A 72,089-nucleotide genomic window follows, 5' to 3' on the forward strand; every position below is an offset into this window, starting at 1 on the left:
CATGTGCATATCATGATAACATCATGCATGAAATATACAGGTACTCCAGTAGAGCAAGAAGATGTGATGATAGCTGAAAAGACATATGAGTTCCACCAGATGACATGTTCTGGTATTCTGATGTTTTATTTCAAAATTCAATTCATATTGCAAAAGGTGAGTTGAGCCTCGGGACACGCTGAGGTATTGTCAATTTTTCGTATGTTTCAAAAATCAACTCATATTGCGAGAGGTGAGTTGAGCCTCAAGACGCGCTGAGGTATTTTCAAAAAAATCAACTTATATTGCGAGAGGTGAGTTAAGCCTCAGGACACGCTGAGGTAATTTCAATTTCTGTTGTCAAAAAAATCAACTCGTATTGCGAGAGGCGAGTTGAGCCTCAGGTCACACACCGAGGTATTTTCAATTTCCGTTTTTCAATTTCTGCCTTTCAAAAAAAAATCAACTCATATTGCGAGAGGTGAGTTGAGCCTCAGGACACGCTGAGATAATTTCAATTTCTGTTGTCAAAAAAATCAACTCGTATTGCGAGAGGCGAGTTGAGCCTCAGGTCACACACCGAGGTATTTTCGATTTCCGTTTTTCAATTTCTGTCTTTCAAAAAAAAATCAACTCATATTGCGAGAGGTGAGTTGAGCTTCAGGACACGTGAGGTAATTTCAATTTCTGTTGTCAAAAAAATCAACTCGTATTGCGAGCGGCGAATTGAGCCTCAGGTCACACGCCGAGGTATTTTCAATTTCCGTTTTTCAATTTCTGCCTTTAAAAAAATCGACTCATATTGCGAGAGGTGAGTTGAGCCTCAGGACACGCTGAGGTAATTTCAATTTCTGTTGTCAAAAAAATCAACTCGTATTGCGAGAGGCGAGTTGAGCCTTAGGTCACACGCCGAGGTGTTTTTAATTTCCGTTTTTCAATTTCTGCCTTTCAAAAAAATCGACTCATATTGCGAGAGGTGAGTTGAGCCTTGGCTCACGCGCTGAGCTATTTTCAATTTCTGTCTTTAAAAAAAAATCAACTCATATTGCAAGAGGTGAGTTGAGCTTCAGATCGCACACGGAGGTATTTTTTTCAATTTATATTTTTAAAAAATCAACTCATATTGCGAGAGGTGAGTTGAGCCTTGAGTCACATATCGAGGTATTTTCAAAATTTGCTTTTCAAGTTAAGTTTCAAAAATCAACTCATATTGCGAGAGGTGAGTTGAGCCTTGGCTCACGCGCTGAGCTATTTTCAATTTCTGTTTTTAATGTCTATTTTAGAGAGTCAATTCATATTACGAAAATGAGTTGAGCTCAGGAGCACATGCCGAGTAGAGAATAAAGATTGAAGCTGATTGAAGACGTCAGATTCTGTCTCCTTAAAGTTGCAGTAGAGTTGATCGAGGGCATCAGATCTTGCCTTTCTGAAGTCGCAGAAGAAAAGACCACAAATCTTATCTCACTGAAGCGATAGAAGAGCAGATTGAAGTTGTAGATCTCACCTTTCTGAAGTTACAGTGAAGTAGATTGAAGCCATAAATTTCATATCCTTGAAGTTACATTGGAATATATTGAAGCTACAAGACGTATATCATAAGATACAGTGGAGTGAACCAAAGCTACAAGATGCGGTGGACTGAAAAGGGACTAACTAAAAAAGAAGAGTTCCAAAGCAAGCCAAGACCTAGCAAGACCGGGCAAATTTGGTCTTCTTTGAAAGTCTTTGCTCTATTCCCGTTGCACGACAATGAGAAAAGAGGGGCAGCTGTAGAAGCCCAAATTGCCCGAGCCTGATTACATCAAAACCCAACCAAACCTCTAAACCCACTAAAACCCTTAACCCATGACCCATTTACATCTACCCAAACCCATTACAAAACCCAAATATTAAACCCAATTCAAAAGCCCATTAAGCACCCAAAAAAAAACCTAACCCAAAAAAAAAACCTAACCCCCCAAAAAAAAACCAAGAAACCCTAGCCACCTAGCCACTTTCCCACTTGCCCCATTTTTCCTCCCATTTTTGATATCCATTGTCTACCACCATCACCTACAAAATAGAAAAAGAAATAATAGAAAATCATGTAAAATATGGCTATAAAAAGCCATTCAAAAATCATGTAAATGGGGGATTTTACAAAGATTGAAAAATGAGACAAACACAAAAATCCTTTCAAATTTTGAACACAAAAGAAACATCAATAAAAAGGTTGCATTTTTTCTTTTTTCCTCTTCTTTCGAATCTTTTTTCTTTTTTTTGTGTTGTTTTTTCTTTCTTTATATATACATATATTGTTAAGAAATTTTTTTTACCTTTTCCGGCCACTGTGAGCGGTGGCCGACGGTGGCCGGCGCCGGCAACGGGCGGCGGCCGACGATTGGCCGGTGACCCCCCTTGGCCGGATTTCCTTTTCCCCCCTCCCTTCTCTCTTCTTTCTCCCTTCTTTTTTTTTTCTTTCTCTCTTCAAAATGATTTTTTTGTCAAAAATTGGCTTTAAAGTATGTAGCGCTTTGCGATTTAGTCCCTCTTGCTATGTTATGTTTTGAGGGGAGGATTAATTGTGTTTTTGGTTCCCCACAGTTTTATGCGCGTTCTAATAGGTCCTATCTCCTTTATATTTTTTAAAAAAATTAGCCCCAAAGTTTTGATTTTAATCCAATTTTGGTCCTTTTTCATTTATTTTTCGTATTTACCTTGGATTTCATGTTATTTTGCTATTTAATTCAGCTTTAAATATTAATCATGTTATATATGTAATATTGCTATTTTGGTCCTTTATGTTTCGTTTCTTACTATTATATGCATATATATCTATTATTATATTTATTATTAATATTGTTAGCATTAGTACTTTTACTTAATGTGTATATAAATATACATGTATATATTAATAGTTTTTTTTATCATATGTGTATATTGTATATATTATATTTATATTATGTATATATTTTTTAATGCCATTAGTTATATATTTCTTATGTATATATTCTTAAATACTATTATATATACATATATATATTTTAAATACCATATTGTGTATATATTATTATTACAAATTATTACTATTGCTAGTATTATTATAACTATTATTATATTAGTGTATATTTTATGTACATATGTATATATATATTTGTACATATCATTATTTTATATTATTGTTGTAAATTTTTTATGTACGTTTCCTAATATTTTCTTTTATTGTAGATATTATTATTACATACTTTTATTATATGCATATATATATCTATATGTATTTTTATGTACATATTATTATTTTATATTATTATTACCAAATATATCATTTTTCCTATTTTATTATTAGTACATGTTTTGTTTTTATTTTGTAAATATCATTATTATTGTTATTATAATATTCTAGTATTCCATGTTAATATTTTTCATTAATGATATTATTTTTTTGCATCCTTTATCTATTTTTAATTTCTCACTTTAGGAATATTTTTTCTCATGTTTTAATTAATTTCAAAAATAAGGCAATGTACCGATTTAATATTAAGCCATCAATTTCATCGCTATGTTGGGTGAAATTCGTCGGCTTGTGTTAAAAAACGGGACACCCTTTCTAAAAAAAAATTGAAAACTAAAAATTCTCATTTTTCAATCGGATCACGATTAAATATTATATTGAACTCGTATTTTTGAAAATTAAGTCAACACATGTTTATGAGATACCAATTTTGGGCATCGCGAGGGTGCTAATACCTTCCTCGCGCGTAACTGACTCCCGAACCCCAATTTTTCTTTGGACTTTCACGTAGACCTAAATTTGGCCTTCTTTTTTGTTTTAAATAATTTTATTAGGTGTCCATTCACACCTATAAAAAAGGATCGGTGGCGACTCCCTTTGCTAATAAAATCGAAAGTTGGTTTTCAAATGTTTAATAAATCGCCACAATTAGTGACCAAGCGAAACTAAAATTTTTTTTTACGTCGCTACAGTTTTTATACCATTTCTCATATTTAAAAAAAGAAATTTTCAAATCCCAATTTACCTCCCTCTTAGTATTTTTTTAGTCTAACATATCTAAACTAATTTGCTACAACAAACAATAATAATTCACTTTAAAAAGTTGTTTTTATTTTAAAATTGATTATTTTTAATAAATATTATTTTTAAAAATTATTATTTTTCACTCACATACACATATTCTAGTATTGGAGACCTTTGACTAAAACATGTAAATCTTTGAAAATTACTAGTGTTTCAAGGACACTCAAAATCAAGGTAGTCATTATTGTACCAGTTGGCATGCTATAATATTCATATGGAAATCGATATGTTTCACTATATTATTTCGAGTTTATAGATGTTTAAATCATTTTCACATATTTACAGTTTAATTTTTTTATCTTCTTAGTAAATTATATATTATATATACATGTCAATATATCTCAAATACATTCATATGATTATTTATATGCAAATCCAAGTTTTAAATTTATTAATTAATTTCAATAGCTTAAATTTATAATTATATTTTAATTTAAAATGTATTTATAGAAAAATAAAATGATTAAGATGAAAAAAAAAAAGTAAAACTTGGTTTAAAGTATCAAAACTTTGTACCAATTGATAGGAGCAAGTACAAGCCATTATTAGCCAAAATGGGCCAAAGCACACCAAAACAATCAAATTAACGCACCCAAATTTTAATCGAGACAGAACTTAGACTACTTAATACTTGTTTAGATTATTCAAAACGACACATACTGATTTATATGACTAGTACTGGTACGATATTGACCACCATATTGAAAAACTTTACAACAAGGAGCAAACTCAACTTTCTTCTTGAGAACTAGAATTGAATTATAAACTTTACAAAGATGCAATTTTGCAATTTTTTATGCCATCCAACACCCTTTTTGGGTTAAAAAAAAGTTCTATTTCGATTAAAATTGCATTTTGGTTTAAAAAAATTAGGGTTTAGAGCTTATTTATAATGCAAATGCTAAGACTTGTTTGAAGCAATGGTTAAAGTTTTTGTCTGGGATATAGTTGATATGGGTTTAAATTCAGTCATCCTTTTTTCCTCCCCCAAAATCAGAGGCAATACTAAGGGGTAGGCAAAGGTTTTGGCCCCTCTAAAATGGGGAAATTGTAGGTTTATCCTCTAAATTATATAAAATAATAAATTAATACATGGTAAAATTATATTTTACCCTTAAATGATAAAAATTTTGATTTAATTTTTTAAAAACTTATAAAAATAATAACTAATATGCAAATTAAAATTTCATAAAGTTTAAATAATTTTGCATCGTCGAGTCTAGATCATATAAGCCCCTGCAGGCATTGGCACCACCTTGGGATTGCATGCAATCAATGCATATATCTAATCATCCTTTTGCATGCAAATTGTCATTATTCCTTCTTCATGTATCGTCAAACTTTTGTAAACCCTAATGCACAAATGCATTTCATTTCATCAATCAAGTCATCAATCAAGTTGCTTAAAATAGACATGTTTTTCAAGTGACGTTTTGGTATTTTCATAAAAAAATTTAACCAAGAAACGACAATTCATGTACTAATTAATTGAAATGTTGAATCAAAATCTTGTGTACATGATAGATGCCAATAAATGGGTTTTCATTGTAAGAAAAAATAGAGTCACCACTTCGTACATATCTTATCGAAAATCTATCTATAAGATTATGAAATAATGGATTGGTGATGAAAAAGAAGAAATTGTCAGACCATTCTTTTGTAAAAATGCTTAAGTAATTATATAAAGTGTAAATGTTAAAAGTTAGATTTTTTAGAATTAAAATTAAATTGACACAATGTATAAATGTTGGGGATTAAAATTGTTAATATGTTAATTTTAAAAGCTATTAGTATTAATCAATTGGTGAAAAAGAAATAACAAGTTTGAATAGTTGGGTAACGAAAAAAGAAATTTACTAATAGTTAAGTGATCATTTTGAAACTTTTCATAATTGGGTAACCAAAAAAGAATTTTACTAATAGATGAGTAACTACTAGGGTAATCGTAAAATATTAAATCCTTACTATATTGAATTTTAATTTATTTTATCTATCAATTTCTTTATCTATACATTGTAGGAAATCAAATCAAGTTATATCGTATAAACTTAATGAATGAAATTAAAAAGAGACATTTCATAACCAACTATTTACCTCTTTGGTAAATACCTATGACAAGAAGATTAATTATTATTGTCGAATTGGATATCCTGATTTAAAAGAATAGAATTAGAAAGGAAAGGTATAGCTATATATTGAATGATATGTTGGTTCAAAGATGGCAATCGTGTGGCATTAGGATCACCAAAGGACACCCCAATTCCTTGTAAGGTTGCATGTTTGCAAATGTTTGGACCATTTTGCTTATAGTAATTTCTTTTTCTCGTTTTGTTTTGTAGGACAGAGGGACCAAAGGACCGACAATGTCCACAATGATATTTATTTTGGTGTTAGGTGTAATGGGTACCACTGGAAGCAAACAAGAATAGTCATTTGTAGGCACCAAGGGGGGCTTTTAAGTTTTGGTGCTTTTTAAGGAAATTGTTTTGTCAAAGTTTGCTAATAATATGTGTATTTTGTATAAGTTGTAGATTTAGTTTAGGTATTTTAATTTGATTAATTTTAATTTTTATATTTTTTAAATTGAAAATTTAATCCAGACTTAATAGAGTTGTACATGAGTTTGACTGCTTGAAAAATGAAAAGGTTTGAATATAGGCTCAAAAAAAAGGCTTGAGCAAAACAAAGGCCCAAGTATTGGGTAAGGTTTTTGCCCGAGCCCGGCTCGACCTGAATTTTCAATAAAAAATCCTATTGTTTTTCCACTTTTTGCCATTGTTTTGCTATCATTTCACAATTATGTTATTATATAACACTTGTTTGATTGTTAATTTTGCTACTATTTTAGAGACATTTGCTTGTTAAGTTATACTTATTTTAGTGCTATTTAAGTATAAAGACTTTTTAAATTTATTTTCAATTTATTGGGAAACATTTATTTTAATATTTTTAATGTATTCGGTATATTAAATTTTTTAATTTTTTTTATGTAAAAAATAAAGTTTTAAAAAATTAATACGAGTCGAGCTCGAGTTTTAACATTTTTATCTGAGTCGAACTTGGACAAAAATTTAGACCAAGCCTAAACCCGGGCCTAGCAATTGGGCATAAAATTTTTCTAGGACCCGGCCCGACCCATGGACAACTCTGCGACTCAAACAGTAACAATTAAATCTATTTGGTTAGATTTTACTATTCGTCCTATACTATGACTAAGATAGTTATTAAATCTATTACTTGGCTTTTTTCTGTAAGTAATATGTAGAAATATAATAAGCTATCATGACATTACATATATGACAATATGTTTGCATCATCGGATTTTGGAAATAACAACACTTAATGAATTTAATAGTTATTAAAAATTCATAGCTAAATCAACCATACACTTTTTGTTTATATTTTCGATTTTTTTATCGATTCATAACTATTTGTTATCTTTTTAATTTTATCCATCACTAAAACCAATTAAATGATCGATTCTCAATTTAGTTGATCTATTAAGTCGAATTTTAAAAATATTTCTAATCAGTACTTGATTCATGCAATATTTTTAAGAGATAATGTTTAAATTTTAAAGAAATAGAATGTTAGCATTTACATTATTATTTTTATATAGAATAAAAGTCAACATGTACACTTTATATGATGATAATTTTTGTTAATGAAAGTCGATTACAAGACAACCACTAACCGACCCTCCATCATCAAAGATAAGTCACCCACACTAGTGCATAGTCTTTAGGATAATATTTATGAACTCTTTTGGCCGAAATACATGTGGATGATATGCTTAATAAATGGAGTTTTAGTAGGAGAACCTTGTTTAAAGAAGTAATTTTGCTCTCAAAATTTTGGAAGTGAATGAAAATAAAAGGAGTAAATGTATCGTGGAGTTGTTGTATTAGGAGTTGGATTATATTTTGTTATTTTTTATTTAAAAAATAGATAAATATATTTAGATTAAAGAGCCAACTGATTCTATTTTTGAAAATTTCATCTATTTCTATTGTTAAAAAACTAATCACTATACTTCAAAATAAGTCACACATGTCCTGTCACGTGTAATTGTATAATTATTCTGTCAGTCAAACCAGTTTTTAATGGTAAAAATGAATGAAATTTTGAAGAGAAAGGATTAATTTACTATTTAATCTAGCATACAAAGACTAATTTACCCATTTTTAGATAAAAAGGATAAAATACAATCTAATTCTTAAGAGAGGGATCTCCATCATATTTTACCAAACAAAGAGAAGTTTGACATTTTTGTTCGTTTAGCGTTTATTATATATGAGTTTTAAGTGTTTTTCAACCTCATTATTATTAATTTCTCCCTTTAGTCGACAATCCAACAACAAATAATAGAGGGGGAAGAGCTAGAAAATGGAGTCCAACAAGCCATAAACTCTTTTTTGAACCAAAGGAAAAAACAGTAGAAGTATGTTGGATATTTTTTATCACGAGTTAAATTATATTTCATTTTTTTATTTAATAAACAAATAAATTAGTCTATATATATTAGATTAAAAAATAACTGATATTTTTATTAAAAATTTTATTTATTTTTACTATTAAAAGCTGAAATTTTGAACTAAAAAAATCCAACAAGCTATAAGCTCGAGCAAAAATTTTTTATTTATCAATTCTTATTATTAAAAAGTGAAAAATAAAGCTAGAAAAGTCAAACAAGCTAGAAGCTTGAGCTAAAGAATAGAGTCCAACAAACCACAAGCTCAAACTAGAAAATGGAGTCCAACAAGCCATAAACTCTTTTCCAACCATAGGAAAATAAAAAGAAAATATACCCAAACTTTCCCTCTTAAGATCCCCTTTTTGACTCGATCGTAATGGGTGATGCATGATTATGTTGATGACCATGACTTGGTCAAATTCAAAGGAGAAAAATAAGTACAAAGATTTGGGCCTTTTTAATGCATGAGTCTTAGCAATGTGTAAAACGAAAGCATGCCCATTCCCATCAATTCCCCATGAACCGATGTGCATTTGGTTCAACTTTCATAATGTTGTTGTACTAAAGACAACAAATTTCAAAGAAAAAAAATTATGATTAGTCTAATGATAAAAGAGTTGTTCATACATGGAATCTACTCGGATTCGAGCTTTCAAAGAAGTTAGTGGTAGACTTTTATTTAAGTCAACTCTCTTTGGACATAACATGTATATATGTAGTATGAATATTTTCTATTATATATATAAATGATAACCTTCTAATTATACCAAAAAAAATTTCTTCTAGTAAAATACCACCTTTAGAATCTTAGGTTAGGTGATGGTGTTTGCAATGAATAACACGAAATTATCCATACCATACAAATAACCATACAATTTTTTCTCAAACAAAATCATATAGGCGGCGGGACCAAGTCCAAGTTTGCAGCTTAGAAGTCAAGAAACTTGTGTATATATCCATAATTGAGCATGTAAGGTTCTCTATATTTATATAAGATTATCAAAAATCTATACGACATTGTTGTATTTACATTCAAATATCTTAAGTAGGTACTTATCGCCATGGGTGTCTTGCCCTCTTAAAATTTTTAACTTTATTCCCCTTAAATCTTTTAGGTTTGAAGTAAGTTGCAACCCATTTTATAATCCGACCTTGTCAAATTTGTCATATTTTTTAACATATTTTTAAAAGATTTTGATTAATCATTTATATATTTTTGAGAATTCTAAGCAATAATCACGAGATTATAATTGGTTGAGTGATTGGTGAAGATATTTTATCAAAGGAAGGAACTTTTTAAGAGTTCAATGTGACTAATTTTCTCTGTTTGAAAAGATAAGTGCCGAAGATTTCTGTTTATTTTATGCCTTATCAATGACCAATCGGAGCTCAATTTTAGCTGCTTATTTCGGTCATATTAGTTCACTAGTAGATCTTGTTTTAGTGCAAAATATTTTGTAAACAAATTATTTTATGTTCGATTTGTAACTAAACTTTTAAAGAGAAATTGTTAGTGAAAGAGTGATATTAGTTGAATGTATAGAAATGGGATTGTAATTTGATTAAGTTAAATTTAAATCATTATTTGTATTGTTCGTTCATAATTAATTTATTTCTGGACAAGACCTCCCACTAAGCTTAGAAAAAAATTTTAGATTGTAAAACTAACTCTTGATCTGCATTATCGTTATTTAATATACAACTAACAAACAACCCAACACTAACAATTAACTTATTAGTTTAAATTACTTACTTTTTAAATCAATCAAATATATATACCTACTTTAATAATTGACTTTTCATCATTCATATGTCTATAAAATAAAATAAAATAAAATTACAACACTAATATTTAATATAAAAATTATATATTTAATAAAATTTACTTTACATATATGCAACATCAATTATAAAAATTAAAAAATATATATTTTACTTAAAATTTAAATTTTTTTCTATGATGTTAATATTATATATAATAATTAAATTTGATATTTTCATATTAAAATTATTCATGGGTCAAAAGTCAAAAGACAGTTCTTTTCTTTCTCAATGCTCAGTCTAACATGTCCAGTTTCCAATCCTATATTTCTTAAATATTTAAAAAAAATATTTTTTAAAAATATATTTTAAAATATAAAAATAAATTTAAGTCTAGTTTTAGTTTCTGAAAAGTTTATTTCGGTTTTTTATTTTTTATTTTATAATGATTTTTTATTTTAGTGTCTCGATCTCTCTCCTAACTATATTCTTGACCCAATTCTAAATTACAATTATCATATAAAACAATGATATTTTAAAAAAAATTATCCTTTCTCGAACCCTTATTAGAAAGAGGATCGGAGGTTGTTCAAGTTTTAAAATTTGAATTTAGTATCAATTAAAAATTTGAAATTAATTTAAATTATCTGTCGTGATATTAATGGTTTGTGGAGAATTCTTCTAGTAAAAAGGTTTTTTTTTTTTTAAGAATGTGAAGAAAGTCTAATTGACTGGATGATTTCTAAGTAGGACAAAAAGAATAATAAGAGCATAACAAACTTAAAAACAACACACATCACTTTCTTTTGGTGCCAATAGAGTGCCGCATTGGGATAGTGATCCCTTGGGACAATTTTAGATACGGTAACAATGACATAGATACGTTGATGTTTACACAAAGACACTAAATCCCAAAAAAAAAGATTGTCCAAAGAGGAGAAACTGAAGAGAGAACCAAAAGATGTTAAAGACAAGGTAGCTTTTTGGTTAAATGCAACCAAGCTTTGTCGGTTCATACATTCAACATTTGACTGAGAAATTCTTGCCCTTACAAGTCACGATTACCACTTTTTTATGCACTTTGACTGGAAATTGTAGAAAGGTTATGGGGATGGGAATAGGAATGGGAATAGGGACCTTTCATGTAAGGGAATGGGGAAATGTCATTCAAGGAACCAATAACCTAGAGGAGCTATAAAGTAATTATATACTTTTTTAGGCCCTCCAATGATAAAACTTTGTGAAGATAAATCATGCAATGCCCACGTATAAGAAAGAAGAAGAGGGATAAGGTTAGGAGAAAGACAAGTGGTATAAGTTTAGCAAAATTAGGTAGCTGTTATGGTTAAAGTGATAATGTGAAATATTAATAGATTACATATGAACTGAGTTTAAATCTTGAAATTATTATTATTGGAAAAAATTTATCTGAATATTACTCTCAATTTAAAAGAACTCTGAGTGTAGTAGGAATGAGAATAACTATGGGTATACCGAATAATGATTAAGGTTTTTTGTTTACACCTCAAAGATCAGAGTTTCAATATTATCATTCCTATATTGTAATTATACCCAAAAAGAAAAATGGTTCAAAGAGAAAGAAACAAAGTAGGCATAGACAACTATCTTATTATTTAATTGGCATGTTGGCCTAGTAAGGAGCACAAATTTGAGCCCATAGTGACAAAGTTGATCCATCAATGCCGAAATACATGATAGGAGAATGCACTAAAATATAAAAAAAATATTTTAATTAGATAAAAATAATATTTTTACCATTGTGGTGTGTTTGAAATATTTATTAATATCCATTATTTTCACTAAGCATGTAATTTACTACTAATTCTCTAAAGAAATGGGCTTGGTCCATTTTTATGATATTTCGGAAGCCTAATAATTAAGAACAAGAAAGATATAATATGAAAGCCCAACACTGTCATGGGAAAGTGGCTACTACTGGCCTTGCCATTTCTTTTCATTCCCCATCCCAACGTTTCATGTGAAATTGGGCTTTTTTCAGCACCATCTATTGAGAATTGTCGGTGGATTTTTTAGATTCGTAAGTAAAATTGAGAAAATGGTATAAAGTAGTAAGATAAAATAAAAATAGTTAAATATGTAGAAAGAGACGCATGCCATTATTTCAATCCTTTTCTTTTTAGAGTCTAAAAATACTATTGGTAGTGTACATGTAATGAACCGAAAGTTACGGTATCGAAAATTGAGTCTTGAGTACTGTTTCCGTGAAATTTATTCATGAATATTTATTAGAAATATTTATGAATTATAGTTGAATGGTTATTTAGTGTTTAATTAAGTGAAGTAGCTTGAATTTAGTTTAAAGGGCTAAATTGCATAAGGAATAAAAGTTTAATTATAGATTAAAGAAGTAAAAGGGACTAATCTAGTAATTAAACCCTAAGTGCCATGTGTGTGAATGTATGATATAACATGTGTAATAGTTGGTATATATGTGTAATAGCTATAAGATATTTTATGTTATAGCTATTACACATGTTAATTTTATATTTATTATAGGTTAATAATAATATAATATAGTATAATGAATAAAGAATAATAAGTAAAGAATAGAAAAGTTACAGAGAGCAAACGTGAGAAAGAAAGAAAGATAGAAAGACTAACAGAGAGCAAACGTGAGAAAGAAAGAAGGAAAGAAAGAAAGAAATAAAAAAGGGAAATTTGAGGATTAAGGCCCTAAAGTTTGATTGGTAAGTTGTTTTAGCTCATTTTCTTATGATTTTTATGTTTATGGATGCCTAATTCAAAGTTCTACATGTATGAGGTTAAAATGAAGAAAAATAGAGAATTTTAGATATTGATTTAGTTGAATAAATTGAGGTTTTATGGGTTAAATTGATAGAAATTGAAGTTAGAAGTGATTAGTTAAAGGAATTTCTAAGTTAGGTTTAAATAGGGACTAAGTTGAATAGAGCTCAAAATTTATGTTTTATAATGAATTTTATGAGTTAGAAATTGTTAATGAGTTGATTAAAAGAGAATATGAAGCTTAAGTTAAAGAAAAAAATTAGTAATGGAAAAAAGGACGAAATTGGAATTTTTGTAAAAGTTTGGTAGAAAGTGAAAATGTGTTTTATGAATTAGTATATTGATGATTTTTAATTATATGATTGTTAGTAGCAAACGTAGCACCGGATACGTCATCAAAGAAGGGAAAAGAGAAAGTGAACGAAGATATCGATTAAATTCGATAAATAGTGGTTTGTATTTCTATAAACCGAGCTTAATCGTTATTGCTATATTTGATATTTATATTGTATGAAAATGTGAATGAGGTAAGTATTTTTACCATATTGAAATGAATGTGATTTTGAATACCCTATTAACAGTGTCGGGCTAGTCGGATATAGTTGACATGTCATAGGAATTGGAAGTATTAGGATATTCCGACATTGAGTCGATGAGACACTATGTGTCGACTACTGTTAAAGTTTCGGATTTGTTCCGATGAAGTACTTTGTGTACTATAATGTTAAAGTTTCGGATTTATTCCGATGAAGCACTATGTGCTTATCCCGGAGTGTGGGTTGGATCCCTGTATCCGTCAATGTCCGAGTTATGTTAATAAGGGTAAATAAAGTAAAGGTTATTAAAGTACTGATTAATATTAAATAATAGCAATAATGTGTTTGAATTACCATGTTTTAAAGTTGATTAAGCTATTGTTTATAGAAATATCACTGAGAGTATTCTCAGCGTATGGTTTGTTTCCGTGCACAGGCTAGGTACGAAAGTATAAGGATTTAGCATACAAGCCGATCCTCAAACTCAAATTGGTGAAGTTTCTATCTTTTTGGAAAATGGCATTGTACCTAGGATGTCTTTTGGTCATTTTGAAAGTATCTAAGTTGTTAAGTGATATTTTGGTATGTTTTGTAAATGTTACCAAAACCTTAAGTATGGTATGTTTTGATATGTTACTGAAGAGTAATAAGAGGAAGTGTTGGTAAATATTGTAGAGAGAAGAAATGAAGATGTTATAAACTTAGTTATCAACATTTTCTATTAAAACAGATTTGGACAGTAGCGGTAGTCCAACTTTGAAAATATACCAAAAATAGTATAAAGTGAATTAGATAATGAATAAAATTTGTAATTGAAGCTTAATGAATCTGTTTTTATATGGAAGAAATAAAATAGGTAAAAGAGTTGTATTTTATGAGATATTTACGTTTTGGTGAAACAGGGTTAGAACAATTTCTGGATTCCCTATTCTGACTTTAGAAATTCACCATAAATTGTGTATTAAGAATTAGGACTCAAACTTTATTTGTATGGATTCTTTATTGAGTCTATTTTTAATTGAAACAAATGGCATAGTCATTGGATTTCTGTACAGGAAGAAATTTGATTCGTAGTGCACAAGGGTCAGAGTAGCCGAACCCTGAAATAGGGGATACTTTTTCTAATAAACTGTACTAATTGGCCTGACCAAAAATTCTAGAAAAAAATTAGTAAGTAGATATATGAGTCTAGTTTCAAGAAAAATTTATGGAATTAGATTTTGAGTTTCATAACTCGAGATATGATTTTTTTAGCGACCGTGACGCAGATGGATAGTTTACTACGAAAACTGTTTAAGTGCTAAGATAAGTTTTGTAATGTCTCCTGCTCGACTCCTGCGACGGTCTCGGGTAGGGGGACGTTACAGTACAAAATAATTACTCGTGATATTAATCTTAGTTTTTCTTATACAAAGTCAACTTCAATCTATAACCCCTCACCTTTAAATTGGAGGAAAATGAGTGCTTAAGCACATTCAAATCTGTATCCTCTTAATTGTTGCAATAACAACGATGTCAATTAAATTGAGGCTCAATTAGCATATTAAAGTTAGTTATGTTGTTGAGATACCTAAAGATCCAGTTAGATTGGAACTATCAGATTTCAATACAAATACTGAATTGGAACGGGTTGCTCCCACAAACTTGGGAAAACCCATCACTTTCGAACCATGAAAGTTTATTTTAATGTTACTAGAGAAATACGCACATGGAATTTCCTAGAGTACCCATGTGAAAGAGAAGATAACTTTGGGATTTTATGATATGTAATGATAATTTGAGGTCCTTAGAATATAGATATGAAGTCAGATTTTGATTCGATCGGGAGAATTGAAAGATACGAAAATTTTGAACATTAGGAATCTATCGTTGTTGTTTTAACTATTAGTTTATATACTTGATGTTGAGAAACTATCAGTGTTTCTATATTGATATTATCATATGTAATTAAAGACGAACCGAAACGTTGAGGGGCAAAGACAAGAACAGATGACGTGCAATGAATTCGGTTTGTGTTGGTATAATTTCCATCCTTTACATATAATTATTAAATAGTTTGTTTTATAAGAGTATTAATAGTAAACAATTACACAAATTAGTGAGTTATGCCTTGTTGAGTTTGAGCATGAAAAGGGTAATAAGTGTTGGGTGAACTGATGTCAAAATGACCTGAAAGTAATTGGTAAAAATACCAAGTATATCTAACAAATTGAGTGTTGATGGCATGAACAAAGTGTTATGCTCCTTGTTAGGAAAATATAAGGTACCAAGTAAATATCTATATAAACATCAATATGATACTATGAATTGAGTTACATGTGAAATCATGAATGGAACATATTGAATTATGCCATAATATTAAACAATAATGAAAATTTCCCTATTAACAATATTAGATAGAGTTCGGATAAAATTGTAATGCATTTTGGCAGTTCAAAGCAATGCACTCTAACACTTCGATGCAATTAATTCAAATACTTCGATGCAATTCATTCTGACACTATGGTGCATACTATGGAGTGTTAGGGGAGATCACTGCATTAATGCTCGATTAGCATTTATGTGCTCATTGTGGAGTGTTAGGGAATTAATCTATGTATTTATCATTTAGTTTGTATTTAGTTAATAGGGGCTCATTAAGAAAATGATACATAAAATTATTATGAGCATGATATAAAATCAATTATGCATATGAAATGTGATTGAAATAAGACCAAGAAAGACAATTAGCAATGAGAAATGATTTCATTATGATATGAATTATAGACATGTAATGTGATCATATGTATGAGCAAATTATGATGAGACAATTAATAAGGTATAAGAAACATTGAATGAAATATGATATACAAGTGACATTATGATTCATGGATATGAAATGGTTATATATATATATATGAAGAATCATGAAATAAGACAACAATGATATATGTGATACAATGTATAAGAGATCATTGCAAAGTTATCTAATGTAATGAAATTGCAAGACATGTTAAGTACTATTGAATTGAAATGGATGCATTAAAATTAAATATTATTAAGATGATAATTTTTATAAAACTTTAATATTTTGAATTTGAATTATGTTAGCATTACTAAGCTCTCTATGTTCAATGTGTGGATATGTTTGTTTCGTGTGCATGTGACAAATAGGTACCGTTAACTTGTGATTCTCAGTGGCATCCAAAATCCTCGTCTCAACTCATCAAAAATGATAATGTCTAAAGAATAATATAATCATTCTTAAATGTTTTTAGTCAAGTATTATTATAGGCTTGGACAACAATAATGCATTAAGATGGATATGTGCTTGATTGATGATAAGTGTTGCTATAGATATGTGATATCAAATTAACATATAAGTATATGTTAGAGAACAAAATACTAATCTAACCCACCATGGGAACGTTTATTGGATTATTATGTAATAGTCACAACATTTGTCATAGTGATAATTGTATGTATGATTCTTAGATTTGAGATCATCATTGTTCCAACATCGTGAGCCGTATGCTTTGACATAATCAAACGCCTTCTGTAAATAGTTGTAATATAAAGACTAATGTTGGGTATGCCACAATCTATGTAGTGAGCTGTGAGTGATTAATATAAGATCTGTCCCTTCTACATGGTGGGAGAAATATTTCAGGCCTCTTGATCGAGTGAGACTAGAAATGCATGGCCATGATTAATTTAATTGATATGAGATGTCACACTTATTTGTTTATCTTAGTTTACTTGGGAATCAATAAATTTGATATTGGATTATACAAGTGTGACTATACTATGAATTGTGTTCAATCTAGATTTAAAGGACAAAGGGATGCAGTACATAATAATGTTTATCATAGAAGACCATGTCTGTAATACCCCCTACCCGTATTCATTGCCGAAATAGGGTACGAGGCATTACCGGAGTTTACGAATTAAATTTTTTTTTACTCAATGCCCTTTATAGATATCTAACCTTCCCTGCAATATTAAACCAAGACCAATCCACATCAACCAATCCAATTCAACATATTTTCAAGATAGATTCATGTATTTTTATAAGATAACCTCATCACATACCAAAACCAAGATTTGTTAGCCATACCAATGGCTGACCTTACATTCATATCACATTAACATTTACTTTATTAGCTTATACATGCCATTGATTTCTAAAATAAAGTTTCTTGATATACCGAAATCTTGAAGTTGATAGTGTGATGTGTCTCTGACCAAGTTCGACCTCTGAGCTCTTAACACCACAAAATAGGGAAAAAGGAAATAGGGTAAGCACTTTGTGCTTAGTAAGCTCATGTAACAAGAATTATACTTACTTAATAATTTCAATACAGTGCAATAAACATTCATATATCCATTCAATGCATTATTACACTAACATGCACAAACTCAACATTCAAGTTAGTACAATAATTTCCATGTGTCAATAATATAGATACCATGATTGATGAACTCATCAATACCATGATTTCCATTCCCTTATTATTTTTCCATAATTATCCCGTTGAATTTCTTAGAATTTTCGATGGATTTTCGGAGGTACACTTTTAGTGTACAATTTTCGGGTCCGTCAATTCATATTCATGTGTGCACATTTCCATTTTAGGGAGCACATTCCCACGAACCTCATCTTTACAGCGGGATTACCAGTCCAGGCTAAAGCAATGCATTTTGGCATTTTAAAGCAATACACTCTAGCACTTCAATGCAATTAATTCAAATACTTCGATGTGATTCATTCTGACACTATGATGCATACTATGGAGTGTTAGGGAGATCAATGCATTAATGCTCGATTAGCATTTATGTGTTCATTGTGGAGTGTTAGGGGATTAATCTATGTATCCACCTTTTAGTTTGTATTCAGTTAATAGGGGCTCATTAAGAAAATGATACATAAAATTATTATGAGCATGATATGAAAATCAATTATGTATATGAAATGTGATTGAAATAAGACCAAGAAAGACAATTAGCAATGAGAAATGATTTCATTATGATATGAATTATAGACATGTAATGTGATCATATATATGAGCAAATTATGAAGAGACAATTAATAATGTATCAGAAACATTGAACGAAATATGATATACAAGTGACATTATGATTCATAGATATGAAATGGTTATATATATATGAAGAATCATGAAATGAGAAAACAATGATATATGTGATACAATGTATAAGAGATCATTGCAAAGTTATCTAATGTAATGAAATTGCAAGACATGTTAAGTACTATTGAATTGAAATGGATGCATTAAAATTAAATATTATTAAGATGTTAATTTTTATAAAACTTTAATATTTTGAATTTGAATTATGTTAGCATTACTAAGCTCTCTATGTTCAATGTGTGGATATGTTTGTTTCGTGTGCATGTGACAAATAGGTACCGTTAACTTGTGATTCTCAGTGGCATCCAAAATCCTCGTCTCAACTCATCAAAAATTTGTATTACTAATTTTGAATATTAGAAGTGTCTTGACATGTACCTAAGTTAATAGATAGTAGTTGGAATTTACTATGTTAATGTTAGCCCTTTTGGTATTTTAAGTGATTGTATAATTTATCATAACCTAAGTTCAAAGCATGTATGCATATATTATGATATGTTTTAATATCCTAGTTGAAGTATGAACTAGATATATTAGGAATATGCACTTGAATGTTTGATTGCTTGCTTGATGGTTAAGCATGAATGCTATTTTAGCATATATGTGCTCACTTTGTTTAGAGTTGTTAAAATGTGTTTGAATGATGTTTTGAAATTGATTTTTGAGTGTTATGAGTCATGGTTTAGATATGAGCATGTTAAGAGTCAAAATGTTGGAGTATGCCCAAAAATCAGTCATATGATAATTGTAATAATAAACAGTTACCTAATTTATTAATAAAGGCATTGCCATTATTGTTTTTAGAATGCATTTCTGTGTTTGAATAAACTAAATAATGATAATGTCTAAAGAATAATATAATCATTCTTAAATATTTTTAGTCAAGTATTATTATAGGCTTGGACAACAATAATGCATTAAGACAGATATGTGCTTGATTGATGATAAGTGTTGCTATAGATATGTGATATCAAATTAACATATAAGTATATGTTAGAGAACAATATACTGATCTAACCCACCATGAGATGTTTATTGGATTATTATGTAATAGTCACAACATTTGTCATAGTGATAATTGTATGTATGATCCTTAGATTTGAGATCATCATTGTTCCAACATTGTGAGCCGTATGCTTTGACACAATCAAACGCCTTCTGTAAATAATTGTAATATAAATACTAATTTGGGTGTGTCACAATCTGTGTAGTGAGCTGGGAGTAATCAATATAAGATTTGTCCCTTCTACATAGTGGGAGAAATATTTCAGGCCTCTTGATCGAGTGAGACTAGAAATGCATGGTCATGATTAAATTAATTGATATGAGATGTCACACTTATTTGTTTATCTTAGTCTACTTGGGAATCAATAAATTTGATATTGGATTATACAAGTGTGACTATACTATGAATTGCATTCAATCTAGATATAAAGGACAAAGGGATGCAATACATAATAATGTTTTTCATAGAAGACCATGTCGAACCATGACTTCCTGCGACTTGGGTAACAGTGATGCATTGCTAGATGTCACTCATTGTTTGTAACATTAGAATCGTTTTAATGCTACTGTCAACATTATAAGATCTCATAGGGTCACACCCTTTGGTTGGGATGATTAGAATGTAACGAAAATTGAGATTATGTTTAATATGTCATAAAAGTTAAATTGATTATAGACATGTTCTAATTATTAATTTAATATGATAATGTTAAAATTATCATAATATATGCACATACTTGATACGTATATATAGAGGATTAAATTAAAATAATGTGAAATTATGTTTCATGTATTTTAATTTATAAATGTGTTTTCAAATTTATTAAAATACAATATTTAATAAATTTTGATTAAGAAAAAAAAGTTTAGAATTTAAATTAAATCGATATTACCTTAAATAAGGGAGAAAATCTCGTTTTAAGAGATATATCTTATTTTTCTTCTTGATGATTGATTGCCCTTCAAAATAGTTTTGAATAAAAAGGAAGGCAAATCCCAAATTCAAGGTTACCCAAAATACTATTTTTTGACTAGTAATTAAACAAAAGAGTTTCATTTTTCTCTTTGAAGTTTTATGAGAGATTTTCCGATCGATTTCATCCAGGTGAATACCAATAGAGGCAAAGATTTTTGTGTTTTGGCTATGATTTGCGACATGAACAGAGGAATAAACGTCATACCAATACTGCTTTCATATCATTAAAGGTATATTTTTTATCATTTCTTAACGTGAATTTGTTCCTTGTACATGGATCCTTGGCTCGTGATAGCCATAATATTTTTCCATTATGTCAAGGGATGTATTGACAATCCAACATAAAATAGATGAGTTTTAAGGTGAATTTTGGGTCCAAGCATAGTTGTGCTTGGATTGTGTTGATACAAGCATGACAGTGAGTAAAAAGCTACGGTAGTAGGGACTTGTATTGGTACAAGTCCTCGGACTTGAACTAATTTAACAATGGTAGGCTAGGGTCTCTTCCTTGTTTTGCATTGTTTCAATCCCAGAGACCCGTAATTTGTCTTGGACACTTCCAAACATCTAGAAATCATTTTAAAATGTTTTCAATATGATTTTAAAGACTTAAAAATAAATTTTGATTATTTTAAATGACTTATCTAAGTGGTTTTAGTTCAGATTTCTTAATAAATTCAATGTATGAAGTTCGTTTGGGCTACTTAAGACAATAAATGTGATATCTCACAAACTAACTTCAATGTATGAAGTTAATTCAAGTTGGATATGGGGTGTCATACAATTACCATGTACTTTTCGGTTGAAAGGTCGGTTATTAAAACTTCATCTTCAAATGTAATAATCACTTCCTTATACTATATTTTGGATGTAGAGAAAAGAAAAACAAGTGGGATATTTATATAGTACAAATCTTCTCTAACTTCTACTATATTTAATAGGTTGGTGAGCCCCATGACCAAATGAATTATGAGAGCAAATGAATAGCAAATTTGTGCTATTAAAACCTCCTCTTTTCTCTTTGTCTTCATGTATTCCATTCCATGTGTAAAATTGCAGGTTGTTTAGTTGTTCAAATGTGCAAGCAAAGTGCCAAAAATAATATAAAATAAAATGTGCAAGCAATTCATAATTTCTATAAATTCAATCCTATCATCAAAATATTGATGGGTTGCTCTCAAAGTTTCCATTTTTGTTAGGGTAAACTAAAATATCATTTCATTATCTTTTGAAAAAATAATGGAAGTTTGAAAATTAATATTTATATTAAAGTGAAATAAGTATATAATTATTAAAATTTCAAGTTAAATGATTTTTAGTTAAAAATAAATTATTATGAAAAATTATAAAAAATATAAAATAAAACATAAATATAGTATTTGAAAAATAACAATTATTTATATTAGATTATAACATATTAAATACAAGTGAAGTAATAAAATTATTAAAATAATTAATATAAAAATTTTGATTGAAATGATTAAGTTGAAAAAATAAATTTTATTATGTATCGGGTTCAAATATCGTTACATGCATATATTTTTTTGTATATAAAAATACACTAAAAATAATTTTTAAGGTAAATTACACTTTTAATCACTAAATTATGATCAAATTTCTTTAATCACCTAACTGTAGCAAAATTTAAAATAATCATCCACCTAGTGAGTTTATTTTTTCTAATCATTTCCCACTACATGCAGTTAAATCTATGATAATTTTAATTACATTTCTGATATTATTATCTAATGATTAGCAAAAATGCTACGTAACCCGACAATAATAATAACATGGAAGGTAGCCACCAAAGCATTTCCACACCATCACTCGCCACGTGTCCTCCTATTTCCCGCATTATAATTCATATAAGGTGAAAACATGCTATTAGTCCCTGTACTTTTACAGAATTTGAGATTTAGCTCCTATAATTTAAAATCTTCCTATTTTTTTTTAATTTAAAATTCTTAATTCAATAATTTTTGTCAGAATTTATCATAATATGTTTATCTGTTGTCAATTATATGTCACATCATATAAGAGTAGCCTAATTAATATGTTAAGTTGACAATTTTTGACAAAAAATATTTAAAATATTAATGATTGAATTGAGATTTTTAAATTATAAAAATAGGAATTACATTTTAATTTTTTAAGTATCGAAACTAAATTTTGTCAAATCATGGTTTTCGTTGCTTTATTATATTTTAGCTAACTTTAATATACACTAATTTAACCTAATCTAATCTCTCTATTTTTATAATACCAGTATTTTACCTAAATAGTTAACATAGATAAATTTTGATGTATTTTTTCACCTAGCTTACCTTCTTCTTTTTTTGGATATAGTACCTCGTTAGTCACTAAACTTTTAATTTTTTTTATTTTGGTCACTCAATTATTAAAATTTTCAAATTAATCACTAAAGCAACAAAATTTACTTTTTTTTTTAGTTAGATGAGCAGGTTTTTTTTGTTGACATGGAAGCAAAAAAATGTTTTATTGATGCCACAAAATTTCCACCTAATTTATTAAGATAAATAATAATAATCTCTTTAGTCCTTCTTTGTTCTCTTCTTTAAAACACCTTCTTTCAAACCCTAGCCACCGACTGTCGCCTGACCAACGATGGCACCGCCATGATCCTCTTTGTTCTTAATGTAAGACAAATATTTAAAGGTTTAGTGGCTAAAAAAATAATTTCTTAAATATTAGTGACTAAATTAAAAATTTTCATAGTTAAGTGATTAAAATAAAAATAAAATAATATTAGGTGACTAAACATGTAGTTTACACTTTTTTTTTAATTAAGAAACATTCATATCAATATTTTAACAGATATATGATATTATATAAATAGAAGGATCAAAATTATGTCAAATTAAAGTACAAAGACTGGATCTCAAATTCAAACATAATACAGGGACCAAAACTACAATTAGATCTAAATAAATAAAACAAAATTAAGTCCACCCTCTCTCGAAGACGAAGAAAAGACGAAGACGAAGAGCCCTTTACTCAGCTCTCAAAAAATAGAAAACCAGTTCAGACTTCGGCCGCATTATGTAATTTATTAATTTTTTTAAAGATCCGATAATGTAATTTTTTTTTGTGATTTTTTCAACCAATCAGATGGCTTCGATTCGTAGAACTCTGTCGCCGGCATATCACCACCGTTCTTACCAGAACGGCGCCGGATTCTCCTCTCCGTCTCACAAGTTTTTACCCAACGGGAACAGCAAACATTCCTCTTCAAGGCATTTACCGCTGTTATTCACTGCCTTAAATCTAGTCTACCGCAAAGGATGGCGGCGATCTTTGTGCTGGTGTCTCTTCTTTTTCCTTATAGGGTTCGTTTTTGGAATCACGCTGTTTGGAAACATGGATACCGATATCCGAGCCGAGGATTTCGCATTCCCGGAACTCAAGCCGCCACATGTTGACCTCCTATTGGACGATCAGATTGTTACCTCTGTGTCATTGGGCATTCATACCAGATTGCAAGAACCCAAGGAAGTTGACGATTTAATCGGGCCGCCGTTAAAGCAATTAATTGTCGTTACGCCGACTTATAACAGGGGATTCCAAGCGTATTTCTTGAACAGGTTAGGGCAAGTTTTGAGGTTAGTGAAACCACCTTTGGTTTGGATAGTGGTGGAGGAGAAAGTAGCGTCATTTGAGACGGCAGAGATTTTGAGGAGAACCGGTGTTATGTATCGGCACGTGGTGTGCACGCGCAGTCCTAGTGAACCGAAGGATCGAGGTGTTCATCAAAGGAATGCCGCTTTGGAACATATTGAACGGCATAAGGTCGATGGGATCGTGTTTTTCGCCGACGATGACAATGTCTACACGGTGGAGTTGTTTGAAAGCTTGAGAACTATTAGGTAATTTTAGCTTTTTCAATTTTCTTCATTAATTTTTTTGGGGAATGTTTTGTGATTACAATAATTGTTGATTTTTTTTTATGAACATTTTGTTTTGCTGGGCAGTTGAAAATGGGATGTATTTATTGAAAAGGGGAAGTAATTTTGGTTTATATTTAGTGATTAACTATCTGAAAATTATTGTCATTACTTAATGCATTAGTATTTTTGTTTGTGAATCATATCAGCATGTTACCTCTTTACTATGGTAACAAGATTTAGTTTCATTTTCATATAACAATGTAATCATATAGCTTCGATGATCCTATAGTTCTAGCCTTTGGTTCATCTTCTGTTTATTGCAGCCTTGCTGGTTGCTGATGAATATTTTTTTTCCGGTTTGTCGTGAGATTTTAAATAAGGAATTAACTTAAGATTGTTTGCTGTTGATTAGAAGTTTTCCCTTTGTAAAAGGTTAATGAAGATGTCCATTAACTTTTATTTTGATTTTTTTTAGGATGATATGGCTTTTCAATTTTGGATTGCTTTATAAATTTTGTAAAGTAATTGTTATGAATTGCTTTATGTTATTCTTGTGTTTCTATTTTACAATGAATCATAATATTTACCTTATTTTGTTCTAGACGATTTGGAACTTGGCCTGTTGCCATGCTTGCACCAAGCAAAAACAAGGCAATCCTGGAAGGTCCGGTATGCAATGGAAGTCAAGTAATCGGGTGGCACACAAATGAGAAAAGTAAAAGACTTCGTAGGTTTCATGTTGATATGTCGGGATTTGCTTTCAACAGCAGCATTTTATGGGATCCAAAGAGATGGGGACGCCCCTACTCAAACCCAATTCGACAATTGGACACTGTGAAGGAGGGTTTCCAGGTATATATCATACTGTTGCATTTTGTAGTACTCACCTTGAAGCTGTTGTGTAATTTCTCTAGAAATGTTGCAGCACAATTCTTGGCTTTGCTCACAGTTTCTTTTATGCAGGAAACTACGTTTATAGAGCAAGTGGCTGAAGATGAAAGTCAAATGGAAGGTATACTACCCGGTTGTTCCAGAATCATGAACTGGCACATTCATTTAGATACCAGCAATCTAATTTATCCCAAAGGCTGGCTACTTGAGAAGAACCTAGAGATTACCTTGGCTATCAAGTGACAGGAGTTCATCTCTACAATTTTTTTATGCTGAGGGCATAAATGGTATGCATTTTGATTCTGCATTTTATTTGTAAGTTTGACTCTGGTTATCAGAGAGGTTGCTCACCCCAAAACAAGGGACCATGATAAACACATAATTAGATGGAAAAAAGAGAAGTAATGGAAACAAGCAAATAAGTGGAGATCAGCCATCTCTCTAGCTGCTGAAGTATATATTAATTTATGCATTCTGGCTTGATTTTCGTAGGGAAACTAAGTAATCTTATACTGAAATTTTTGTGATTGCAGCTAGTTTCCTATCACGGTTCTGCCTGTACATTTTGCCGGTGGCTCATTAGTTCAACTTTCATCAGCAGAATTTGCTGCAACCATTTTCATATAGCAGGGCCTACATTTATTCATCTGGCAGTAACGAAGAAACAAAAGATTTGTGATTTTTTGTTTCTAGAATTTTGTAGTGACTGTGCGAGTATTCATATAGAACAAATTCTTGTAGAGTTGTGGTGCTTCGTGTTTTGTGGGTTGGGAGGATTGATTTGGCTCATTAGGTGGTGTTTGATGGGCCTGCTTGTGGATCCATAATCTATGCCCTGTATTTAGGCATTGTATCAAAATCATGGGTGATTTGTTACCTATCCAAGTATTTTTCTTTACCTCATTCTTTCAAGGTCAGGTTCATTTGTTGTTTTCTCCCTCAGTAGTGGGTATTGTCCACAATTGCGATGGTTGAAAAAGTCTTACATGTTGACATTATTTTACTTTATTGAATAAAAGAAAGTGATTATTTTTCTTTATTGAATGAGGAACTGGGTATTCACTGTTCTTTTTACATAAAATCAGTAGCAATTTTGCTGATATGTAGGTCCTCCTATTGTTCGGTTAAGCATAGTCGGAGACTCAAAACTAAAGTCATTAATAAATAAATGCACCGTCAAATCAGGTACCTTAAAGATAGGTTGCCTTGCAAATCAGGTACCCTAAAGATAGGTTGCCATATTGTGGAAAACAAGTGAAATTTATGAACGATTGACCAAAGCCGCGTTGCGTGAAAGAAGTGTTCACTTTCAGCTTCTGAAGGCTGACAGGAAAATTGATTGTCTTGTACTACAGAATCCACTTTACCATAGTAGATAGGAGCTTGAAACCTTTTTAACTCACCAGCAGTGTGAAAAGATTATGGCGGAGATAGTTCTGTGCCCTCTTCTACAGATTGTCTTTGAAAAGCTAGCCTCTCGGTTCCTGAAAGAGATTGCAGATCGATGTGGATTCAAGGATGAAATCAAGAAGCTTCAACGCGCATTGGGCGCTATCCAGACTGTGCTTCAGGATGCCGAAGAGTGGCAAGCTACAGATAAAAGTTCAAAGTTGTGGTTAAGTGACCATAGAGAGGTAGCTTTTGATGCTGACGACTTGCTTGAAGAGTTTGGTCCTGAAGCGATGATACAAGAAAACAATAATAGCTTGACTGAACAGGTGACAAACATTGTTCCTTCTTTGAGACCTTTCATAACATATCTTAAAAAGTTGCCTGAACTAAAACAGATTAGGGAGAGATTGGATGTGTTATTGGATGAGAGGTCTAATTTCAAGCTCAAGAGAAAAGATGGCGATAAAGCGATTAAAAGTCAACAGAAAAGAGAAACTGGTTCTTTTGTGATTGAATCCGAAGTTATAGGGAGAGAAGAAGATAAAGAAAAGATAGTAGACATGCTACAATTAACTGCTGAAAGTAAAGTCAATGAGGTTGTCTCAGTTATTCCCATAGTGGGTTTAGGGGGACTTGGTAAAACCACACTTGCTCAACTAGTCTATAATGATGAAAGGGTGATAGGAAATTATGAACTCAGGATGTGGGTGTCCGTTAATGATGATTTTCATGTGAGAAAGATTGTTAATTTGATGATAGAATCTGCAACTAGGAGAAAGTGTGATGATCTCATAGGGATGGATGTTCTTCAGTCGAAATTACGGGACTTGTTATTCAAGAGAAGATATTTGCTTGTACTTGATGATGTATGGAACGAAGATGCTGATGAATGGGATAAGCTTAAAAGTTTGCTGAAATTAGGTGCAGAGGGAAGCAAAGTCATAGTCACAACAAGAAGTGCAAAGGTTGCTGCAATTATGGGAACAATGTCTTCTCACCATTTAAAGGGTCTGTCTCATGATGAATGTTGGGGTTTGTTCAAGCAACGTGCCTTCGCAAATGATCAAGAGGACCACGCAAATCTGTTGCCCATTGGAAAACAAATAGTGAGAAAATGTGGGGGTGTTCCTTTAGCAGCAAAGGCACTCGGGAGTCTGATGCGGTTCAAAAGAGAGCCAGATGAATGGTTATCTGTGCAGGAAAATGAGATTTGGAATGTTTGTGAAGACGAAAATGGGATATTACCTGCCTTAAGGTTGAGTTATAGTCATTTGCCACTGCATCTGAAAGGATGCTTTATGTATTGCTCGATCTTTCCAAAGAACTACGTTATCAAGAAAGAGAAGTTAATCCATCTTTGGATTGCGGAAGGCTTAATTCAGTCTTGCCAATACCCTTTGCGAGGCACTCAATCACGTAAAGAAGGAACATCTCTTGAGAACAGCGGGAGCAATTATTTTAACGAATTAATGTGGATGTTTTTGTTTGAAGAAGTGAAGAAAAACAGCGGTGGTGATGTAGTTGAGTGCAGAATGCACGATCTCATTCATGATCTTGCAAAATCTGTTGCTGGAGAAGAGTTTTTCATATTTGAACATGGTTGCCTGCCGAAAAATCTGGCTAGAGTTCGATACTCATCTGTAGTTTGCCATTCTGAATCTTGTACCATTCCAGAAGCCTTGTATGAGGCAAAGAAGTTACGAACTCTTATCTTTTTGTTTTCCAATGGTGACTCTGGTGAAATCCCAGCCAAGCTGTTTACACATTTTCGGAGCCTGCGAGTCCTAGACCTCAGTTATAGTGGCATCAAAAGGTTGCAAAGCACAGTTTCTTGCTTGAAGCATTTGAGGTACCTTGACCTGTCGAATACCTTTATTGCAACATTACCAGAAACTATAGGTAGCCTCTGCAAATTGGAGGTGCTAAACATTTCAGGTTGCTCTGATTTGGCTGGTCTGCCAAGGAACTTAGATAGATTGTGCATGCTAAGACATCTGATCATAAATGATTGCGAAAGGTTAACTTGCTTGCCAGACAACATCGGTCAGCTATTTCATCTTCAGACATTGCCGATCTTTATCGTATCAAACAAGACCGATAACTTTAAACAGTTGGCGAGGCTGCAGCTTAGGGGTGAGCTGACAATCAAGAACTTGGAGGATGTGAAACAAGAAATTAGAGCAGTAATCTTGGGTATGAAAAACCTTCATTCGCTGGAGCTGTCATGGGGTGATGATCATAAGCGGCTGGACTTGAAAGTTCAAAACGATTCTAACTGCAAATTAGGTGAGAACGTGCTTGACTGCTTGCAACCATCAAAAAATCTCAAACATTTGTCAATAAAAGGGTATCCAGGAATCCATCTTCCAAGCTGGATAAAGACTCCTTCACTGCCTGTTTTAACTAAAATAGTGTTGATGAACTGCAAAAGATGTGAACATCTCCCTGCTTTAGGTCAACTTCCAGTACTAGAGATCATCCATATGCATGGAATGGATTGCGTGAAGAATATAGGCAGAGAGTTCTACGGGGAAAACAAGAAGAAATTGTTTGCATCATTAAAGGAGTTATCCCTCATAGACTTCCCTGATCTGGAATTCTGGTGGGGTATAAGTGGAGGTGAAGAATTCCCCTCCCTTGTCAAATTAATCATCAATAAATGTCCTAAGTTGATGAACATGCCGCGATTTGCGGCGCTTAGGCATTTAGAGTTGCAGAGTTGCAATGAATCTATATTAATGTCAGCAGGAAATATAACCTCGCTATCTGTGCTCATCATTGGTGGCTTTACTGGACAATTAATTCTATTGGATAACTTGCTTCGGAGCAATGTTCATCTCTTGTCTCTAACTATCAGCTCTTGTCCCAACCTTTGCTGCATCCCACAGAGTTTGGGGAGCCTTGTGTCCCTAACATCTTTGACAATTCGTTGGTGTGACGAGCTCTCATCTTTGCCACAACAATTGCAGAATCTAACCTGTTTGCAGTCTCTAGAGATCAGTGAATGCCATGGCCTTTCTACTTCACCCCATCATATCGACGGGTTAATTTCCCTCAAATATTTATCCATCGAGAACTGCAGTAACCTAAGATCATTACCCGTTGGACTGCTACATCTTACTTCTCTCGAACAATTAACCATCATGTACTGTCCAAATCTGGTGTGTTTGCCAACTGAGTGGCATAACCTTTCCATGCTGAGGAGTTTGTCCATTTTATGCTGCCCGGAGCTATCATCTTTGCCTGAAAGTGTTAAACATGTTACAACACTCCAAAATCTTGAAATACATGGTTGTCCAGGTTTACGCATGTTGCCGGAGTGGATTGCAGATCTTTCGATTCTTAGATCTTTGGCAATATCAGATTGTCCTAATATAAACTCACTTCCAGAAGGTTTTCAGAGCCTGGACACCCTTCAGCGTCTCTCGATTCATGAATGTCCAAGGCTTGAAGAGCATTGCAAGAAAAACTTAGGTAAGGATTGGCCAAAAATAGCTCATATTGCACATATTTACATCGGATCACCACAGCTCGGGAAAGTTAATAATGTTGCGAGCAGCTCATCGCGTTAATGTCGAATACAAACAAAAACCTGATCGTGCTGTTGGTATGTCAACTTCATTCTGCCCTTGCATCTCATTAGTTTTTTCTATTATCTTCATTTTTTTCCTTGTTCCTCCACTGTGTTGTTACTATTGATAACTATGGGGTTCCTCAACTTTTGTAACTGATGAATTCTTCTTGTACAACCTGCAGACAAGTACGGCAACCCTGAACCGGCAATGCCACTCGTAAATGGTACTCTCCCGTTGAATTAATTTATAAAGATACAAAGAGAGTATGGATCCACTTATACTGTAAAATCATTTGGTACAAATTCATGATGCATGAAGGTGTCTTTCAGGAGATGATCGTGTGCGTAATGGGCATGAGTTTTCGTTCGGGGTTGCCTGTAGAATCATTTGTACTGCTGCCTTCGGGCCACCATATGTACCGTTTTTGGGTTTTGAAGCTTTCAATGAACTTCGTCTTCCCATTTGCCTAACTGTTTTTAAGTGAATCGTTCCTTATTTATATATGTAATACAAACAATTATGGAAATATGTGAAAATAATTATTATCAATATGATAATATTTCTGTACCTATCTTCTTTTCTTTTCTTTTTTTTTTTTGATGCAGCCAAGTTTTCACTTTGTAAATACACACAAAAGATGATAAAAGTACTATAGAGACCCTTGTATTAATAGTCGAATTGTACTTAAAAAGTGAACAAATCAATCTTTGTATATTAGATCAAAAAATAAATTGATCTTTCCATTAAAAATCTTCAATTTTTACTATTAGTATGAGGTAAAAGTGGCATCGCCACAAGTTACTGTCTAGTTATTCTATTAGTCAGGTCAGTTTTTAACAGTATAAATAGATGAAACTTTTAACAAAAATGATCAATTTACTCTTTGCTTTAACATATAAGAATTAATTTGGATATTTTTTGAATAGATGGGTCAAAATGCAATCTCACTTCTAGTACAAGGACCTTCGTAATACTTTTACCCACTAAAGACTCAAATTTTTACACATGATATTTGAAATATCTACAGTATTAAATTTGTTTCTAAAGAAATATCTACAAGAATATCATCCATTGCTGAACTCGTTGGTCTTGCTTCAACTACATTAATAAGCAAGCAATTGCAGTTCCCAATCTGCAATTTGTTCAAGACATTAAAGAAACTCTTAGTAAGACTAGATAAAAATAACATACATTGGCGCGTGCATGAACATACATACAAACATAATTACATACACACACGAGCATGCACACACACATATACACATTCACGCACGCATCCATACATAATGCATGCATGAAATGGAAAGTAAAGAACTGGCAAAACGGAGAGCAATGAAAGGAAATTTTGCAGACCTTTAATGAGATGAGCTGCCTTGGGACTCTCTTGATCCAATATAGACATGAGCAACATGGCTTATTTTAGGCCAATCTTCACCAATATCCTTCCTGCACCTCTCTTCCAGAGCTGGACATTCTAGAATAGACAAATGCTGAAGTGAACCAACAGATTGCAGACCACTTGGGAGGGAACTTAAATTATGACAATCTGATAATGCCAAAGATCTAAGTGAGGGTAGTTCTGCTATCCATTCTGGCAGAGCGAGCAGACCTGGGCAGCTGCGGATTTCTAGATTCTGCATTGAAGATACATATTGCAACCCATCGGGGAGACAATTCAGCTCCGGACAGTTCAAAATTGATACACTCTTGAGGCTCGATAGATGTTGGAAACTGTCGGGTAGAGAAGCCAAATTTGGACAGTACATTATGGTTAAGTGCTCAAGGGCAGTAAGGAACTGCAACTCTGTTGGTAAGGACTTGAGATTACTGCACATCTCAATTGATAATGATCGTAGGGACCGCAGGCCTTGTATATCCTCGGACAAGGAAACAAGACTAGGACATTCAATGATCTCCAGGGACTCCAATGAGGTAAGGTTTTGCAATCCTCGAGGTAATGAATGTAGCTCTTCGCACCAGCAAATTGCTAATGATTTCAGGCTGGTGAGTTTCTCTAAACTTGGAGGGATCGAGTGAAGTTTTGGACAAGAACTAATCTTAAGAGACATGAGAAGAGGATTGTTTTGGAGCAGCTTCTCCAAGAAGATCAAGGGCTCTACAAAATCACCTACCACAAGGGTGCTTAGAGAAGTCAGGTTAGATGCTGACCGTAGTACCATTTCGTTGCAGCTGTGCAGCTCCAGATGTTGAAGCAATGGCATCCATGGCATGTTTTGCAACTTGGAGCATTTCTTGATTGTCAGTTTGACCAAAGAAGGGAATTCTTCTCTCCTGTTGAAACCCCACCAGAATTCTAGAGAAGGGAAATCTGTTAGTGTTAGCACTTCTAATGAAGGGAATGGTCTACCCATGCTTTCTCCGTAGAATTCAGCTCCAATGTTTTTCACCGCTTCCATTCCTTGCAAGTACAGGACCTTAAGGAGGGAAAGCTGTCCCAACAAAGGGAGATATTTACATCTATGGCAGCTAATCAACCTGAGTTCGATTATATTTGGTTTCTGAACAGTCATCCATCTAGGCAAGTAGATTCCTTGGTACCCTCTGATAGACAACTTTTCAAGAAATTGATGTGGTTGGAGGTGGTTGAGCACTTCTAGCCAGTCATCATTGGAAATACCGTCATTTAGACTGTTAACATCACTTTCCCAACATAGACTCAGTGACTGAAGGTTTCGTTTTCCGATCAAGTTAGCTTCCATTGCCTCTGTTGCATCCTGTACATTCTGTAACTGTCTAATATTAAGCTCTCCACCAAGGTTTAGATTTTGCAGCTGGTTAAGATGTTGACCTTCACCATTTCCCACAATAAACGTATGCAATGTTCGAAGGTACTCGAGTTTTCCTATCCAAGGGGGCATTGTAACGAGTCTTTCACAGCCATTTATCATCAAATGTCTCAGTTTATACAATTTGACTATATCACATGGTAGTGCAGTGAGATTATAGCAATCGGAAAGGTTCAACACTTGCAAGTTACGAAGGTTGCAGATACCTTCCGGTAAATTTTCAATATGGGTGTTAGAGATGTCAAGATATCTCAAAAATATAGTGGAAGAAATCGAATCATGCAGCTTTTTTATGCCACTACCACTTAAATCCAGGACCCTCAAATGTCTAAAACTTGAAAAAATTTCACTAGGAACTTCTCCGAGGTCACCTTTTGGGAGCAATAAGAGGAGCGATCGTAACTTTTTTGCTGCATACAGAGCTTCCGGGACTGTATATAAGTTGAAATTACAAACCACCGTTGAATGACGAACTTCAGATAGATCTTCTGTCATATTATCATGCTCCAACCTCTTGAATTCATGTCCCACTATTGACTGTGCAAGATCATGAATAAGATCATGCATCTTGCAATCTGTTATGTAGCCACTTCCACTCCTTTGAATGTCTTGAAAGAAAAACATCCATACCAAATCCTCGAAATATTCATTTCCCAAATATTTTAACGACCTTCTTCCTTCCGGTGATTGAATTACACCGGCTGCAATCCACAACTGGATTAACTTCTCTCGTTTTATTATGTAATTCCTAGGAAATATCGCACAGTAAGCGAAGCAAGCTTTCAAATGTGATGGTAAGTGGCTATAACTCAATCTTAAGGCCGGTAAAATTCCATTTTCGGTTTGGGATACATCCCAAAGATCACTCTCTTGAACAATCAACCACTCTCTTTCGTTTCGTTTGAATCGCATTAAGCTTCCTAAAGTCTTAGCAGCTAAAGGCACACCACCACACTTCTTGACAATTTGCTTGCCGATAGGAAACAAATTGTGATGTTCCTTTCCGTTACTTCCAAAAGCTCGTTGCTTGAACAAACCCCAACAATCATCATCTGATAAACCTTCCAATTGATGTGTGTACACCGATTCCATTATCAATGCCACTTTTTTACTACGTGTAGTGACGACGACTCTACTCCCTTCCACACCATTTCTCAACGACATCCGTAAATTCTCCCATTCCCCGTCGTCTTCATTCCAAATATCATCCAACACTAACAAGTATCTCTTCCCGAGAAGCAACTCTTGTAATCTAAGCTGCAATACATCCATCCCCAAAACATCACATCTGCTTTTACTAACAGATTCTATAATGGAAACCATGATTTTCCCAACATCAAAATCATCATTAACACAAACCCAAATCTTCAAATCAAAATACGATACGACTATGGGATTATTATACACTAATTGAGCAAGTGTTGTCTTCCCAATACCACCCAAACCAACAATGGAAACAACTGATACATCCCCCATTGAAGACCCATTATTGCTTGATAATAATTCTTCTATTACCCTAACTTTATCCTTTTCTCTCCCAAAAACCTCTGATTCAACTATAAAAGACCCAGTTTGCCTTACCCCTCTTTTTCTAATACCCTTATTACTCAAATTGAAACTAGACATTTCTTCAGCTAAAACCTGTAATGTCTCCTTGATTTGTTTTAATCTGGGTAATAAATCTATACAATCAGCTGCTTTTACCAAAGAAGGTATAAAAGAACGTACCTGTTGAGCAATGGTACTATGGTCCCTATATTGAATAGATTGAAGAGAGAATTCATCAAGCAAATCTTCCATATCATAAGCAACTTCTTTAAGTTCAGTTAACCAAATTGTGAGATAACCAAATTGTGAGAGCTTTATTGGTTAATTGTTGTTCTTCAGCATCTGCAAGTACTGCTTGAATTATAAATAAGATTCTTTGAAGCTTCTTTACCTCTTTTTTGAGGCCAAGACTGTTGGCAATCTCGTTTATTAAAGGGTTGGCCAATTTTTCAAAGACTACTTGTAGAAGAGGAGATACAACTACGTCGGCCATTAGTGAAAAAATATTGAAACAACTGGAGATGATGGTTTTCAATGATGATTGTTCATATTTGGTGCTATCAAGAGAGAAGGAATTGACACTTGTCGGGGAAACGTTTAATTTTGGTAAAATTTTGATGTTAGACGCTGTATTTTGAGTATGATATGGATTTACTAACTTTAATTTAATTTGATCAATTTTAGTCCTTATATTCATGGTTATATGAACCAGATCGGATCAAGACTCTACCAAGGTATTAGTCTGGAAAAAGACTTTAGACCGGTTGAGCCATGAGCTGATATAAAGTTGTTGAATTGATTTTTAATATTTTTATAAATTTGTTAATGATTTATTTAATTGAACCACCCAGACTGCGAATTAGTAGCTTGATCAGTTCAACCACCAGACCGATTCTGAAAAGCTTGCATGTGCTTTTAAAATTTGTCGATTTTAGTCCTTGTCTTTTCAAATATTGAAACTTTAGTCTTGACCAAATAGTAACAGTTAAATCTATTTGGTTAAATTCTACTATTAATCTTGTATTATGTGTAAAGTTGTAGTTTTAGTTTATGTTCTTCAATTGTATTATTCTTAGCTGCTATATTTTTTAATTCCGAAAGTTCAATCTTAATGCAAAACGACAAAAGTTAAATCTATTAACTTATTTTTTTGTGAATAATATATAGAAATAATAAGTTGAAATCAAGTTACACATGCAATAATACGGTTGTTGCATCAAATTTTGAAAATAAAATAAATGACTTTAGTAGCTACCATTTGGGCAAAGCCAAAATTTTAAAAATTCTAAAAGTATAAGTACTGAAAATGACCAAATTGAAATATAGGGACTAAATCCATAATTTAAGCATAATATAGGGACTAATAGCAGAATTTATCCTATAAATTTTCTGTGGCGTAGGGAAGTGGAGACTTTTGGTTGGAATTGGAAGACTTGATGAGCCGCCACGCCATTGCTATCTGGTTCCCAGTTTCCTGGCTACTTCCAAGTAATTATGTGAATTAATAAATTACATGACTAACTTATTCATAAAAGTCAACAATTTAATTTTGAAATAAGTAATTTTATAAAGAATTAGATGATCTCACATGGTGAAAAAATCTGGCACCAGGACATGAGGATGCAGCTTCAAGGGTTACCCCACCGGAGCAGAAAGGATAGACGAGGAGTGTGGCCAGAAGGAATGGACGTAGCTTCCCTCATCCATATGGCCAGAAGGATGCAACTTCAAGTTGCCAAAGGAAACATATCGGGAATGGAGGATCTGCATTAATTTAAGAGCTATATGAGGAACACGAGAGCCTCTGATACCCTCAAGTGCAAGTTGTTTCCCCTCATCCATATGCATAGAGACACATTGGCACTTAATTTTTATCTCAATTTGTGACTGCAAATACATGACTGGAAGTCATCAACTCCTCCATGTCTGCATAGCAGTGGTATAGTTTCTTCGACTAATGTTGGTAGGATACTCCAATTGTGAAAGTGTGTTACATTGGCAGTGTCGTGAAAGCCTTTCAACAAATTGGAATTGGACAAGCAGCAAGTAAAGAAGGCTAACTCCCATCTAGGGTTTACTAATCAAAGCAATGAGGTGAAAGGGTCGATCATGCTTCTAGCCACTCTTGGGAAGGAGAACCAAGCATCAGCGTACATTGCTATTTTTAGGCGTCCACTGCTCAAAGCCTCAAAGTGGCCCTAACAACCTTCTGCATGCAGACAAAATTCCTCACCTCAAAAAGGGAACCAGAAGGATAGAGGCAGATAAGCATGTAGCAAGGCAGTGCCACATGGTGTCATTACAAATGGCATGAACCCAAGCAAACAAGGAACCATTTGGTGCCCCATAAATTTATGGCTTAAAATGATTTACTTATCAAAATTATTTTGATTCTCATCATTCTTATTGTGATTGTGATTGTCATTTCTTTACTTTAAATATTACTTTGTTGGGTAAACTACCTAATTAGTTGTTGAATTTTTCATATGTTTCTCTATTTTAATCATCAAATTTTGAAACTTCTCAATTTGATCATTAAACTATTCAAATTTATTTTTTAGTCACTAAGCCATTAAATCTGAAATGGATAGATTACGTGACTAGTATAAACTACATGAATAGTCACTAAACTATGAGAGTGTTTTTTAGACACCTAACTATAAAAAAAAATTGATTTAGCTATTAAAGTTTTCAAAATTAATTTTTTTAGTCACCATGCCTTTAAATTGATAACGGAAGTTTGATGTGACCTTTTTTTATTGACCTAATAACACTATTTTCAATTCAATATTTGTACATTCTATCAATTTAGTCTTAATTCTAAAAATAAATAAATTTGGCCCTAAAGATTCTTACTAGCATTTGGTGCTAGTGCTTGTATAAATAGTTTTGACATTGTCAATGTAAATTACACAATTCAAGCTAATCAAGTTATTCGGTATCCGAAAAATATAATAAAAAAATTCAAATTTTGAATTAAATAGTTCGAGTTATCTGGATCTACTCGAATAAAAAAATCATATTTTTCGATCTAACTCAAATATAAATTACACAATTCAAGTTATCTAAAAATCTGAATAAGAAAATACAAAACTACGCTGTTTTAATAAATGTTTACATTCTCTAAAAGTCAAAACCATTCAGTTTAAAGACAAAATTATATCGTTTTGATAAATGTTTACCCATTAAGTATAAATGATAAGATTGGTTAACTTGACTCAAATTTTTTTTACTCAATTCAATTAAAAAAATTTAAATTAAGTTCAATTGCTAAAATACGATTATCAACTCAATTAACCTGAATTCTTTTAAATCGATTCGACTCGATCGAATGCCCACCCACCCTTAATCAATACAGGTGTCTTTCTTATGCTCTTAGTAAGGCCCACCAGATAAGAACCAACCAATTCTGAAGAAAACAGATTTAAAATTAACGCAAAAGAATTATTCAATACAAAAATAATTTAACAGTAAAATATTGTACGAAAATGACATGTTTTCTATAATGATGCCGTCATTCCATTAATGACACCACCCAATCATCATTTAGCAACCATCAATTTAAAAAAAAATCGAGTGCACATAATTAAAATTTATTCAATTAGTTGTTTTATTCAAATATGACGAACAAAACAAGACATAAATATATAAATGAAGTTTTTATTTAATTTTAAAAATAAAAATAAAATATTAAAAGAAATTGATTATATAAAAAATCAAACTGGTGATATTATATATAGAAGGGACCTTAAAAGAAGTGAATAATAGTGAAAGGACTGCAAAATGAGAATAGTATATAGTCAGATGTTACTTTTGTAGTCTTTAACTTGTTTTTTTTTTTTTATGCTTCGTCAATGTGTTAGTCTGGGTATCCAAAAGAAAGTACCCAATTAGTTCAAAGTTTCAACCAAGATAATTGACAGTGTCTTCAAAGTTTTTCCTTCACCATCAACATGAGTCTTGACTCAATTCTATACACCATGCGTTCTGGCTGAGGCCTACAAGAGGAGGGGGAATCTTCATTTAGAGCAAACCAAATATAATTACAAGCAGCATTGGCAAATGCATAATCAGTCACTTATCAAGGGTATAAATAATTACGATATGAAGGGGGCTCTAACCTTCATTTAGGGCATCAATATTGTATGATTAACGGATCGAAATGAAGCAGAGGTTCTATCTCCGCCCACTGCAGCTGCATATATCCCTCCATGCCCGTTGCGGCACATTCTGAATATAAGGTACTCAAAACATTTAAGCGTACAGCTGTGCCAAACCATACACCACTTGTCATTGCCCAAATGAATCAGAGGGGGGCCCATAGGGGCACTCACTGGTTGATGTAATGAAAATTCTGTTAACCACTTGACCGGCAACCATTTCTTATCCTGCACATCATACGCCTTCCAAGAACAGATCTCGTAAGAAATCTCATGGAAAACATAAAGCACATTGCCCGCGATTCCCACTGTGGGAGACCAGTCAGGAAATTTTGGATCGAGGCAAACCCATGATTTATCATTATAGTTATAGGCGTAAAGAGATCTATATCTATCGCGAGAGAAGTGCACCAAAATCCGAGATCTGGAAGAATCTAGGAGAACAGGGCCACTTATTCCTGAATATTCCGCAATAGAAGGGACGCACAATGGAACCCAACTATCCCCACTTATATCGTAAACCTCGCCAAAACAATCACGAGATCCACGGAAGACGTAAATCTTTCCTTGTGGAGCAAGAGCCTCGGGAAGACTCCGACGGTACAGCATAGAAGTAACTTTTCTCCACGCACGTTCAGCGTGCTTAAAATCAAAGCGGAAAACATGGTTTAATGAACGAAAGATACTACCCCCAAGGATCTTTCCCCCAATGGCGTAAGCGTGGTTGCCACAGGTAACCACAGTGGGACCAAGAGGAACATCAGGTGGCATCGTACTCAAAACGTCAGAGATTTCACCTCTTTCCAGATCCAAAAAGCGCAAATCAGTCCTGCGTTGACCTTCGGTATCCCGCTGTGTCTTATCGAGGAAAAACAAGCCCTTGATCTCTCCATCTCGCTCTCGCGCATCAAAGTAACTCGAGCAATTACAAGAACTGCTGCTCATGGTTCACCGTCATGCTTTGTTTTCAGTTTTAGGGTTTACTTTCTAGGTAAAGGGACGATAGGCATGGCCTCTCGCTATAAATAGGAGTGTCGTTGGTTGGGTCAATCAGTTTTGCGGTTTTCATGGGCTCCACGTTGCTTGCAATCCGATCTGATGGCCCCGACCTTAGCATAGTTTAGCTTCTCTAGAACATTCTAATTTTGAGTTGACTATTGGGTTCTATTTTCTAATATTAAAATTCACACCGAACTCATATTGAATATTTCGCATAAATAATTTTTAAAATTTTTTACCTGAATGATTATAAATTAAATGATAAATATATATGTTTATTTTTTTCTTATTTTATTTTTAAATTCATACTAAATAGAAATTCACCCACTATGATCAAATTCGATATAAATGAAATAATATTTCTCTATAATTTTAAAATATCATATATTCAAGTTAGTCTAAGCACGTTTTAGGGTTTTTTTCTGTTCTACCGATAAAAGAAGTTTTTTTGTTCAAATAATTTTAAGGTTTCAAATCATACCAAAAGAAATTATTTATCAAAACAAAGACGTTGGAAGATGATCCAACAAAACTCGATATTGCTGGTGAGGTGGAAGAAACAGTTTAGGGGCAAGATGATGATGATGATGAAAGCAAAGAAGAATACAATTTTTGTCCGGCGGGAAGAGTATTAACATATAATGCCATACACTTTCCTTCAATAAGTATAAATAATAGGATTCGTTAATTTATTGGTTAATGTAAATGCAACATTGAGTAAAAATAATAGGATTCGCTAACTCAACTCGAACTCGAAATTATTTGAATCAATTCGATTCGATTCAAAAAAATTCAAATTGAGTTCGGTTGCTAAAATAGAATTTATCAACTTGACAAACTCAAAATTTTTTGACTCGACTCGATCGAATGCTCACCCCTAACTTCAATAACCAAAATAGAAATACATGAAAAGTTTAACGACTAACTAGGCAGTTTAACCTATTTTATTTTTGCATGCTAAATAATGAACTTCCAATTATAACCTCATTGAGTCAGTATAATAGCATATATACTAGAAAATAATAGACCTTTTAACATAAACTTTCAAATAGGGGTGTGCGTTCGATCGAATCGAATGAAAAAATTTCGAGTTAATTGAGTTGACGAATCCTATTTTTTCATCATAACTTGATTTGAAATTTTCTCGAATCGAGTTGAGTAACATAGAATTCAAATCGAATATATCTATTCGAGTTAAATTAAAAATAATAATTTTGAATCATTATAACAACTATCACCCACTGTAATCAAATTTGTTGTGAATTTTCATCTTCTCATAATTTATTTATTACTTTTATACACGAGTTAACTTCTTTACTTGCTTAGTTGCTTCAATTATCTTCTAATTTTTGTCACTATATATTTTAAAATTAAAAAATATATTAAATATAAAAAATGTGATTTTTTAATAAAAGTTATCTTAAAAGATAAAATGTGACCTTGATACCAATATAAAATTATTGTCGAAACCATTTTTTTATTTGAAAGGAAAAAAACGAGAATTGACGTTTGAAAACCAAAATGTGGAGTCGCCACCAATCTCTTTGCTTAGGTGTGATTGGGTTACCTATTAAAACGTTTTGTTTCACTTGAAATAATTTTGGTTCACGTAAAATCTATAAAAAAAAAATCGAAATGCCGAAAATAGATCAAAAATCACCTTCTAATGTTTGATTGTATTTGGTATGCGTAAAATATTTCTCTAAAAAAAAGCAGATCCCCCTCTTTACAGTATACAATTGGCTTTATATAGCCAAAATCAAATATAAAATTTACAAATTTCCCTTTTTCCCCCTTCATTTGTTTGTTGTTATTCTGTTATATTATCTGTCATTTGCTGTTGTGATTTTCATTTGTTGCAGGTATAGAGCCAACTGGCTGATGGCGCACGTAGGACTGGCCGGAGGCAGTAGCGGTGCTGGAAGCTGCTGGAAACTTGTTCGACACAAGGGAACCTTAGGGTTTCTGCCTAAAATTTGGTTTAGTTTTGGGCCATTGGGTGCTGGGCTATTTGGGTTAATTGGGTTAATTTGAGTTTAATGTTTGGGTCAGATGCTGGGTTTATTTTAGTTTGGGCTCTATTGTAACAAAGGGACTTGGATTATTAAATATTTGGTTTTATTTATTTATTTTATTTTTTTGGTTTTTGTTATGGGCCCGGGCGAAATGGGCCTATTACAGCTGCCCCTCTTTGCTCATTATCGTGTAACGAGAATAGAGGAAAGACCTTAAATAGGGCCAATTTTGCCCGATTTTGCTGAATCTTGACTGTAACTTTAGGGAAATAGGACTGGTGACTTAAATCTGCTCCATTGCCAATACATAGAGATAAGATTCATCATCCTCAATCTGCTCCGCAACTGCTTTAGGGAATAGATCTTCAATCTTCAGTCTGCTTCCTTGCTACCTTAGGAAGATAAGACCAAAATCACCAACTTGCTCTCTTGCTACCTCAGAGAGATAAGGCTGGTGCCTAAAACCGGTTCCACTATTGCTTAGGGAGATAAGATCTTCAATCTTCAGTCTGCTTTCCTCGGAAAGATAAAACTCAATCTTCAACCTACTCTCTTGCTACTTGAGAGAGATAAGGCTTGGGGCTTAAATCTGCTCCATTGCGGATACATGGAGATAAGATTTGCCTTTTCCAATCTTCAATCTTCAGTCTGCTTCCTTGCTGCCTCAGGAAGATAAGACTTCAATCTTCAACCTGCTTTCTTACTACCTCAGAAAGATAAGACCTTGAGTTTAAATCTGCTCCATTGCCGGTATATAAAGATAAGATTCGCCTCTTCCAACCTTCAATCTTCAGTCTGCTTCCTTGCTACCTCAGGAAGTTAAGACTTCAATCTTCAACCTGCTCTCTTGCTACCTCAGAGAGATAAGGCTGGTGGCTAAAATCTGCTCCATTGCCGATACATGGAGATAAGATTCGCCATCCTCGATATGTTCCACTACTGCTTAAGGAGATAAGATCTTCAATCCTTAGCCTGCTTTCTTGCTACCCCAGAAAGATAAGACTCATTCTTCAACCTGCTCTCTTGCTACCTCAGAGAGATAAGGCTTGGGGCTTAAATCTGCTCCATTGCCGATACATGGAGATAAGATTTGCCTTTTCCAATCTTCAATCTTCAGTCTGCTTCCTAGCTACCTCAGGAAGATAAGACTTCAATCTTCAACCTACTCTCTTGCTACCTCAAAGAGATAAGGCTGGTGGCTAAAATCTGCTCCATTGCCGATACATGGAGATAAGATTCGCCATCCTCGATATGCTCCACTACTGCTTAGGGAAATAGTTCTTCAATCTTCAGTCTGCTTCCTTGCTACCTTAGGAAGATAAGACTACAATCGCCAACCAGCTCTCTTGCTACCACAGAGAGATAAGGTCAGTGGTAAAATCTACTCCATTGCCGATACATAGAGATAAGATTCACCATCTTCGATCTGCTCCACTGCAACTTCAGGGAGATAAGACCCGTCACTTCAACCTGCTCTACTGCAACTTCAGGGAAATAAGGTTTGTAATCTTTGATCTATTCCACTGCAACTTCAAGGATATAAATTCTGACTTTACCGATGTTACTACACCGTCCTCTTGGACCTGTCCTGTATACTCAGTTTCATGTATCATGCTTATGCCAAATAATTAGAATGTTATGATCAAAATGAATCAAATGCTCTTAACTAGATGTGATGTTTATGTCAAATAATTAGATGCTATAATTAAAATAAACCAAGTGCTCCTAACTAGATGTAATGCTGTTGTCACATAATTAGGATGCTATGATCGAAATGAATCAAATGTTCCTAACTAGATGTGTTATGAATGATATATGAATGCAAAGATGAAAATGATTTTTTTTAAATGATCTTTCTTTTTTCTTTTTCTTTTTTTTTGGTAAAAAATGCTTAAGGTATCATCGCTCGTTGTTCACCAGAGCATTATCACTGATTTATTATGCTGCCATGTTGTTCGGTTGGTATTCTTGACAGAAAAACCCAAAGAAACAATCATATTTTACTCAGCAAGCTTGCCCCACTGTTATTTCAAAGTCTCTTACACTGTAGTTTTCTAGGACATGAAGTTTGTACTTCCCACTGCAACTTCAGGGGAATAACATTTGGTTTTTTTTTTCTATCCTTCCTGCTGCAACTCAGAGATATAGGATTTGCATCATCTTTAAACAATTGAACTATTACACCATTCCCTCTGTGTAACGAACAGACGTATGTGCTTGATATCCGTATGAATACAGAATACCCTTTTTTTCTCGAAAATAACCCCATTACTCGTTCTTTGCCGAGATTATAACACCAATTAATATCTTTGACAGAAAATCCAAAGAGATAATCTCAATTTGGGTTTAAACATTTTCAACCCTTAAGCTTGGTGAGTTTTAAACAATAGTCCTATTTTTGGCTCCTGTATTATTTAAAAACTTCCCAAAGTAATATGCGAAACTTCCTTTATGAAAGTGTTATTAGTCCAAAAATCGTTATTTCAATGCAAAATGCTTGAAAAAGATCATAATCATGGACAAGAAAGGAATTAACTAATAATATAGCTCGAAATAAACAAACAAATGCAACCAAGAAAAAAAAATTATTGGGACGTGACCTGAAAAGAATAAGGTAATCTAAGATAACAACAAAATGGGTAAAAATGGAAGGCTAGGTGCCCCAGATATCGCAGCTTGAGCTTCTCTGTACCAACTTCTTGAGGACCATTCTGAGCTTAATCTGTATTTAGGAGATCCGAAGTATTTTGTTGATACCCCAAGACGTAACATACTTCTTTCATTATTAACTCAGGCATAGCAAGACTACTATATGCCCCATTTCGATCCACATATGAGCCGCCATTTTTGGGTTGTCAACTCAATTTCCCTTTGGTCTCAAAGCGCCCTTTGCGGGTTTTCGCCCTAGCCTCTCCTTTTTCTTTCTTTTTTCAATTTCTTTGATTGATTCTTTCTTTCTTTTTTTGATTTTTTCTTTTGATTTTTTTTTATTTTGATTTTTTTAAAAGTCTCAATGCGCCTTTTGCGGGTTTTCACCTTGGCCTCTCCCTTTTAAGTAGAATTGTAACGACCCGAACTTTAAGGTTATTAGAAAAGTGTATTTTCGGGTCACCGTTTCTGAAAAATAGATTAGATTATAAAAAAAAGTAAAAATATTTACGAAGTAAAATGAGTAGTTAATTAGAGTTTAATTAAGTGAATTTAATTTAATTAAGAGTAATTAAGAAAAAAGACTAAATTGAATAAGGGGTAAAAGTTAAATTATAGATTCAAAGAAAATAAAAAGGACTAAAAAGGAAATTATACAAAAAGTATAAATTGAGGCGGTGTACCGTGAAGAAAATCTAAGATTTTTTTATGTTTAATATATTATTATATTATTATATAATAAAGATATTTTATGTTTTAATTATATTATATTATATTATATTATATTATATTATATTATATTATATTATATTATATTATATTATATTATATTATATTATATTATATTATATTATATTATATTATATTATATATATAAACTAAAGAAGCAAATGAAAGGAAATAGAAACAGAATGAAACGAAACAGAGAGCAGGGGAGAAAAAGAAAGAAAGAAAGGGAGAAAAGAGAAAATTGAAGGTTTGAAGCTTTAAGCTTTAATAGGTAAGTCAATCAAGCCCTTTTTACTTAATTTTGATGTTTTAGAAGTTTTAGAACAAAGTTTTGATGAAATTAAGTTGATATTTTGATAGTTATTAGATTTCTAGATATTGTCCATGTTAAATAAAATGATGAATTAAGGGCTAAATTGATAGAAATTCAAGTTAAAAATGATACAATGATTGAATTGTAAAGTGATTAATAAGTTTTATGCTTTAAGGACTAAATTGAAAGAATTTCGAAATTATGGTTTTATGATGAAAAATAGATAATTATGTCTAAGTTTGGTTAAAAATTGAGTAGAAATAAAGTATGAATTAAGATAGAAAAGTAAGTGAATTTAGTTAGAATTAAATTGAAATTAAAGTAAATCAACATTTTGTACTAAGACTATTTTGGACAGCAGCAGTAGTCTAAGTTTGAAAAATCACCAAAAATTGTAGAAATTGAATTAGAGGATGAATAAAATATGGAATTAAATATTATTGAGTCTATTTTCTTATAGAAGAAATGATATAAGCAATTGAATTGTAAATTATAAGATATAATGAATTTTGTGAGACAATGTCAGAATGAATTCAGGTTCCCCTGTTCTGACTTTGGAAAATCACCAAAAATTGAAGAAAAATAATTAGAGGCTTAAAGCTATATGTTTATAATCCCTAATGAGTCTATTTTCAGGAGAAATCAACGGGAATGTTATCTGAGTTCTGTACTGTGAGATAATTAATTTTTAGTGAAGGGACGAAACTGTCAGACAGCAGAATAGGGGTGAATTTAAAGAATAAACTGTACTTAATGGCTAAATCAAAAATTCTGAAAATTTTATTGTAAGAAGATTTGTGAGTCTAGTTTCAGGAAAAATTAACGGATCTTAATTTAGAATTCTGTAACTCAAGATATGAATTAGTAATGTATTAATGATTATGAATTGTATTAATTTCGTAGTCAATGTGGTACCGGAAATCTCGGCTAAGAAAGGACAAGACAAAGTCAACGGGAGTTAGCTCGAAAATTACGGTTTGTATTTCTATAATCCGAACTTAGTTATTATTTGTCATATTTATATACATATGGCAATTGTTAGTGTTAGAATTATGATGTTTTACAATTGGAATGGATTGATTTTGGTATGCGCTGAATTTATTGAATTTATATTGATTGGAAATATGAGGAAATTGATATGAATATATGAGATTGTGATATTTGAATATTTGGTATTGAAAAGTAAATTGAATTGTATTGAATTATGAATTAATGTGCATAATTGAAATATATTTGTTGAATTGAATGAAATTGTATGAATTGTGAAAATGGGTAAATATGTGTAATTATCGGAATGAGATATTGATGAAAGAATTATTAAATTGAGAAAGTGAATGAAATACCCTATTAATTAGTCGGGCTGAGTCGGATATAATTGGCATGCCATAGGATCTGGAAGTGTACGGGATTTGCCGGCTTTATCGATCAGGCACTTTATGTGTCGTATTTCAGGCACCTCGTGTGTCGTATCAGGCACCTCGTGTGTCGTATCAGGCACCTCGTGTGTCGTTTTAGGCACTTTATGTGTCGTACTCTAATCAGGTACTATGTACCGTTTTAGGCACAATGTGCAGTACTGGTGTGTTTGGGTTGGAATCCGTGTATCCGTCAAAGTCCGGGTTTGTTAATAGGGGTAAATAAGTGAAAGATAAATCGAATAAATTTGATTGATCAAGCTATTGAAATGAAACGAGAAATTGAATTGAGAATTGAAAATTTAGATATGAAATTGAAAATATGAACCAAAGGTTCATGAAATGATTGGAGTTCGAATTGATGATATATGATGCCACTTGATGAATTGAAATGTGATTTGAGATATATGAATCGTATGTATATACTGAAAGCTATCAGGGATAGTAAGTTGATACGATATAAATGAAATTGACTGTTATTAAAATGAATTAAAATGGAATATGATTGATAAGTATATAGTTGAATATAGTTTAATGATATTGAATTGTGAGTAAATTAAGGAAAGCTATACCGAATAGTAAGTGAAAGAACGGAGTAAATAGTAATTAATTTATTTAAGAATTGAACAATTATGTTATTGTGTTTATTATATGAACTGTATAAAATTTATATGGTAAGTAGTTGAAATTTATCTATGAATAAATAATTGAATACTTGTAATTATTATGATCTTAAGTATTTGTTATATTATTAATTGTTCGGATTATAGAAATACCACTGAGTATACCATACTCAGCGTACGGTTTGTTTCCGTGCGCAGGTTAAGTAAAGATAGTACGTTGAATCAGCATCCCAAGACGATCCCGAATTCATTAAGGTAAAGTATGTTGAGTATTGATAATGGCATGTACCTAGGACGTTTTATGAGAGTCATTTAGGTTATAGAAGTATTGATGAAATGAGTAAATTATGGTTGGCAACGGTATGTAGTATGAATTTTGAAATTTACTAAGAATTCGTAGTGATTCTAAATTAGTCCCGAATTGAATTTACTGTTCATATTGGACCGCGATGGCCCATTAAAGGGACGACATCTTAAAACTAGGATGTGTGTGAATATTTATTTTAATTAATGACCGGAATTGGATTGTACTGACTGGTAATGTCTCGTAACCCTGTTCCGGTGACGGTATAGGGTTAGGGGGTGTTATAAGAATATTTTTTGACTGCATTTTGAATTCCCCGAACTGGGAAAATCTTTTCAGTCAATATCAATGCTCCTCCAAAACAAGCCTCCTTTACATAAGGTCTCTCTTAGTTTGGCATATTTCTTCCTTTGAAGTCCTTTTGTATAGAAAGGGTATTCTTCAATATCAAGCTCCCATCATGAAATTCTCGAGGATAAACCTTTCTGTCATAAGCCCACATCATCTGACTGTGGCGGATATCTTTTAAATTTGACTGATCATATCAGGATTGGACCCATTCTGATTCATCCAACTTTAGTTCTGCCAAGACTCGAAGAAAAAGAATCTCATTCTCAAAAACTGTTTCAGTCCTATAAATCAATGTGTTGCCCCGGTGAAGGTCCAGGCCGACGTTCGACAAATATAGAAGGTAAATGATAACTTCTTTATGCCAATCCTTACAAGACTCAGTCATTTTTCACTATGACCCTTGCTCTGTTGTTTGCTTTTCCTTTTTTTCTATTTTTGTTTTTTTTTCTTATTGGATGCCTTTACTGCACTGTGATATAGTGCCTGAACAGACTGCAAAATTTTGCATTGTGCAGTTGCATATGAAAGTGATTACATGTCAGCAACCTTTTTTTTTTAAAATTTGGTGACTATCGATCTTGTAATATTGACATATGAAGCGACCTTCACCTTCTTCATGAAGTAATCAATGACTGCTAAGATGAATCGATGTATATTAGACAAGGCCTAATAACATCCTTGCCCCACATAGAAAAAGTCTGTGAAGAAATGAATGAGACACATAAATCTTGTCTCTCTAAATACAGCCTAACTAATACAATCTCCTTCCATGGTGAATCAACAGTACCCAAACCTCATGATTAGTGTGACTATCATGAAACCACTAACATGTGTCCTTCTGGCACCGTATAGACATTTTATATCATCCACAGATCTTAATATCTCAGGTATATCTCGACATGATCATGCGAAAACATCTTTGGAGTAACTCAATGATGATTTATTTTGTCTTTGTGGTAATTCAGGTTTTGATCTTTGCCCTTTGCTCACAATGTCCATTGACCCTTCGTAAAGTAGAATCTGTTTTTTCATCTTGTTCTATCGTCTTTAACAAATCAGGAAATAAGTCACAATCTCTGTCATCTTCAAAGTTTTGAGATCTGTTTAACCACATATCTCACCCCAAAAGGGAGTCAGTTACAGCGTTGCTCATGTCATTGATATCTGGGGACCTATTGTAGGTACAAAGGTAAATTCCAAAGAATAAATGATTCTAAGGATAATTATTTGTATGGTATGATCATGAATGAAGAATGAAAACATATTTGAAAAATAGTCCAAAGAACAAAAGAATATAAAAAGAATGAAAGAATATTTACTCAAAAAGAATGCATTTTATTGAAAGAAAAATTTTGGACACAAGCCTATTTCACAAAAGGATTCTTATTGCCCCTAGGCTAAAAGCAACAAGCGCGTTTTGAACATTACTCTAGATTAGCTCTAAAAATACAGGGATCTTTTCCACAGTCCCATTGGTTAAAACACCCCCAAGTACATAAGGGTTTGGAAACTTTTATTCCCTGTGTAATGGCCTAAATTCAAGGTTATCGGAACAATAGTTTTGTAACCATAGATTCGATTTAAAGAGAAATTTATTTCAATATTTTTGCTTGAAAATTGATATGATAGGAAAATCGTATGAAAATATTGATGGAAAAATTTTACCAATTTAGTGATTAGATAGAAAAAGAAATTATTGAAGAAATTGGGTAAAAAAAGGTATCGAGACCTCTATCTCGTAAAACCGAGTCAAAAATAATTTTATAAATATTTATGAAATGTTATTATTGTGGTATTAAAATTTCGTTAGGAAATTTTAATGTTTGGGTAGTCAATTAAATGAAAAGGACTAAATTATAATAGGTGTAAAAGTTGCTAGAGTGATTAAATAGCTTAAGAGTCTAATGAGAAAGGATTTAAAAGGAAATTAGACCCAAAATTTATTTGGGCTGGACGGCAAGGGTATGAAATCAGCAGAAAAATTGATAAATTAAGGGTAAAATTGGAATATTGCAAAATTAACTAAATAAAGCTAGGACTAAATAGAAAATATCTAGATTTCTCTTCATTTCTCTTCAATTCCAGCAGCTAAAAATGCCATAGGAGGGTTATATAAGCTGATATTTCATAATTTTTTCACCAAGTGAGTAAATCCTTGCCTTTTTCTTGTAATTTTTGTGTTTCTAAGACTTTTACAACTAGGTCCTACTATTAAATTCATTAGTTTTTGATTTCATGGATGAAATTGAAAGTCACCATGGTTGAGTACTGTAATTTTATGATGAAATAGAATTAAATTAAAGCTTTAATTTGTTTATGAGATGATTTTATTAGGTAATTTCAATAGAAATTGATTTTTAGGACCTAATTGTGAAAATGCTCGGAATTAAAGTCTATTGCTGAAATTCTGATTCCTAAAGGTTTTAAACTAGTTTAAGGTGATATAATAAAATGTTAATTGATAAAAATCAGCTCAATTGAGAGGCTAATTGAGTAGGGACGAAATTATCATTTATTAAAAGCTTAGGGGAAAATGGTAATAAACAGCTTGCACAAAAACAGTTTGGACAGCAGCAGTAGACTAACTTTAAAAAATCACCATAAATTTTAGAAATCTAATTAGAAGATGAAAAAAATATGGAATTAAAGCTTATTGAGTCTAGTTTCTCATAGAAGAAATATTGTAAGCAATGGATTTTTAAATTTTGAGATATAATGAATTTTGTGAGACAAGGTCAGAATGAATTCGGGTTCCCCTGTTATGACTTTTAAAAATCATAAAAAATTTAATAAAAACAATTATGGGATTAAATTTATATGTCTAGAATTCTTAATGAGTCTATTTTTAAGAGAAACAAACGAGAAAATCATTTGAATTCTGTATGAATAGATAATTAATTTTTAGTGAAGAAGGGTCAGAACTGTCGACAGCAGAATAGGGGTGACTTTAAAGAATAAACTGTACTTATTTGCTAAACAAAAAATTCTGAAAATTTTATGGTAAAAATATATATGAGTCTAGTTTCAGGGAAAATTAACAAATCTTAATTTGGAGTTCCGTAGCTCAAGTTATAAATAATTTAGTGACTATGACTCAAGTAGACAGCTTTGAATGAACTATAAATAATAGTTGAATTATAGAGAATGTTGCATATGAACATGAAATGTATTGAATTGATAATTAAATTTATTTATTTAGATCCAGAAGATTCAAATACGAAGCTAGATCGAGGAAAGGAAAAAGTTCAGGATTAGTAGTTTTTTATTGTTTACAAACAAGTATCAAGGTAAGTTCGTGTAACTTGAATTATATTCTTAAATGCTTGAGATTGTATGTTATTTATGTAAATATGATCTGAATGTTTATTGTATGAAAATTAATGAAACATTGATATATTGGATAAAATGGGAAGAAATCCCGGTTGAATGAAAGGAAAATTCGATGGATCTCTGAAAAGGAATTGACGGTGAAAAGGATCTAGCCCGGACAGGTGATCCTATCCTGATATAGCCCTCCCGAAGAATATGTGTAAAATGGATTTAGCCCGGACGGGTAATCCGAATTAGGGTCTGAATTTAGCCTGGACTGGTAATTCAGATCCAAGCTCATTAGAGTAATTGTCGTTGCAGGGGATTTAGCCTGGACTGGTAATCCCGACAATACTCTATGAGTTTATATTGCAGGAGATTTAGCCTGGACCGGTAATCCCGCTGCAAGGTTGAGGTTCGCGGGAGTGTGCTCTCTGAAATGGATATGTGCGCACATGAATATGAATTGACGGACCCGGAATTGTACAATAAATGTGTACCTCTGAAAATCCATCGAAATTCTGATAAATTCAACGGGATAAATATGGAAAAATAACAAGGAAATGGAAATCATGGTATTGACGAGCTCATTAATCATGGTATATATTATTGATACATGAAAATTATTGTACTAACTTGAATGTTGAGTTTGTGCATGTTAGGGTAATAATGCATTGAATGGATATATGAATGTTTATTATATTGTATTGAAAATATTAGGTAAGTATAATTCTTGTTACATGAGCTTACTAAGCACAAAGTGCTTACCCCATTTCCTTTTTCCCTGTTTTGTAGTGTTAAGAGCTCGGAGGTCGGATTTGGTCGGAGACACATCACACTGTCAACCTCAGGATTTCGGTATATAAAGAAACTTTATTTTGGAAATCAATGGCATGTATAAGCTAACAAAGTAAATGTTAACGTGAAATGAATGTAAAGTTAGCCATTAGTATGGTTAACAAACCTGGTTTTAGATATGTGATGACGTTATCTTATAAATATGCATGAATTTATCTTGAAAATATGTTGAATTGATTTGGTTGATGTGGATTGGTCTCGATTTAATATTGCAGGGAAGGTTAGATATTTATAAAGGGGCTATATTGAATATAAAAAAAATTAATTCGTAAACTCTGGTAATGCCTCATACCCTATTCCGACAATGAATACGGGTAGGGGTATTACATTTATTGGTATCAGAGCTACGGTTTAGCCGATTCTAGGACCGATGTAGTAAATACGGGATTAGCTATACATGCCATTTAAATTATTATTGATAGTGTGATATCTCCTGACCATTTAAAATGTGTTTTTCTTATAGTAATGTCATCCGACCGAGCTCAATCTGAAGAAGTGGGAGTCATGCTCCGGCTTCAGTACAAAGAGAAGAAACTAGCAGTAGAAGGCCCGAGACAGAGGGTCGAGGGGAGGAGGTAAAAACAGTCTTCTTTCAAATGATGAATGAATGGTTTAATCAATACTTAAGAACTAACCCTGTAGTGCAGCAAGTTCAAGCTCCCCCTCCTGCTCCTCCACCGGTTCCTGAGATCCCACAAGGTATAGGTACTGAATCTGTCAGAAAAGGGAAAGCTCCAGTAGATAAAATTCGAAAATATAGGGCCGAAGAATTTCGAGCAGCAGTTGATGATGATTCCGAACGGGCTGAATTCTAGTTAGAAAACACTACTCGGGTTCTAGAGGAATTATCTTGTACACCAGAAGAATGTCTGAAATGTACCGTCTCACTGCTAAAAGACACAGCTTACCATTGGTGGAATACTAAAGCTTCAGTTTTTCCGAAAGAAGAAATTACATGGGAATTCTTTCAGACCGAGTTCAGAAAAAAATATATCAGCCAGAGGTTCTCGATCAGAAAAGAAAAGAATTTCTTGAGTTGAAACAGGATAACAGATCAGTATCTGAATATGAAAGAGAATTTGTTCAATTGAGTAAATATGCTCGAGAATGGGTACAGTCAGAAGCTGAAATGTGCAAACGATTCGAAGAAGGGTTAAATGAAGACATTAAACTACTGATCGGAATTCTTGAAATTCGAGAGTTTGCTACATTGGCAGAGAGAGCTTATAAAGCAGAAGAATTGAGCAAAGAAAAGAAACAGGCTGAGAGGGAAGCTCGAATTTTTAGTAAAAGACCGATGGGAAAATCCCAGTTTTCTGCTTCAAAGAAATTGAAGAAGTATCAGGATCGTTCTACTTTAGCCATTGGATATTCGGGCAAAGAGCGAGGTTCTCAACGCACTAATCCAAGGCCTTCTACTCCATCAGTGACCAGTGTTGGCAGTGTTGGCACTCCTAAATTGAGATGCCAGTACTGTAATAAAGTTCATTTTGGTGAATGTCGATTAAAGAGCGGGGCTTGTTACCGATGTGGTTCTTTTGACCATTTCCTCAGAGATTGTCCAGAAAGGGGTGAAAAAGAAGCTGAACAGATATCGAAGCTGAGTAATCCAGTTTCGAGAGGTAGACCACCTCGACCATCCGGTAATGTCAGTGGTAGTCGATGAGCTACAAAAGATACTGCAGGTAGGCTTGAGGCACGAGCACCTGCTAGGACATATGCCATTCGTGCCAGAGAAGATGCCTCAGCACCCGATGTTATTACTGGTACATTTTCTTTACTTGATACTGATATTACTGCATTGATTGATCCTGGTTCTACGCATTCATATATATGTGTTAAACTTGCAATTATTAAAAATTTATCTGTTGAACCTACTGAATTTGTGGTTAAAGTCTCAAACCCCCTGGGCCAGTCTGTGTTGGTGGATAAAATTTATAAAAATTGTCCAATAATGGTAAGAAGTTATTGTTTCTCGGCTGATTTGATGTTACTGTCATTTGATGAATTTGACGTGATATTGGGCATGGATTGGTTAATCAAGCATGATGCAGTAATAAATTGTAGACAAAAATATATTGTGCTAAAATGTCAGAATGGTGAGTTGCTCCGGGTTAAATCTGATCAGACAGAGGGGTTATCTGATATGATTTCGGTAATGACAGCACAGAGGTATGTCAAAAAAGGGTATGATGCTTACTTGGCTTATGTACTTGACACCAAAGTATCTGAGTCAAAAATACAGGCAGTTCCAATGGTATGTGAATTTTCCGATGTGTTTCCAGAGGAATTACCAGGATTGCCACCAGAAAGAGAAGTGGAATTTTCTATAGATTTGATTCCGGAAACTACTTCGATCTCCATAGCTCCATATCGTATGGCTCCTACAGAATTAAAGGAGTTAAAGACAGTTGCAAGAACTTGTTGACAGGGGTTTTGTCCGATCGAGTCATTCACTTTGGGGTGCTCCGGTTCTGTTTGTGAAAAAGAAAGATGGGTCTTTGAGATTGTGTAATCACTACCGGTAGCTTAATAAAGTAACCATAAAGAATAAGTACCCGTTACCCCGGATTGATGATTTATTTGATCAGCTGAAAGGTGCTACTGTGTTTTCAAAGATTGATATTCGATCAGGTTATTATCAGTTACGGGTAAAGGAGTCAGATGTGCCAAAAACAGCCTTTAGAACCAGGTACGGGCATTATGAGTTTCTAGTTATGCCGTTTGGGCTAACTAATGCACCTGCAGTATTCATGGATTTGATGAACCGGATATTCAGACCGTACTTAGACAAATTTGTAGTAGTATTCATTGATGATATTTTGGTTTATTCTCGGGATGAAGAAGAACATGCAGAACATTTGAGAATTGTGTTGCAAATTCTACGAGAGAAGCGCATGTGGCTTGAACTGATAAAGGACTATGATTTGATTATTGATTACCATCCGGGTAAGGCTAATGTTGTAGCTGATGCTTTGAGCCGAAAATCTCTGTTTTCTTTACGAGCTATGAATACCCGGTTATCATTGACTGATGATGGTTCAATCCTAGCAGAATTAAGAGCTAAACCGACATTTTTACAGCAAATATGTGAAGCTCAGAAGAATGATGAGAAGTTACAAGTTAAACGGGCACAGTGTGAGTCAGGTAATGATTCTGAATTTCGGATTGGTTCTGATGGTTGTTTATTATTCAGAGGTAGGGTATGTGTACCTTAGAATTCAGAGCTCATATAGAAGATTATACGCGAGGTTCACAACGGTATTATGTCTGTACATCCGGGGAGTAATAAAATGTATAATGATCTGAAAAAGATGTACTTGTGGTCGGGAATGAAACGTGATATCTCTGAGTTTGTATCAAGGTGTTTAATATGTCAACAAGTTAAAGCTAAACATCAGGTACCTTTGGGGTTACTTCAGCCAATTACTATACCAGAATGGAAATGGGAAAGAATCACTATGGATTTTGTATCGGGGCTACCTTTGTCTCCGAGGAAAAAAGATGCTATTTGGGTGATTGTTGACCGATTAACAAAGTCAGCTCACTTTATTCTGGTACGTATAGATTATTCTTTAGATAAATTAGCTGAACTGTACATATCTGAGATTGTCAGGCTACATGGAGTGCCTGTTTCCATTATATCAGATAGAGATCCCCGATTTACGTCTCGTTTCTGGGACAAATTGCAAGAAGCCTTGGGTACTCAGTTGTATTTCAGCACTGCATTTCATCCTCAGACAGATGGTCAATCTGAGCGTGTAATTCAAGTATTGGAAGATATGCTCCGATGTTGTATACTAGAGTTTGAAGGTAATTGGGAGAGGTATCTACCTTTGATTGAATTTGCTTACAATAACAGTTATCAGTCTAGTATTAAAATGGCTCTGTATGAAACTTTGTATGGTATAAAATGTAGAACACCGTTATATTGGACAGAGCTTAGTGAAAGGAAGATACATGGGGTTGATTTGATCCTGGAAACAGAAGAAAAAGTAAAGGTTATTCGGGATAGTCTAAAAGCAGCTTCCGATCGTCAAAAATCATATGCCGACCTTAAACGAAAAGAGATTGAATTTCAAGTCGGTGACAAGGTATTTCTAAAAGTGTCTCCTTGGAAGAAAGTCCTCCGATTCGGTCGAAAGGGTAAACTGAGTCCAAGATTTATCAGGCCTTATGAAATCATAGAAAGAATTGGACCGGTCGCTTATCGATTGGCATTACCACCGGAACTTGATAGAATCCATAATGTTTTTCATGTATCTATGTTACGACGATATCGATCAGATCCTTCACATGTTATTTCTCCGACAGAAGTAGAGATTCAACCGGATATGACTTACAGTGAAGAACCGGTCAAGATATTGGCACGGGAGACAAAAGAGCTTAGAAATAAAAAGATAAATTTGGTGAAAGTATTGTGGCAAAAGCACGGGATTGAGGAAGCGACATGGGAACCGGAGGAGGCAATGAGGAAACAATACCCAAACCTCTTTACTGGTAAGATTTTCGAAGACGAAAATCTTTAAAGGGGGGAAAGTTGTAATGGCCTAAATTCAATGTTATCGGAACAATGGTTTCGTAACCATAGATCCGATTTAAAGAGAAATTTATTTCAATATTTTTTCTTGAAAATTGATATGATAGGAAAATCGTATGAAAATATTGATAGAAAAATTTTACCAATTTAGTGATTAGATAGAAAAAGAAATTATTGAATAAATTGGGTAAAAACAAGGTATCGAGACCTCTATCTCGTAAAACCGAGTCAAAAATAATTTTATAAATATTTATTAAATTTTATTAATATGGTATTAAAATTTTGTTAGGAAATTTTAATGTTTGGGTAGTCAATTAAATGAAAAGGACTAAATTGTAATAGGTGTAAAAGTTGCTAGAGTGATTAAATAGCTTAAGAGTCTAATGAAAAAGGATTTAAAAGGCAATTATACCCAAAAGTTATTTGGGCTGGACGGAAAGGGTATGAAATCAGCAGAAAAATTGATAAATTAAGGGTAAAATTGGAATATTGCAAAATTAACTAAATAAAGCTAGGACTAAATAGGAAATATCTAGATTTCTCTTCATTTCTCTTCAATTCCAGCAGCTAAAAACGCTATAGGAGGGCTATATAAGCTGATATTTCATAATTTTTGCACCAAGTGAGCTAATCCTTGCCTTTTTCTTGTAATTTTTGTGTTTCTAAGACTTTTACAACTAGGTCCTACTATTAAATTCATTAGTTTTTGATTTCATGGATGAAATTGAAAGTCACCATGGTTGAGTGCTGTAAGTTTGTGATGAAATAGAATTAAATTAAAGCTTTAATTTGTTTATGAGATGATTTTATTAGGTAATTTCAATAGAAATTGATTTTTAGGACCTAATTGTGAAAATGCTCGGAATTAAAGTCTATTGCTGAAATTATGATTCCTAAAGGTTTTAAACTAGTTTAAGGTGATATAATAAAATGTTAATTGAGAAAAATCAGCTCAATTGAGAGGCTAATTGAGTAGGGACGAAATTATCATTTATTAAAAGCTTAGGGGAAAAATGGTAATAAACAGCTTGCACAAAAACAGTTTGGACAGCAGCAGTAGACTAACTTTGAAAAATCACCATAAATTTTAAAAATCGAATTAGAAGATGAAAAAAATATGGAATTAAAGCTTATTGAGTCTAGTTTCTCATAAAAGAAATAGTGTAAGCAATGGATTTTTAAATTTTGAGATATAATGAATTTTGTGAGATAAGGTCAGAATGAATTCGGGTTCCCCTGTTCTAAATTTGAAAAATCATAAAAAATTTAATAAAAAAAATTATGGGCTTAAATTTATATGTCTATAATCCTTAATGAGTCTATTTTTAAGATAAACATACGAGAAAATCATTTGAATTCTGTATGAATAGACAATTAATTTTTAGTGAAGAAGGGTCAGAACTGTCGACAGCAGAACAGGGGTGAATTTAAAGAATAAACTGTACTTATTGGCTAAACAAAAAATTCTGAAAATTTTATGGTAAAAATATATATGAGTCTAGTTTCAGGAAAAATTAACGGATCTTAATTTAGAGTTCCGTATCTCAAGTTATAAATAATTTAGTGACTATGACTCAAGTAGACAGCTTTGAATGAACTATAAATAATAGTTGAATTATAGAGAATATTGCATATGAACATGAAATGTATTGAATTGATAATTAAATTTATTTATTTAGATCCGGAAGACTCAAATACGAAGCTAGATCGAGGAAAGGAAAAAGTTCGGGATTAGTAGATTTTTATTGTTTACAAACAAGTATCAAGGTAAGTTCGTGTAACTTGAATTATATTCTTAAATGCTTGAGATTGTATGTTATTTATGTGAATATGATCTGAATGTTCATTGTATGAAAATTAATGAAACATTGATATATTTGATAAAATGGGAAGAAATCCCGGTTGAATGAAAGGAAAATTCGATGGATCTCTGAAAAGGAATTGACAGTAAAAAGGATCTAGCCCGGACAGGTGATCCTATCCTGATATAGCCCTCCCGAAGAATATGTGTAAAATAGATTTAGCCCGGACGGGTAATCCGAATTGGGGTCTGAATTTAGCCTGGACTGGTAATTCAGATCCAAGCTCATTAGAGTAATTGTCGTTGCAGGGGATTTAGCCTGGACTGGTAATCCCGACAATACTCTATGAGTTTATATTGCAGGAGATTTAGCCTGGACTGGTAATCCCGCTGCAAGGTTGAGGTTCGCGGGAGTGTGCTCTCTGAAATGGATATGTGAGCACATGAATATGAATTGACGGACTCGGAATTGTACAATAAATGTGTACCTCTGAAAATCCATCGAAATTCCGATAAATTCAACGGGATAAATATGGAAAAATAACAAGAAAATGGAAATCATGGTATTGACAAGCTCATTAATCATGGTATATATTATTGATACATGGAAATTATTGTACTAACTTGAATGTTGAGTTTGTGCATGTTAGGGTAATAATGCATTGAATGGATATATGAATGTTTATTATATTGTATTGAAAATATTAGGTAAGTATAATTCTTGTTACATGAGCTTACTAAGCACAAAGTGCTTGCCCCGTTTCCTTTTTCCCTGTTTTGTAGTGTTAAGAGCTCGGAGGTCGGATTTGGTCGGAGACACATCACACTATCAACCGCAGGATTTTGGTATATAAAGAAACTTTATTTTGGAAATCAATGGCATGTATAAGCTAACAAAGTAAATGTTAACGTGAAATGAATGTAAAGTTAGCCTTTAGTATGGTTAACAAACCTGGTTTTAGATATGTGATGACGTTATCTTATAAATATACATGAATTTATCTTGAAAATATGTTGAATTGATTTGGTTGATGTGGATTGGTCTCGATTTAATATTGCAGGGAAGGTTAGATATTTATAAAGGGGCTATATTGAATATAAAAAAAAATTAATTCGTAAACTCCGATAATGCCTCGTACCCTATTCCGGCAATGAATATGGGTAGGGGTATTACACCCTGGACCTCTCTTTGGATATGTCATTCAGATTCTCTTTGATAATTAGTAGTTATAACCCTTGGCTAGCCTATATTGACCAATTTGGAAGGCATGCTCACGATGTTCACTTCATTTGCCTTGTTTCTTGAGGTTGACCTTTTGGCACTTTCTCCTATATCTATTTTCCCATTTCTTATCGCATCTTCAATCATCTCACCGGACATTACTATATCTGAAAAACTCAGAGCAGCGCTTCCCAACATATGATTAATGAACGGGGCTTCCAGAGTATTGATGAAAGGCATCGCAGTCTCGTTCTCTAAAAGAGGCGGTTGGACTTGTGCTGCTACCTCTCTCCATCTTTGGGCATATTGCCTAAAGCTCTCATTTTGCTTCTTTTCCATACTTTACAGGGTAATTCTGTCGGGTGCCATGTCTGTTACATGACTATGCTGCTTCATAAAAGCTTGTGCTAAGTCCTTCCATGATTTGATTTTAGCACGACTCAATTGATTGTACCATTTAACTGCTGGCCCGATCAGACTGTCTTGAAAGCAATGTATTAACAGTTGGTCGTTATTAACATATTATGTCATCCTTCGACAGAACATTGTGATATGAGCTTCAGGACAACTAGTCCCATTGTACTTTTCAAACTCTGGGGTTTTAAATTTTGGTGGGAGTACTAGATCAGGAACCAAACTCAGATCCTTAGCGTCAATCCCATAGCAGAAGTCAACATTCTCCATTGCCTTCAATTTTTCCTCTAGCCATCTATACCGATCTTCAAGTTGTCTTGGCAATTCCCTCCCTGCTTTTTCCATTTCATCCAGATCAAAAACTTCAAGATTGGTTAGGTTGCCCCTCGGATTGGAGCTTGAGCCTATCGGGTAATCCACTGGTGCAGAAATACCAGCCTGATATTGCTGAGCTCTAATAATAGGTACACCTTGTGGATATGTCTGAGCATTTGTCGGAGTAAAACCTGGAGGGTAGAGAGGCTCCTCATTGTCCTTCCCAGTATTGATCATGGAACTTTTCTTTTCTTCAAGCCTCTTTGTCAGCAATTGAGACAACTGGTTCAACATATTCCTTTGAGACTCTAACACCAGATCTCTCATATCTTGCCTAATCTTTACCAGTTGCTCTTGCATCTGTATTTGTAACTGGTTTTACATCTCTCTTTGAAGTTATTCAAATCTTTCCAATCTTTTGGCCATATCTTTTGTCTTAGCACGGGTACCGTAATGACTCTTGGTTGGTAAGTTTTTATTATTTTCCAAATTAACTGAAATGATTTCAACTAATTAGGGACCCTTTTATGAAAATCTAATACAAATGATGTAATGGTGCGATGTAATGCAAATGCATGGGATGAATGCAAAAGAAAGAAATGTGTTGATTTTAAATTCAATTCCATTAGAACAACTTTTCTAGAAAACAAATTCCTTTACATAAAATGGATTATATATACGGCCTTACTTTCATATTCCAAGCAAAGCCACTGATCCCTTTTCTTTTGTAAGTATCAAATCTCGCAAGCCTCCAATAAATGCCTCCACTAGCTTTTCTTTGCTTGATCCAGGACACGACTCATTATCCTCACGACGTTAATTAGCTCCATTAAGAAAATCGGGACGCGACGGCTCTCGAACAATCTTTATTGGTTTGAATCTTCAGGTAAAGACTTGTTTTTCTCCACGAACTGTCAGCCTTCTTCTGTCAATTCAAACAACCGTATTATAATCCCCTTTATCAGGAAATTCATTTTCTTATGACAAACTATTCTATTTAGCAATCAAATATGAATCAACACCTCCTTTCTATGATGATGTAATGCAATGCAATTATAAACAAAACAAAAACAAAACACGTTAGTACAAGTGAGATAAATATCAAATAAAGTACCTATTCAGGTGACCACTAAATTTGGGCAAGGTTCTACTTAAGGTGGATTCTCAAGGTTCACTATAAAAGGGTACTTGAACCAGCAAATTCCTCAATTCTCACCCATTATAGGCTTATATGAATCGAGTTCGGTTCAGGGGAATACATTTCCCTATGACCATGCGGAGATGAAAATCTCTCGAAATCATAGGTACGGATGTATCCCGGAAGCAATCTACTAGCCCATACAGAAGTGAAAACCTCACGAAGGCATAGCTTCTCATTCCCACTTAAAGGTATAACCATAGCGGTCATGCAATGCAATGCAATATTATTCTACAAGACCCACCACCATACCAACAAATGCAATCAAAAGAATCATGACTTTCAAAACAAATTTTCAATTTTTTGACAAAAGGACAGCAAATAATCAATTTTATGGCCTGACTCTCTTTGTTCAATCCCCAGCGGAGTCGCCAAGCTGTCGAAACCATTTTTTTTATTTGAAAGAAAAAAAACGGGAATCGACATTTGAAAACCAAAATGTGGAGTCGCCACCAATCTCTTTGCTTAGGTGTGATTGGGTCACCTACTAAAACATTTTGTTTCACTTGAAACAATTTTGGTTCACGTAAAATCTAAAAAAAAAAATCGAAATGCCGAAAATAGATCAAAAATCACCTTCTAATCTTTGATTGTATTTGGTATGCGTAAAATATTTCTCTGAAAAAAAAAGCAGATCCCCCTCTTTACAGTATACAATTGGCTTTATATGGCCAAAATCAAATATAAAATTTACAAATTTCCCCTTTTCCCCCTTCATTTGTTTGCTGTTATTCTGTTATATTATCTGTCATTTGTTGTTGTGATTTTCATTTGTTGCAGGTATGGAGCCAGCTGGCTGATGGCGCACGTGGGATTGGCCGGAGGCAGTAGCGGTGCTGGAAGCTGCTGGAAACCTGTTCGGCACAAAGGAACCTTAGGGTTTCTGCCGAAAAATTGGTTTAGTTTTGGGCCATTGGGTGCTGGGCTATTTGGGTTAATTGGGTTAATTTGAGTTTAATGTTTGGGTCAGATGCTGGGTTTATTTTGGTTTGGGCTCTGTTGTAACAAAAGGGACTTGGATTATTAAATATTTCGTTTTATTTATTTATTTATTTTATTTTTTGGTTTTTGTTATGGGCCCGGGCGAAATGGGCCTATTACAATTATAATACGAATATTTTATGGCATCATCAATAATTCAACTTTAACATAAAATTATAAAGATTTAATATGATTAAACAATTAAATGATATAAACAGTAAATTTAATTTAATAATATAAATAGCTAATATAAATAAAATTATCTCTATTTAGATTGATTCTAACTCAAAAATTAAATTCGATTCAAACTAGAAATTCGAAAAAAAATTCGAGTTGACTCAAATAACTAAATTCGTTTAACTCAAAATTCAATTTTTTTCGATATTTTCGAATTGAATTAAATTTGTTCACTACTGAAACAGACGCTTCAATTTTTCATCTTCAATCAAAACTCAAATATAGGGTTAGGGTTAAAATAGGGTAAACCCGAAAAAAATGGAAGGCTGGGACCCGAATATGAAGTAGATGCTGACCCAAATCTCGCTATTGACGACAAAGGCAAGCCCCAGAGATAAAGCGACATGGACTCAAAGGCTTAAAGAGGAATACACAGCTCTAATAGCCTAAACCTAGATGAACAAGTCCAACGATAGCGATTGGTTCTGTATATCGATAGCCATTCCCGAAGGTACCCGTTGGACTGGCAAGTGTTCATACGCCCATACTCTCCTTAAGTACAAGTTAGAAGTGCTATGTAACAATATATTTAAACGTATAAATGATCGATTCATAAGAAGCAGTATTTTAACATGACAATTGATTTAAACATATAAAAAATATATTCAAAAGAAGCAGTATTCCAACAATTAAGACGAAATAGCTATCATTTGACTTGGTTAACCATTTTTTATTCCGTTTTCATAGGAATGCTCACTGCTTCACAAGTTATCATTTGACATAATTTTAAACAAAGTGACCAAGGTTTTCTTCCTCCCTTTTACTTTGGCCAAAATTTACTATAACATTATCTAACTATTTTTGTTTCATTTTTACACTTCTAACAAGTTAGAAACTGTCTCCTAATTAGTTATTTTCCATTTAAAAACATACACATTTCACTTAATTTTATAAGCTTTCAAGTTCTATCAATATCCTTTAATAGTAACTTTTAATATACTTGATAAAACAAAAAACTATCGGTACATATATATAAAACAAGTTTCAAATATTCAAAATCTATGAAAAGTTTGAAGAAAAATATACCTTATACTTCAAATTTGGAGGAAAAATGATAAAGAACTTTTTTTTTCTTGTTCTTGCTAAGCACCATTATGAAGAAGAAAGATGATAAAAGTATATTCCATCTTTTCTTTTCTTTTTTTTATATATATATTATTATATTACTTATAAAATATTATTATGTTAAGTAAACTATTAAATAAACATTAATTTATTATTATTTAACAAAAATATCATTCAAAAATCATCATGAGTAATTTAGCTTCTTCAAGAAGATTTTCTCTTTGTTTTTATCAAGAATAATTTTTTTAATATTAGTTTTACTCCTCTAAAAATATTGGAGGGGCTTACTTGTATTTTTAGGATGACTATAATATATATACAAAGGAAAAAATTGTAAAGATCTTAAACCTTAAGAGGTCTACTTATATTTTTGAGAAGGTAATAGTGTAAATTTACAAAGAACTAAATTTTTAAATTTTTTATTTCGAAGAGTCAGAAGGTGAAATTTTTATAATTTTTTTTGCTTCTTTGTTATTTGTTTTGATGTGATTATTAATTTTTTGGTTGCTTTTTTTTTTATGGCAGATGTATAGAGGAAAGATTTGTTGGACCATACATTGCAAGCTACTTTGGGCAAAAAAAATTGGTATGTTGAATTTTAGGGCTTTTTAGGGGTTTTAATCCGTTGAATTTTATGTTTTCATGATTATTTTAGGAAATAGAAGAATTTAACTTGTTATCTCATGTGCTTGTAGTGTGTAATTGCTAATATAACTATTGGTTTTTGATAGGAAATTGCATCCAAAATCTAAATTGAGGCATACTATAACCTTTGATCAAGTAGAGGGGATTACATATTGGCTATGTTCATAATCATTGTTGGAAAATTCCATGCACCAATTGTCCGTGTAAAACCAACCCTATTTTCAAGTTCATCGTTGAACAGATTATTTGTATGTTCAAAAATTTGGTATGTTTCTTCGGTAAAAGTACTAAGAAAATCTTTGTATTAGAAGTTAGATTACATTTTGTCCCTTGTATTCAAAAAATTGACAAATTTATCTTTGTACATTAAGTTAAAGAGCAAAGTTAAATTCCATCTATTTCTACTGTTAAAAATTGATTACTTTATAACAATATAAGCACATGCAAAATGTTACACATTTAGTACAATGGCATACATTATACTTTTACTTTGTGCTCTTCCTAAAGCTGTCAATAGCAGCAAAACTAGGTTCAGTCGGATTGAAAATTTGAGGAAATATAATCTGGAGTCATATAAAGGAAGATATAGAGAGCAATTCTGAGCAAGTCAAATAGAGCAAAGAGCAGTAAAAAATGATATTTGAATGTGCTTGTATTTTGCAGCATCGATGTTGGAAGGCTGCTTTTTCCTGTGTAGTCTAGTTTAAAGGTTCAGTATGCTTCATCATTATACTCTACTCTATACACCAATGCGTTCTGGCTGAGGTCTGAAAGAGAGGGAAAAAAATCATCCTTTAGAGCAAACCAAATATAATGACAAGCAGCATTGGCAAATGCAATAATCATCAAAATAGAAGCAACTATTTGGGGTAAAGCAAGCCTTTGGTTAAAATTCTCTGCCCAAAGCTAACGAACTTCAGTTCTAGTTTCCTAAAGGTGCTAGGAGCCTCGTACCCATTCAAAACAACAAGCAGATCGCACAACACATAGTCCTAACAAAACTGAGTCCACTCATTCATCTTGGAAAAAGGAAGACATTTTCACACAACAACTCGACTTCTTTGTACCTTAGCATTACTCAAGTTTTATACAGGAAGTTCAAGGCTCATTATCAGCTTCTTAGTGACAAGAAGAGCAAACAAAATGCAATGACAAGCAGTACTAGCAAATGAAAAATAAGTCAATTTACAAGGATAGGAATAATTATGATAGCACTAACCTTCATTTAGAGCAAACCAAATATAATGACAAACAGCATTGGCAAATGCAATAATCAGTCACTTTCTAAGGATAGAAATAATCATGATGTGAAGGAGGCTCTAACTTTCATTTAAGGCATCAATATTTTATGATCAGCGGATCGAAATGAATCAGAGGTTCCATGTCCACCATCTCCAGCTGCATAAATCCCTCCATGCCTGTTGCACCACATTCTGATTATAAGGTACTCAAAACAATTAAGGGTATAGCTGTGCCAAACCATACACCACTTGTCATTACCCAAATGAATCAGAGGAGCACCCACTGGTGCATGAAAATTCTGTTAACCACTTGAGGGGCAACCATTTCTTATCCTGCACATCATACGCCTTCCAAAAGGTCTCGTCACAAAACTCATAGAAAACATACAGCACATTGCCCGCGATTCCCACTGTGCGAGACCAATAAGGAAATTTTGGATCGAGGCAAACCCATGATTTATCATTATAGTAATAGGCGTAAAGAGATCTATCGCGACGGAAGTGCACCAAAATCCGAGATCGGAAAGAATCTAGGAGAACAGGAATACTCCGCAATAGAAGGGGTGATCAATGGAACCCAACTATCCCCACTTATATCGTAAACCTCGCCAAAACAAACACCAGATCCCTCGAAGACGTAAATCTTTCCTTCTACAGCAAGAGCCTCGGGAAAACCCCGACAGTACAGCATAGAAGTAGCTTTTCTCCACCCACGTTCAGCGTGCTTAAAATCAAAGCGGAAAACATGGTCTGTTGAACGATAGATCATCTTCCCCCCAATGGCGTAAGCGTGGTTCCCACAGGTAACCACAGAGAAACCATTATAAACATCAGGTGGGATCGTACTCAAAATGTCACTGATTTCACCTCTTTCCAGATCCAAAAAGCGCAAATCACTCCTGCGTCTATCTTCGGAATCCCGCCGTGTCTTATCGAGGAAAAACAAGGCCTTGATCTCTCCATCTCGGTGTCGTGCATCAAATTAACTCGAGCAATTACTAGTATTGCTGCTCATGGTTCACCCTCGTGCTTTGTTTTCAGTTTTAGGGTTTAGTTTCTGGGTAATGGGATGATATGCATGGCCTTTCGCTATATATAGGAGTGTTGTTGGTTGGGTCAATAACTTTTGCGGTTTTCATGGGCTCCACGTTTCTTGCAATCCAATCTGCTGGCCCCGACCTAGGCATAGTTTAGCTTCTCTAGAACATTCCAATTTTGAGTTGACTATTGGGTTCTATTTTTAAGCCGTAAGCATATAAGGCCCTTAAGTGTTGCGGGCCCAATTCGGTTCAAACTTGGGTCATTTTCTAATATTAAAATTCACACCCAACTCATATTGAATATTTCGCATAAATAATTTTTAAAACTTTTTACCTGAATGATTATAAATTAAATGATAAATATACCGATAGAACTAGCAACAAGAAAAATGAAGAAGAATGAAGCCCCATTCGCAAGAAATGAACTTACATAGGAGATGCCAGACGGTTCAACCATGTACAATTGGGGTCCATCTCTATCATAACCTCCTAGAATTACCCCACAGCCGAAAGGCCTGAGCCACCAGTAAAGAGTGCATACATGGACATTACGTGCAACGCGTTCAGCAAGTTCTTTGACAGGAATGGGTTCACCATACACACTAAACCACCAGGTCCACCACCACCAAAATACAGTTACAATTAGATGAACACATAACAACATAATTAAAGCTGAATTTAAGAAATTGATGTACAGGAGAAAAATAATTAAAGACCTTTGATAACTAGTAGCTTCAGATTTAGCACGGGCCACAATTTGTCTGCCGTCAGCTGCTAATCCAGCTACTGCCTAAATTCGAGCATCCAATATCAGGGGAAAGAGAGCGAGAGACTAAGAATCCAAAGCTAGCATTGACAAATAACAATGTGGCTAAAGATACAATAAATTGAAGTTAAAAGCTGAAAAAAAGGGGGAGGAAACTAGGGAATACCATGCCGGAATGACGATGAACGGAATGGATTCTACGATTAGAGCCAGGTAACATCATTTTTTATGCGATCAGCTTCTCCACTCCCTTGAAAAAGCAATATCTATTTTAACGAAACTATTTTATATTCAAAATAAGCAATCAAAGTAAAAGAAAAAGAAGCATACCATAACGATCCCATCTTTGCATTTTATTCCAATTACAGTTCTGAAAAATAAAGATAATTGAGAACCTAACAACAGCAGAATGTGTATATAATTATTAGTGAAAAAAGAAGAAGAACAAAACCCACTGTTATCGACGGCCTTGGAGGCGTACTCGATCTGAAAAACCCCAGTTCCAATGCTGCTCATCTTTCTTCTCTTCTCTGCACTTGCTTTTCCTACTTCTCACACTTGGTTCATGTTCTTCCTTTCTGTTTCTTCTTCTTCTTCTAAATTGCTCGGCCTTATTTAAATATAATTTTCTCTGTGTCGTGTTCCCAGTTTCTTTCTTCTCAAGTTAAGACCTTTCACCCCGATGGGCCTTTTACGGCCGATGAAGTTCCGACTCCATTTCAGTATTTTGCCGAACCAACCCAACGCTAATTACTCCTCGCTTCAGTCCCTAGTACCGGCCTCACAACTCGCAATGCTAAGGGTACAAAAATGTAGTCCAACACTGTTGAGCTAATAATCATATTTTGTTGTATAAATAGAAAATCCTACTCGGCTACAAACATTGAAGATGAAGTAAAATAGACATGAAATATGCTTTTATTATAATAAAACAGTATCCTAATCGAATGATCACTTTGATGTCTTCTCCAATTTTTAATGTACCAAAAGAAAATATAACGTTATACTCAAATTTTATTTTTAAATTTCAAACAAAAATACCCTCAAAATTGTTAATACATTCAATTTTAGATTTTTAGAAAATGATTTTTGAAAAATGAATTGGTTTTTTAGAAAAATTAATGGTAATGTAAATTTTTTCTTTTGTATGGTGAGTATAGAACGATCATAATAATATTTTGTCCGTCCGTTCTACTATATAAACTTATCATTTTATTTTTGTATATATCTAACTATTAAAAGAAAAAAATATAATAAAATATTATTGAAGAAAATCTATATATATATATAAAGAATCATGTTTAAAACAATTGAAAATATTATAAAAAGTGCAAAAAATATAACTCAACCATGCCAACTATGAATTAGTGTAACAACATGGACCCTAACTCCGGTCCATCCGTATGCTAATGTTACAGTAGATTTTGAATATCAAGGAGAAAAAACAAAGCAACCCTTGACTGATGATGTGATATGACCCAACAAAGAGTAGAATATTATAGGCAGCCTTAGTTAAATATTTTAGATGTGGGACATTTATTCTTATAATTGGTATTCTTATAGTTTATGCGAATTGATGATTAGGTTAAAGGTAACATTATCTCTATAAGCTTTAAAGAGGGTTATGAATTTTGACGTTACTCTCAACAATTGAGTTATTGTTTATGTTTATATACTTTATTATGGTCTAACAAATTAAATCATTACTTTAGACTTGTAATAATATTGAAATTCATTCTAATTGCATGTACATTAACTTATTATAAATCATATTTTAGTATAATAGATTAAATAGTTGCATAAAGTAACCAATATTTTGAATAATTATATGAATTTAATCTTTCATATACAAGATACCAATTTCTATTGTACAATAATAAATATAAAATATAACATTTATAAATCATCTTATTTAAATTTAAATAATCGCTAAGAACTAAATTAAATATATATATTTTAAAATTTTTATTCTCGTAAACAATGAGTTTTAGCTCATTGATATCTTTTTGTTACAATAACAAGAAATACATAGGTTAGAACGCGCATTATCATCCAATTTACGAGTAAGGAGTCTCTATTATCACAAGTGGCATGAGTAATTTCTTGACACATCATTAATTATTTTTTACGAACTTAAATTATATGGATAATATTTTATTTAAATTAAATAGTTAATTAAATAAATTAGATTAGATTAGATGAATAATATACTTTTAAATAAATCGGATAAATATTTAATTAGATAGCCAAAATTTTAATTTTTAAATAAAAATTTAATTAGATAATGTATCTATTTGATTTAACTTAAATAAAATTTTGTTTATTTAATTATATATTAAATATGTTATTATTTATTTTAAATTTAATATAATTTTTTTAAAAATAAATTATCAAGTTTTTTTTATATTAGATAATTTATCTATTCAATAAAATTAATTGTTATTTTTAAATTGCTTTCAAAATCACTATTATATATTTTTATTATCTTAAATAATATTTTACTTTAAAAAATTGAATATAGAGGTTACTATAAATAGAAGAGTTAATTTTATTTATTGATTAGAGTGGAGTAAAAATAAACATAAAACTATAATAAAAAATTGAATACTAACAAATTTAATGTGAAAGCAATTTAATTTAATAATAGACAATAAATAACCTATAAAAATTAAAATATAAGTTAAATCCATACTTTAATATTTAAGGTTTAAGCCCACCTCCATAAGTTTTATACATTTGCAATTTATTTTATTTTTTATATATTATGTAATTTATATGACATAAAATTAAATATTTAATAGTATAATAATATTGTTTAAATTTAGAATTTTAATTAAGAAAAATTATATAAAATATTAAATTAAGAATTGAATGGATCTAAAACGAGTTTAGATTAATCATTTACAAATATAGACGAATTTAAACAAAATTTTAGACAAATATATCAAATCGGATCAAGTTAAACTTAGATAAACATAAAATATACTAACATTATATATAATTGGCTTAATCCACAACTTGGTACTTAAATTATACTCTTTTTCCCATCTTAATATCTAAACTCTTTTTTTTTAATAAGTCACAAGTGATACCTAAACTATTTTCCTTTTCCCGAATTGTTACATTTGTTAGTCCAACCGTAACACCCCTAACCTGAATCTGTCGCTAAAACAAGGTTACGAAGCATTACCAGAGTTTACAAATCAAACAGACAGAAAATGTAAACATTTCATATCATATAGCATTCATGTCAAAAACCAATCAAAATCATATATACTAACACATTATTTCAACATTATTTCATACTATACTCAAATTGCACATGCTAACATCTTTTATTTGATTAACAATGTCCCAATTCACACCATTGCTGTATAAATAGCTATTCACATACCAAACCACAATTGTTTATACACTGGCATTAGCCATTCAATATTCAATTCATGAGTACATAACTCATATATCTCATTTAATCACAACATATTTCATTTTCATTTATGTTCGGGTCAATATTCAATAATTAACAAATCTTTAAAATTCATTAAACAATTTACCTTATCGAGATTTTCCATACGAAGATTGACTTACGGATAAGAGTACATCATCAATAGAAGCTCATAGAGCTAAGCCACCAGAACACGCCAATAGAGGCTCAAAAAAGCTGAACATAAGCTCCTAAGAGCTAATCCACCCAATCACTCCAAACAGGAAGTAAAACACAAGAGTTCGCAACAAATACTAAACCCCGATTTACTTGGGTAATATGCCGATATCTCCCTCCAATACCACTATACACCAATTTACGAATGTACTCAAATCTCGCGTTTAATCCAAACTGAGTATTAAATTCGATAATATATTTCCAATAATAATTCAATTCCAACAATAGAACACACACACACATATATATATAATACCCATCACCAATTAACATTCAATTTAATCAAAATTATACAGAATACAGTTCATATGAACTTTCCTGGCTAAATTGCAGAAATACCAAGATGCAGGGGTATTTTGGTAATTTTCTATTTTCCTTGATTTTCCACCCAATCTTGA

The 72,089-nt window shown here is 32.7% G+C and overlaps 3 protein-coding genes and 1 pseudogene across 5 annotated transcripts; 1 reads left to right on the plus strand and 3 right to left on the minus strand.

Moving 5' to 3' along the window:
* Positions 1-23,694: 23,694 nt before the first annotated feature.
* On the plus strand, positions 23,695-31,054 carry LOC107941329 (probable beta-1,4-xylosyltransferase IRX9H). 3 transcript variants are annotated; one of them, XM_041114862.1, is made up of 4 exons: positions 23,695-24,606; positions 25,230-25,479; positions 25,591-25,805; positions 26,052-26,557. In XM_041114862.1, the coding sequence occupies exons 1-3, from the start codon at positions 23,852-23,854 to the stop codon at positions 25,759-25,761; spliced, it is 1,176 nt and encodes a 391-aa protein (XP_040970796.1). In that variant the 5' UTR covers positions 23,695-23,851; the 3' UTR covers positions 25,762-25,805; positions 26,052-26,557. The 3 variants fall into 3 exon arrangements, 2 of the variants coding, with proteins under 2 accessions (XP_040970796.1, XP_040970795.1); XR_005928252.1 differs by lacking the exons at positions 23,695-24,606; positions 25,230-25,479 and adding exons at positions 30,667-30,708; positions 30,815-31,054 and having other exon boundaries at positions 26,052-30,517; XM_041114861.1 differs by lacking the exons at positions 23,695-24,606; positions 25,230-25,479 and adding an exon at positions 30,667-31,054 and having other exon boundaries at positions 26,052-30,517.
* Positions 31,055-31,381: 327 nt separating this feature from the next.
* LOC107941328 (disease resistance protein RGA2) lies at positions 31,382-35,418 on the minus strand. The gene is made up of 2 exons (XM_016874885.2): positions 31,839-35,418; positions 31,382-31,617 (listed from the first exon to the last, which is right to left on the minus strand). Exon 1 carries the CDS (start codon positions 35,090-35,092, stop codon positions 31,841-31,843), a length of 3,252 nt encoding a protein of 1,083 aa, XP_016730374.1. The 5' UTR covers positions 35,093-35,418; the 3' UTR covers positions 31,382-31,617; positions 31,839-31,840.
* A 2,999-nt stretch (positions 35,419-38,417) lies between these two features.
* Positions 38,418-40,002, minus strand: LOC107941323 (putative F-box/kelch-repeat protein At4g35120). The gene is made up of 2 exons (XM_016874880.2): positions 38,962-40,002; positions 38,418-38,838 (listed from the first exon to the last, which is right to left on the minus strand). Exon 1 carries the CDS (start codon positions 39,943-39,945, stop codon positions 38,968-38,970), a length of 978 nt encoding a protein of 325 aa, XP_016730369.1. The 5' UTR covers positions 39,946-40,002; the 3' UTR covers positions 38,418-38,838; positions 38,962-38,967.
* A 25,379-nt stretch (positions 40,003-65,381) lies between these two features.
* Positions 65,382-68,679, minus strand: LOC107941321 (proteasome subunit alpha type-3-like; annotated as a pseudogene).
* Between the last annotated feature and the right edge of the window lie 3,410 nt (positions 68,680-72,089).

The sequence above is a fragment of the Gossypium hirsutum genome, chromosome A06 (genome assembly GCF_007990345.1).
Source record: "Gossypium hirsutum isolate 1008001.06 chromosome A06, Gossypium_hirsutum_v2.1, whole genome shotgun sequence".
NCBI lineage: Eukaryota > Viridiplantae > Streptophyta > Magnoliopsida > Malvales > Malvaceae > Gossypium > Gossypium hirsutum.

Coding starts and splice junctions, on each gene's coding strand:
- LOC107941323 (XM_016874880.2), bottom strand. CDS start 39,945: ATGAGCAGCAGTTCTTGTAATTGCTCGAGTTACTTTGATGCGCGAGAG.
- LOC107941328 (XM_016874885.2), bottom strand. CDS start 35,092: ATGGAAGATTTGCTTGATGAATTCTCTCTTCAATCTATTCAATATAGG.
- LOC107941329 (XM_041114861.1), top strand. CDS start 26,940: ATGGCGGAGATAGTTCTGTGCCCTCTTCTACAGATTGTCTTTGAAAAG.